Source organism: Lytechinus pictus, chromosome 3 (genome assembly GCF_037042905.1).
Source record: "Lytechinus pictus isolate F3 Inbred chromosome 3, Lp3.0, whole genome shotgun sequence".
In the NCBI taxonomy this organism is placed as follows: domain Eukaryota; kingdom Metazoa; phylum Echinodermata; class Echinoidea; order Temnopleuroida; family Toxopneustidae; genus Lytechinus; species Lytechinus pictus.
This window is the reverse complement of record NC_087247.1, coordinates 35064433-35136521: the sequence shown is the minus strand read 5'-3', so window position 1 is coordinate 35136521 and position 72089 is coordinate 35064433. Positions and strand designations below refer to the sequence as shown.

General features: G+C 35.7%; 1 protein-coding gene across 1 annotated transcript; it reads left to right on the top strand.

Annotated features, from left to right (window-relative positions):
- Positions 1-38705: 38705 nt before the first annotated feature.
- LOC129257374 (neogenin-like) lies at positions 38706-68764 on the top strand. The gene is made up of 7 exons (XM_064095965.1): positions 38706-39528; positions 50009-50323; positions 58059-58158; positions 58937-59133; positions 59894-60050; positions 61872-62017; positions 65311-68764. Exons 1-7 carry the CDS (start codon positions 38706-38708, stop codon positions 65745-65747), a joined length of 2175 nt encoding a protein of 724 aa, XP_063952035.1. The 3' UTR covers positions 65748-68764.
- The last annotated feature ends 3325 nt before the right edge of the window (positions 68765-72089 follow it).

The window sequence follows — 72089 nt, the reverse complement described above, 5'->3', positions numbered from 1 at the left end:
AGAACATCTGTCTGCTGTTTGCAATCTGAACTGCCCACTCCACATCTTTGCTGTATAAAGCCAATAATAATTGCATTTTAAAGCTTTCTATTCAGAAGTCCCCTCATTATAATCACTTTAGGAGCATTCGGCCAGACAGATGTAAATAATAAGGAAAATTATCATAATGCAAGGAACAAGGCGCCGCCAACAAATGATAGGTTAACATTAACATATGCTGAAGTGATTACAATTGATTGAAGTGTGGTTATGAGAGGGCCTAGAGATTGCAATTTTGAGAGAGGGAGAACGGGGAAAGCCGATGTGATGTGAAATCAATAATGTAATTCCGCTCAGAATCTCACTTTTATTACGAGGTTTTCATCGGTTTGAGATTTAATCTAAGCTGGCTCGATATAGAGTTTGTGTAAGATTGAATTATTGACTTGTTTTCCTTCCAATGGAAACAAATTGCACATATATGTTGACTTTGGAGGACTATGTTCATTGATCAATATCTCGGGGGTTCCATGGTTTTATATGAGTTCCCTTGCCCCAATATGCAAATCCAAAATATTATTGATATTATAAAAATAAACTAATGTATGTGTTAATGAGTGAAATGATAGTTGCATTTTATTGTACGGTGTTGTATTGTGTGGTATTTATTACATTATGCAGCGCAGTTATGAAGACTAAATTACACATGGATATACAATATATTAAAAGGTGTACAGTTTCATAACAGTGGTATTATTTACATAATTTAAAAGTACACGTATATAGCACAGATTGCAATATATATGTACTGCATAATTTTGGAAATATTGAAGAAGGCTCTTTAAGTCAAGCTGCAATATGAATTTATGGTTCCATGCTTTGTCAATGTATGTGTATTCTGATGAGATAACATGTAGTTGTGTACCAACAATAATCGCTATGTGATAATGTTCATGTTTATTTTGACAGGTGCATTGAACATTGTAATGGTTTGACATGTGGACTCAATCTTGAAGAGATTAGAATAACAAGCAATTAGTGAAATGTGTTGATAGGTATGCTCAGTTTAAGATCTGTTTGTACCTAGCCCTCTTCCACAAAGCTCAATGATTGATTGTAGAGAGTATTTTATGATTGATTGCATTTTCCACAATGCACAAGTAATCATGAAAATCGATTGCGTGACAATGGTTATGATCAATCGCTAAGCCTTGTATTACAGGACCCTGGCTCAGGTATTCATTAATACAAGTCAAAGAGTTGTGTAATGAGAGAGAGAGGATGACATGTTCAATTAGCGATTGATGTTAATCCAGCCAGAGTAATGAAGATCAATTGATAATGAACATTTTTGGTGCCAGACACAATAAGTGTAGACAATGCTCTTTGAATGTAACTGTTTACAGTTAAGCTTATGCCTTTTTAACATAAATCTTCCTTAATGAGCTTAACTTTAATGAGCAGTCTTGCTTTGTCCTGGAACCTTATTTAAAACTTATTAGCTTGATTACATCATTGTCTACAACACCATTCATTATTTATTGATAAGGGACAGAGAGAAAGGAAAGTGTGTTCTGTAAGTGTGAAGGAGAAAGCCTGGTATATGCCAGGCATAAGTAGCATGACAGTGTTCACAGTGTAAGCGCATTTTCAGTTTGTAAAATCTTAGACAATTGATCAATAGAATTAGAAAAGTATTAAATTCAAAATGAAATAAAGACAAAGGTGAAAAAAAATGTATGAGACAAGTGGCAAAGGGATGAAATAGGAATAATATTCATAATACTTGAAAAATGTTCAAATATGTTGCAAGTTTCAAAGCAAACAATAATTGTCTGATTTCAAGATTGATAACCAGAATGATCTATAATAAAAAAAACATTATGTTGTAACTTATTTGTGACACTTTTTGAGACCCCCCCCCCCTCCCTGTAGTACCCATCAGTGCAACCAGAATGAGATTTTAATAAACTACTGCCACCATAATATTTGCTTAGTACAAAAGGGTTTTCCCTGCACTATATTTAATCATGTATTATGTAAGGTTGAGGGGGCAGACTCAATTGTTCTGTCCTTTCCTTTACCCTTTTTATTTCTATTTTCTCTGAAAGGTGCATTGATTTTTCTATACTCTAGTCACACATTGGTAAACAAATGTAATTTCTTGAATGGACTGCGCCAGACCAAATTGTACTTAGGCCAAAGAGGCCTGTACCACTTGGCAGTGTTAAACAGGGTGTTATATACCAAAATGATTTGAAGGTAGACCATGGGGTGAAGATCTAATCATTATCATGCGAGTTTTCAGTAGTACAATGTATTACCATGAAGCCCAATTCAAGCAGTGACGATGGTTTTGGCTACAATTTTAGTGAGTGTATAATAAAGAAGGATATAAAAATAATGAAATCTAGCTAAAAACCAAATGATGCTGACAATTGCAAACATGAATAAGCACACGGTACACGGTATGTGTTGTATTATACTTTTGGAAAAGTTGGACAAATGACAAAATGCCTAGATAGCTTATCTTGTTAAATAATTAGCATTAGCAGTCTTCCATTATCCATTAGAATCAATTCACATGTATCTACTCAAACGCCCGGTGGTCATTTTGTTGGAGTCTGTTAGAATTAATTTGGTGATTATTTCCAAAACTAGAGTTTGTCTTCGACAAATAACTTGCCAAGTATTTGTTATTTACATGTTAGATTGTGATTTGATTTGCAACTTACAGTTGTGGTTTGATATCCATAACCCCAATAGCTGGCTATGATATAAATTTGACAGACCATTAAGTAGCTCATAATGAATTTCAATACATGTTCCATATGCTGCTTGGGGCTAAACCCTGTACATATTTCTGCACATGTTCATTTTGCTATTGGCAATCAATAGAAACACAATGAATATGCATGAATGTAAACTGAATAAGGTTTATCACATTGACAGTACATAGTAATAGATGAAACAGAGACTATTCTACATCTGACTGTGGTTTTTCAATTGATTTATATTGATTGACCAGCGCAGGACAGGGCTTGCATTGATTACAAATGTAATTAGCACAGCCGGTAGGAGTTATTATCTCTCTTGCTCCACTGCGGAATTTATGAAGACAGGCCACAAAAGTTGATATTAATATATTCATATCAGGATTGTATATTGTCCAAGAAACACTTTGTTTGAGAAGATTTATCTTTTTTTCCCTGTACGATGGAAATGAAAGAAATCACCAGAAGCCCCCCAAACATGATTCGCCTCTGAAATGTTCAAAATATGCTTGTAATATTTTTTCCTGTTTGAGGAGGGGGAAGGGGATGTGAGTGTGAGAGAAGGATAAATTGGAAGATAAAGAAGATTTAAGAGAGGGGGTTCAAAGGCAAGAGGGGAAATAAAACTTTTGGAATTGATATCTTTTGGAGTAGAAAAGGAGCAAATTGAAGAAGCACAAAGAATGATCATGTCAGAAAACTTCTTTGTTCCACACTCTCATCTGATCTTACACCACCATCCCACACCATGTACACCATTATCAAAGATCTACCGCCTCATACTGTGTGGTATACTACCAGATGGAAGCCTGCACAAACTCTCAATTTGGGCAATTCAACACTTTAGATCCAGCCAAAATCTCCTTATCGAAAAAAAAATGCAATAAGTGTAGGGGGAGTTGGTTACCCTCCAGCGTTCCTTAAACCGGTGCTTTCGTGGGACAGGCAGCTGCATCAACCCAACTCTTGCCGCATCGTTCACTAGCTGCTCACAGCAGTTCTCGCTTTTCTTGGCTTTAGTGGTGCAGCAATCCATCATCAGTCATACTCTTCCAATGCCATATTTTCATATATTTACTTTTACATTTTTTTCATATTACAATCTCTTTTCATTCAAAAGACCGATTCTGCTTGATAATTATGACGAAATACCGTTACAGTGCTTTATGGATTTTTCCAATGTATTGAGGTATTGACCTTTTCATAAGTAGGACGCACATTTTGACAAAGCATGTATACTCTATAAAAAGATCATTGAATAAAATTTTAAAAATCAATCTCCTTTCAATCTATGTATTCAAATGGAACACCATTAATATATCAATATCTATAAACCTATTAAAGAATACAAAAGTTGATAGACCATTATGCGATATAATGAATGGAACTGATAGCCTTTCTCTGAATAACCATAATTGTTGTAGTTTGATAAAGACACTAACTGAATAGGCCAAACTGCACCTCCAGGCTGGCCCTTTTTATCAAATACTGGTGTATGGGTTGGGTGACATAGGAATACAAATATTTATTTAAGGCAAATATTAATGTACTTAGAAAGGCATATTGATGCAGGATATGTGAATGCTTCTTGCTTTTTGACTGTTATACCACTATGTCAACAGAGCCAGTCAAAGTTTAACAAATAACAATCAAAATGCGATATCAGTCCACCTTACATTATTGTATCATTAGAAAGCATATGTTTAGTACAGATCAGGTTGTTTCAAAACATTTGTACATTATGACCACGTTATAGAGCCACCTGTTCAATACAAATGAAGCTAAGCCGTAAGGCTACAAAGTAAATTCAAATCTGATCATCAAAAATATGAAATATATTTTGAATATATGTGTATTCATGACTCCCAAACTATTGACATGCTGATGGGAGGATAATGACCTTTACCGCCATGGGGGGCAAGGGTAGGGTTGGGAGTGGAGGTCTGTTTAGACATGCCGGCATGCCTTGATCCAATATGGTGGAAACCTGAAACGATACTTTGCTTGTGGTAGCGTCAATATATCTCCCCTTCTGCGCAGCTTGTCTGATTTTTGGATATATACACCAAGTCATGGTACTGTGCTCTTTTTGTTTTTGTTGCCATAGTATATGATGTGATATTGTGATGGTGAACAAGGGGTAAATAATCTTGCGGAGAATCTTCCCTGCTGATATTGGCCTTAGATCTTGCCTCTTGATGCCCATGCCTCAAGTTGTGTATGCAAAGATGCAAAAATAATTTGTCGGTGCTCATGTTTGATCTGTGGTAGGCAGAGTGTCTATGGCTTGAAACCTGAGAAATGGCATGTTAGAAATTGAAGTGTATTTTTATTTGTTTTTGTGTGTGAAATCATGGAGCGATTCAGTTTAATCTCGACCTTCAGGCATATACCAGTAATGTAAATAATTCTTTTAAAAGTACTCTGCATTTTTATTTTTGGGGTATTAATTTTTTAAAGGTTTATTCCTTAGGATATTGAAATAAATATATCAACATGTTTTTTTACTATGTTTTGGGTGTTTCTATGATTGAGGTATATATTAACCTTCATGGGTCAATCGATCGATTTTGATTAAATTAACTTTGATTTGATTTGGAAACCTTTGTTGTTTAATCTATTAACCAAGATTAATATAGCTCTAGTAATAGTGACATGCAAAGACTCTAAAATAGAATATGATAATTGGACAGATCCAAGTCTAAAATAATTCACAAACTGCTTGAGGGCAGTACCTATCCTCGTAAAAATTCTGATTTGAAATAGATTTTCCAGAGATTGATCACGCTGAAAACCTACTGTAGCACATATCAGAGTATATTTAGAAGCGCTTACCTAGCGGGATACTCACAAGCTGCACCCCTTTTAGGTGACAGAAAGTCCCTTTTCATACCCAATAGGTTGTGCTCTTTGTAAACATGAGAAATATTTTGTTCACAAAAGGGATATTTATTGTGTAGAGATATAAATGAAATACCCCAGATATTGTTGAACTGTTCCAACATTTCTATTGAAATTTGAAGAGAAATCGATCATAATAGTCATGGCACACATATTCAATTGAATATCCTTCAATTTCTGTTTATCCTAGACTTACAAAAACCATGTCAGTGCATGTTAATCAGTTGACTCTTGGAACTTGATGATACATATGCAACGTGTATTGGAATTGAAAGGTTATAAATGAGAAAAACCAATTGGTCAAAAAGATTATTTTAAATTAATTTGGTGTACAACAGCAATTAGTCAATTTTATGAACATCCAAGAATTTCCAGATAACTTCCACTTTTGTTTTGTTTTTGTACATATTATTTTGAGGTCATTCATGAATCCTATTAACTTGTTTTAGTGTAGTAATTGTGAAACTTGTTCCATTTTCAAGTCTTTGAAAGTTGGAGGAAGGTCTTTGTGTGGTCATTGCTTCTTATTTGGTGTATCTATCATTGCATTAAATGTAATGAAACACAGTAGTAAAACAAACAATATTGGTAGTTTATCAAATATTTACATAAGCTTTGAAAGGATTTAACTTTTATATTGCTTATTGGAAATGACTGGCATGGTCTGCAAGGTTGCTAAAATGGTTTACTACTAGAGTGGCTTCATTATCTTGGAAAAACAAATGTATTCCAACATCCTCATCCTTTTTATTGATAGTTAGAAAAATAGTTCAGATTTTTATTGGGAATTTGGGTAACAAAATGGTTATTGTATATTTTATTTTGTTGAGATATAAAGGTTTCATGAGGCTTAGAACAAATTCTATGGTTGGAGTGGTATAAATAAGATCTGTGTTTTGCACTCCAGAAATTGAGAAATCGTGAAAAGGAGGAAATGTTATTAAGTTTCGATGGGATGTCATTTCTGGGGGCCCAACATAGCAAGATTGACGTCGTCGTTCCACCTCTAGCTCTTCTTCTTGTCTGTCAAAATTTTTGCGTCTCACGTAATTAGTAGCTGTAGGTAAGGTGTGACATTTAAAGATGCTGACAAAAAAAATATGTAGAAAGAGGATGGTGTGAGAGGAAAAATAGGTGTGAGAATTGGTTGAATTTGTGTTATGTATTATGCATTTTTATTTAGGGTATATTACATATCAATTTCTATAGTGTACCCATAAGCAGCCTCTGAATTTAGAAGATCACTACAATTGGAGCAAAATGGGAGATTGAGCACATGTGTGTGTGTGTAGAAACTAGATAGCAGGTCAGTTTGCAGATCCACCATGGTGTCATCTGGGTTGTGGGTGAGTATGTATGCAAAGACGATTTGTGAAATTATCAAACAATAATTTGATGAAAGAAAAAAAATGAAGATGTGGCTGACTAGTAGATGTTACTGAGCTGATTAGGAAATCCTCCTGTTACCATGGGTCTGATAATAGACCTTACAGGTCACACCCATTTCACAAGGGGTAATAAATCATATTTATATGAAATTAGTAAATAGTATTGGTCCCATCTCTCAATATGGGCATGCCTGACATCAATTGATGATTTAAATCAATTTTGTAAATCACATATCCATTGTGTTTCTTTTCAAAATAAATTTCCCTTTACTGTAATTTGTATTATTCAAACTGTCATTTCATTGGTTTCCCTTTCTCTGACCGAACTCCTAGCCATTGCTTTGAAACAATGAATATCCATGAGATTAGAGAGATGCGAGAAGAGCGTGCAGATGCAGATCTTGTGGAACCCATTTAAAGAACTTGAGATGGGCAAAGGAGTTGGAGATGTGGGTTGGAGACAAAAGAAGGTGGTGGAAATAGAGCACCACAAGGGCTGTATCGCTTGCATGGATCTTTTTAGAGAGTGTGGTTCGGTCTTGGTTTGAGAATGCATGGTCATTGAAACCTTAAACTCATGATACCCGGGACAACTTGGGCTTGCTGCCTGATTCAACACCCTATAGTGCTAAAAACCCTGAAGAGAAATAGAGCTTTCTTGCCTTTACCCCTATAATATCAACCCAATATATAGAATGAACTGTTTACCCCTTTGAACCCCAAGCAAAGATGAAAAAAAAAATGAATTGATGAATTATTTTGTATATTATATTTCTAAGATTGGTCTTAGACCAGAATCTAACATGACTGTGAGTGTTTTTTATGGAAGTAAGAAAAATGTACAGTATTTAAAAGAAAATTGGAGTAAAAAAATCAGACTTTGAACAACCTCTATTGCATTTTCAATAAGCAATGTAATTTTCTTTGGCATAGGATAAGTCAAATGATTATATTCTGTGTCCATTAGAGCAGTTCATAACTTTGAATTTCAATATGAATTCATTTAAATTTTGATTGTCAATTCCTCTTTTTTTCTCATTTTATCAACGTAAACAAGAAGAACCTAGAAAGATAACCTCAGGTTCTGTTTTTGTAAAGCTTAGAATAATATAAAGCTTGAAATTGTGTAAGCTGGATTTAAAATGGCTTTTATGCAAATGAGTGGACGTAGAGGTAAGCCAATCTCTGCCAGCGTTTGAAATAGAATGTTTTGAGGGGGTATGTGGGAACGCTGTAACTTGACATCAATTCCTTCTCAGCGGAAAGTACCAGGAGATGAGAATAGGAACTGATGAGGAGAAGAGGAGATGCATTCGTTTCTAAAATGTTCATGAAAGGAATGAAATCTTCATGAAAGGGAATGAATCAAGAAAGGGGGAAATGTGGAAGATGGCAAATGGGGAATGGATCAGTTTCAAGCACACAACAGAAAGTATGTGCTTGGCATGATTATAGTCACTGTTCTCGTTAACCTATTTGGATGGTGAAGAGAATCAAGAAAAGCTTCATTTTTGGTCGATCAATAAGTACCTCACTCAAGAAATTCATCAAGCAATGGGGCTGTTCTTGATAAGAAATGAATAAAAGATCTCCAGAATTCTGTTTAGGCCTATGTCTTTCAGGTATTCTATTTTTAAACATGGTATTAGGTTGTGTATTTGTCTCTTTGAAAACCCAAGTCATTGGAATTTTTTATGCTTTTGATTGTTTCACTGCTGTGTCGATAATTGTAATGCATTGTACCCAATTCTGTATGCTGTGATTTCTTTTTTCTCATCAAAATGCATGATAAACAAACAAGGGATTAGTGTAAAGCCTGGGTTGAGAGCTTTCACTTTTCTTGGTGAACATGGCCAGATTTTTAATTCCCATTTCTGCATTTATGTTGAAAACCAAATAAAAGACTTTTTGCCCCAGAAAAAGCTCTGAGTTCACATGCCAGGAAGTAAAAGTAACCTTTTGTGACCATTCTGTGAATATTCCAGTGAAACTCCCTGGAAATCTTGAATGGAATATCAGTTGATTTGCACATGTATCTTTATATGACTCGACTCTGTATTACTAATCAGTTCAGATCACTTTTCATTTTGCTGGAAATAGGCTTTAAATTCCAATTATAATGTATTAGCTTAATCAGTGAGAATAAACATGATAGGAAGTCTATGTCCTTCACATGTTTACCATTCTGTAAGTAATGGTAATTCACTCTCATTCAATTGCTCTCAATGGTCTATATAAATAACTAATAGAAGGATAAGAGATCATCCAATGCTTCAAGTGAAATCTCTTCAGTCCTGAAGAGTATTGACTTTTAAACAGGGACAGAATAGAATAGCAAAATCGCTGATATGCACTTACTTAAAATTAGCTATAAGATTAAGAGTAATGACCTATAATGGAATTGAGAAATAGTAATTGTTGCAGACAAATGGTTCACTGAAAATTAATTCTTCGAACCCCATTTTTGAGAAAGTAAGCAGGACTTTGACATTGGTAGTATAAATCTTCCTATTGATTTTGAACAGTTATGTTCTCCTTGCTTGTCCAAGATATACTATATCACTGAAATTACTTTTCCCTTGAAGGGGGAACTCCTTTACCCTTTTTACACACGCTAAAATTTCCTTAACCCCGTACTATAGGTGGGGCTAAATTGCCATTTAGCCCCACCTATAGTACGGGGTTAAGCTTAGCCCACTTTCTTTTTACACAGCATTTTTGCAAAGTGGGCTAACCCCACCTATAGTACGGGATTATTTGGCCCTGCAAAAAAGCAGGGTTATCCCAGCAATTGCGGTGCTAAGAGCGATAGTACGGGGTTAAGATCGCTAGTGTAAAACGAAAGTGGGCTAAGCTTAACCCCGTACTATAGGTGGGGCTAAATGGCAATTTAGCCCCACCTATAGTACGGGGTTAAGGAAATTTTAGCGTGTGTAAAAAGGAATGAACCCTCAGTGCGCTCGTGAATATTCGTGAGCTACCACTAGTCCGGGGTTAGCGAGTTTCGTGTGTGAAAAGCAAGCATTCCTTATCCGGGGATAGCAATAACGATTTGGCATGTGTGAAAAGGAAAAAAAGATAGTACGGGGTTAAGGATAGTACGGGGTTAGCGATAGTCCGGGGTTAAGAAAATCCTGTGTAAAAAGGGTATCAGTCATAAAAAGGTGATCAGAAGTCATTGTGACCTTATTTGTTTTATTCTATTGATAATTAAAAGGTGTTTGGCAGATGGGTACTCTTCAGATGCTACAACAACTGACATCTTAAACAGCTGAAATGTTAGACTAACATTTGTAGTACCATTCATGCGCTTCTGTGTGCATTACTACATGTCACCCATAGCAAAATAGAGTTAATTTATGATATTTGGCTTTAATCTTACAGTGTATACTACATTTTGGTTTATTAGGTTGCATTACAACCACACACTCCTGTCTCCAAAACCTGTATTTACCTTTTAAGGAGGATATTGTTGGGTGCTTGCACTTGTACCAAAGATTGTCATTGGCCTTATGGAAGGTAAAATGTGTATTTGAATGGTGTTGGTGGTCATGGTTGATAGCAACCTGTCACTGATATATTCTGGTTGAACAAATTTCTCATTGACAGTTCAGTGAGCAGTGTTTGACAGAAGTAAATAATAAACAATCAAAGCTGCTCATGTGTTTGGTGTTCAGAAATGCCATTGAAGAATAAGTGTAATGAAAATAGATATGAAGGGTGGGGCATGGAGGGGGGGGGGGGGGAGGGGGAAGGGGTGGAGAATGAAAAGTTTGACTGTGAAACAGATATGAGTGGGAGAAAACATTAAGAGAAAGAGGCTCAGAGACTGAGAGAGAGAGAGGGAAAAAGAAACAATACTATCACAAATGAGAGAAAAGGTTAAATAGAAAAAAAAAATAATTAAGAGAGGGGGAGAGAGGGAAAAAGAAACAATACTATCATAAATGAGAGAAATAGTTAAATAGAAAAAAGACAATAAGAGAGAGAGAGAGAGAGAGAGAGAGAAAGAAGGAGATTGGAAATGGAGAGATAAAAATAGGAACGACAAATGACAGAAATGATCATATCATAGTGGAATGATCCCATTACAAAGAGCTCACCATGCACCCCTAATCATCTAGAACAAGTATATTGGTAAACTGTGCACGAATTACAAATAGCACCTGATACCCATTTGCGTATCTCTGCCTGTCCACTGTTAATTAATTGCGAGGGCATAATGATATGTTAACCAGTGAAGAGGCATGTCTCCATAATTAGTAAGATATAATGCAGTCGTAAATGCAAACACATTTGCTATAGCAGTCGGCTTTCCCCTGCATCCTCATAATAAACAAACCATTTTACCATCTTGGATATTTCTTTGTGTTACTATTGGAGTAGGAAGACAAACAGGTTTTATTGTTACAGCATGGATGGAAATGAGCAGGATTAAAACTACTTGTTGACTCACAATGCTTCCATTTAAATTAGAAGCATATACCCATTTTTTGTTTGCTAGCACCAAGTGTTTAGAATAACTAGCCTTTGTCCCATCCTGGCATCTAACAATACGTCTTCCGTTGTCTAAACTTTTTTTTGTCAGATGGCCACAAATTCTTTTTTTTCTTGTCATAAAATTTAGATGAAATCTCCCTCTTCTAACAAGCTGAAGGATGAATTTAAAAAGTATAATAAACTCTTTGTTTCTCAGATCGTATTGCTAGCAAGTTAATGCTTTCCATTTTCAGGCCAATATCATACTTTAGTCACTTGTTTCTTTCTTTAAAGACATTATTGTGTCCTTCCTCATTTTCATTTATACACTGATCATGACACTGGTCATAAATTTGCCAATAGCTGCGTTTACGATTGGCATTTCTTCGTTTGGACTGTTTCTTTACAATTATAAATTCAGTAGCAGTTATCAATGCAGTGGGAAAAAAAATTATGATGTGCTTTCCTGTTTGACAGAGATTGCAAAGACAACAACACAGTACTTTTTTTCTAAAAAGTGCATGCTATCATTTGACCCCTCCCCCCTCTTCTGGATCAACATAGCATGCATGTCGAAAATGAAACATTTAAACAGCACTCTGTGAAAGTGTGTTTATGATAAACACTTACAATGAGCATGATGAGTGTTTGGAAATGCTCATTCTGGCTTCACAAACAAAGGAAGCATACAAGTACCATAGAGGGTGATATGTGACGGGGCCATCACCCTGTTATGGATTCAGTTAGATGCTGCCCTTGATTAGTTCACAGAATACGGTACACTATAACTATGGTAATTAGCTATTCACACGTCATATATTGAAATTGGGATTGAAAGAGATGGAGTGAGAGCAAACTGAGACAAGGGTGTTCCAATTTCTAGTAGTGATGGGAATACATGTATATTGTAGAAAATAGATGAAATTCCAAACGATGAAGTGTGTACTATAATAGAGTGACTGGCATCTTTCTTGTTAAGTAAAGAAACCAAGAGTGACCCACTCTACATTATCACCTATACAAGACATTCTAGCAGATAAATAAATGTCATGTTTTGCTTGCTACTTTCAGTCCGAGTTCCACGGGGTAAACATTTGCCATGTTACCCTCTCCGGGCTTGGCCCATAGGAATGCTGTACAAAAGCAGATGGCAATATTGGCCATATTGCTGCTAGTACGCTTGTGCAGTAGGTGCCCATTTTGATCGCTAATTTAAGTATTTGCAAAATCTGGTTTGAACCAGTTTGTGAACCAACAATGCATTGTAGATAATTCGCGGCACGGCCAGTGCATACTGATCAAACCCAAGCGCAAGATTTTTACGCATTAAGTGTATGTGCGCGCCATGCATGATGTGCGACTGCACGGTAACAATTTACATCACAATTGCTTAGCAAAAATCACTTTTCCAAGTTCATGAATAACCTGACATTAGAAGTAGTGATAAGCAAACAGGCAAATTAATTGTTCCAAATAATAGCTTGAATCACAAATTATACAGCTGTAGGTAATAATAATAATATCGACTTGCTCTTCTTTCGGGAAACAGCAAATATATTGCCCTTAAAAGAACATTATTACCCTCGTCTAAAGACTCAGGCCAATATGATTCTGCTGCGGGCAACATATTTGATGTTGTTCTCAAGGCCAGCCAATATCATATACATATTGACAATTATTTATTTGAAAAAAAAATGGGGAAAAAAATCATGCAAATTATGAATATACATGTAGGCCTACATAAAATCTGACAAGATTGAGTTTGCAATGTAACTATGTGTAACTGCTGTAAATTTCTTGAATACCATACAAAACAATACAATACTTCAAACATTCTTTGAATTTTCCTCTATTACTTTTTACTTATGATGTTGGCCTTGAGACAAAAATAGCGGAGTTGATGTATAAATATGCATCTACACTTGTCTCCGTCTTACCTCAAATAATTCGATACTATATCAGTTACTCTCCAAATCACTCAGAGAGTTGGATATTTGAGTCCAATTAGCATCTTGGTAAGCACAGAGGGATGTGTAATTGACAGGTTAAAGAGACAAAGAAGGAAGAGTGAGGTGAAGAGAGCTGGACAGAAATAGACAACTATAGATGTTTTACAGAATACAGATCAACACAAATACCACCAAAATATTCATTTTTGAGTGATGTTCCTGTAAACTTATTCATGAAAAATGTATTAAATAGTTTTGTGTCTTACTCAAACAGAAGAAATTTTGATTATACCTGACTGCACTATAGTAATTTGTTACTAAATAAAGAATTTACATTCATTGTAAAAAAGTGATAGTTATGAATTGATTTCTACATATTTTAGCAATATTTGTTTTAAGAATAACGAGTAGAGATTAACAATACATATTCTAAAGATGTGTATTGTGTAACATACAAACTGTGAAGTGTTTACATCCTTTCTCCCAATCCATGGAAGCGTTCCTTAAGGACTGTTTCTACAGCTGAGAAATTTGACCAGGTCATCTCCGAGTGACTGAAAGACTTGGAAATTGGCTGTGAAAGCAGTTGTCATTAGGGAGACAGTAGATATCGAATGAGGTACGGGGAATGTTGGTCGGCCCTCATCTAAGGCTGCGTTTATGCGACCTCAAGCCAGAATCATGATTTGAATCATGATTCAAAACACAAACATGAATCACGATATCACAGAATCAGCGTTTAGACGACCGTCATTCCAATGCTGTTTCTCCTCAGATTCGGGCCAATCCAGTGCGCATCACTAGTGCGCAGTTTGACAGAGGAAGTTTTTCGCACGTGTTTCGGCTCTCGAAAAATCTTTTGCTTCCAGAATTCAACCTAATTTTGTTTACTTCTATCATATAGGGTCCATATGCTTCTATTCATCTTGTTAGTTAATCCAAAATGGTGTTCGGAAGTGAATTTCAGCGTAGATCCAATTTAATATTGACACTATACTCATCATTGTCTCCAGTTAATTCATTTACTAGAACTTGAAGACATGACCAAAAAATGAAAAGTAGTGGACGATGCGAAGACCAACACAGAACTTGAATGCATGCAGAGTAATCATGTACATACAATGAGCATACGCTTGGCAAGAGTCAAACCGAAAGCCGTAGCCCGACGACACAGTGAGGTCATATAATCATGATTCAAATCACGATATCGTTTATTCGAACATTTTCGTACGTGATTCTGCAGAAACGTCTTTCCAAACGCCCCTTTTTTCGTGTTTCATGTTTGTGATTCTAATCATGATTATATTCAATTTCGACTAAACGCAATCGTGATTCTGCAGAATCATGATTTGAATCATGATTCAGATCATGATTCTAGGTTGAAAAAGTGGCGGATAAACGCACCCTAAAGCTCCTCTTCATACCGTTTGGTTTTCGTTTTTGAAGGAGGAATTGGCCTGTGAGGAAGTAGAATTGGAGAAGGATGATGTGTCCATTATCTTTGCGGCCTTTTCCTTTGAAGGTGTAGATTGACAGAATTGTGTTGCTTGTGATGGCTCACATCTATTCAGGTCACAGACCTCTCAAAAACTTAGTAAACGTTGCATCCTTTTGCGGTGGTATTTTTAAGATGAAGAAGATAAACCCCATATACTATACCCATCAGAAATATATTAAAAGAAAAATGCAGTATTTACCATGAAGATGCTGTTTCAAGTTAGCTTTGGAGTTGAGGACAGAGGTTAGGAAATCATCATTCTGAAGTACAAATAATAGTTTGTTGTAAAACAACAAGAGTCATGAATTATACATAATCATGTCAATTAACAGAAGAGGTACAACTACGTATCCCTGAGGAACAACATTGCAGCTGATATGAGCCACATGCACATAATTGCACTCTGCAAATTATCTTGATCCATATTTCCAAATTGGGATGAGAGAGAGTCATGCCCGGGGCTTATTAGGTAATGAATTATTTAACCTAGCAGGCCAACAAGTGGTATTGGATTGATTAAATGGAATGAAATTGAATTGAATTTCCAGTGGTCCTGACTGAAAATACTTTTGATCAAGGTTGTTTTCAGGTTATGGAATTCAGAATCAATTACTTGGGCTGTAATGGGTTCATGACAAAAGTTTTGTAGCATGTATCCATTCAATATCGTAAATGAAGTGTCATTTAAAAAAGGAAAAAAAAGATCATCTTGCTCATATTTGCAGGGATCTATTTCACAGCTAATAGATACAAGAGATTAATTACTAAAATGCATTCTTCATTTTCTTTGATTTACAAAAAAAAAATGATATTCATCAGCAACTGATTAACTAAAAAGCCCATAAAACCCATTGACTCATAACCTAGATGAGACTGCCATGATTCAAGGTTGTGCTCTATTAAACTACCTTAATATAACATCATACAGTCCCTGAACTTAATGAGAAAATCCTTGCATGATATTGGCAATAGCTATTAATTTGGGAATTCATTCTAAAAGGTTAAAATTCTGCAGTAGACTTATATATACGATGAAATGAAGTACAGTATATATTTTGGATGCGAGTTGTAGCATCCTGTGTGTGTTGGATTTATTGTAAGATACATTTTTATTATTTTGTTCCTATAATTGATTACCTGTTATCACTATTTCTCTTTTTACATCCTCTGATGTCAAGTAAGATATGTAAGACATGCTTACTTTAGGCATTGCATGGTATGTTGAGCTGGACAAACAGTTCAGAAGTACAGTAGCAATCTCTTTGTTGACAGTAATCAAGGATTTATAAAGTTAAGTAGTGTTTGAATGCTTTTGTAAAGAAAAGGCCTCCATAGCTCAGTGGATATAGGCCAATATGGCTGCAAACAATGCAAAGATAGTATCCTCAATATATATAGTCTTTTAGAAAATAATTGGGATTTGAGCCTTTAATTCAATCTGGTTTAATTTTCCATGAGTAGAAGATAACTGTAAATATGTATTGACAGTCTATTCTATAAATAGGAAGTCTAATATCTAAACATAGGTCTACATTAAGGAAGTGCTTGAGAAATGTCTATCCTTATAAGGATGTGTTATGAGATTGTACATGAATTTCACCCATTTTCATTGGGACTCAAAGTGGGCTTTAGATTTATATCCCGAATTGTAACATTGACAGTTTGTTTGTGAGCTCTCAAATTCGTTGCACATTCCTAAAGATGAGAAATACCTGTGGTATACTGTTTCAGAGGTGGACATGGCAATAAACATATTTCTTATTGTTTAGATTATCAAGCTGGACCCAGGCTTAGTAGTGAATCATGTTGTATGTAATATGAAAGTCATTTTATTGTAAATACATCAGGGGTACATCTCAAAGCTGATAGTGTGGAAATTTATCACCAAGAAGATAACTTTAAACGCTCCCTTTTGCAAAAACAAGTATTTCACATTGAGGATATTTTGAGATGTCCTTTGGGATTTATGGGTTTGTTGCCTTAAGTTCTCAGGTGCATTTAATTCATAAAAAACCATAAATGTTGTTGAGGAATATATCAAACAACCAATTTTCTAGAACATTAAAAAGAGGATTTATGCCGATGCGAAGTGTTTAAAAATAGTAGATTTTGTTAGAATCAGGTTATCATAAGTTGAATATACATTTCTACAGGCTTTCAACAAAATCAGGTATTTTATGAAACAACAAATTATATCATCCCACTTAACATAATATATTTTTGTTTCTTGATTTTTTCAAACGATTGTTTGAAACTAAAGAAATGATTCTCATGTAACAAAGAGCCAAGATTGACATTTGCTGCATATTTGGTTGTTGAATTACAATTTTCTTAAACCACAAATTGCCTATTTTATCCACAAATAACTCTCAACTTTGAGGTTCTTCTGGCTGATCTCAGGTTCAAGTATAGAGGAAACTCCTCTCAGATCTTTGTTTCCAATTATCATCACAGCAGGACAACTTCCACAAGCAGCATGACAATTAGAAAGAGATGTTTAGAGGTACTGGTCTGTTAGCAGTGGTAGGTTATATAGGACAGATAATTAAAAAGATAAGCTAAGAAGTCTAAGAATGATTCTATGCATGATTATGAATACCCATTCTCAATTTGGAATGTAGTGATATGAGAAATTTGACTCTGGTGATAAATTGTCAGAAAAAACAAGCTTAAAGGCCCTGTCACATCGTTCCATGCAAGCTTTGCAGGTGAGTTGCGGATGATTGCCTGCAAGTCACCCTCAAAAAAGTTTTGAGCATGTTCGAAAATTTTTGTGCAAATTATCAAACTTGCGTGCGCTTCTGCGGGCAACTGCGTATGAGATACCTGCAAGATACTGTCGATGCGAGCGACCTGCGGATAGCAAAAATAGTTACCCACAAATCACAACAATGCTTGCACGGAAATATGTGACAGAACCTTATTATACAAAATTGGGAATTAAAACTGAAATGGAAAGCCTATTCATTTTCCATGAAAATAATTCTGTTAATGGATCCCTTTTGGTGAAATGTCTTCATTTAAGCAGAACACTTGATATGAAGTTCATGTGAGCTCCCCAGATACCAACCAACTCTCTCCAACAACCCACTCTTTTAGAAGATCATGTCTCCTCAACGACCGCTGCCACCTAGAGCACTCCTCTCCAACCGCATCTTTGGGGAACCGTGCCTTGAATCCCAAAATCTTGGATGTGCGAGTCTGCCGCCAAATTGAATAAAGCTGTCAAAATGGAAGGAGAGAGAAAGGGATGGAGGGAGGATTCTCCAGAAAACAAGCCAAATCAATTAATATCCCATCAATGAAGGAAAAGGGAGACCAAAGTCCTAGTCATGCCTGCACATTTTGATGCTTGAATGACTCGGAAATTGGGCTTTTGCTGCTCCAGCCAGAAATTCTGTTTCAGAAAATGGAGGAGAGAGACAGCAAGAATAAGAGAGTTAGAAATAGGAAAAAGAGAAATTTAGATGTTGTAGGAGGAGGGGTTTAGCGAGAAATGAAAGAGAAGAGATCTATTTCAACATATGATTCTCGTCAATTGTTTTTTTGGTCAATTTCATTCTCTATGATCATCCATCCAAATAATAAGAATGCTTGTTCATGTAACATGTATATGATAAACATACACGTTGTTAATAGCTTGATGAACACTTTCTAGGACAACAACCTCGTTTTCAGCAACTCTGTTCATCATTTAGCCGGAATGCTGCTAGTGAAAAATATCTTATTTTGAGCTCGTATAAAAATTTCTCTCCTGATAATGTAAACTTTGCATCAAAATTGGGCTGGAATCGCTATATTTTATTTTCTCTTCAGGCAAATGCTGGTGTTTAGTCAGAAAATAGAGATTTTATTCTGATAATCCCAACCTCCCAGTATTCCTAGGAGCGGACTTCAGTCAATTAGGTCGCTTCAACCTTTCATTTTGCCTTGTGCAATGTTGTTTCCCCATCCTTGTTTTTCAAAGGTTATTGTAATTGGGACGGGGAATATACTGTCAGAATCCCATAGTTTCAGGCATGTATGTATTCATTTACACACATATTCATAACAGTGTACTTAAATGAAAGTTTTTCTGAGATGATTGAATTTCAGGCTGAGGAATGAAAAATTCATTTTCTAATAATAGAGGACGAGAAAAGGATTATGAAGTTTGATTGGCTATGATATTGTGAAGCCCTTGGGGTTTCTATAATCGAGATTTCATGGTGTTGTTTAAGGTTCGAAGAAAGCCAGATCTACATACTTTCAGAGTTAGATTCACATATTCTGCAATAAGAAATGAGGTTTAAGGGTTCGAGGAGAAATAGAGATATAGAGGAGCAGCAGAAGGAGGAGGAGAAGAAAAAATGACCCAATTGAGATGTCACCAATTTAAGTTGTTCTTTAAGGAATTGTAAAAGTTTGAAGGTGCATAATAAGAAAAGATCAAAGTGGTGAAATATTTCTAAGAGATAGAATGTTGAATACTATTACAATTATTGCTAAATTCTAACCTTCATCAGTTCATTTCAAATTTTTTCACTAAATGCAAAGTATTTATCTTCAAACACTCTACGTTTCATTGCTAAATAATATCATTTCAAATTGTCTTTGATTCAAATTATTAAATTCAATGTGATACAGGCCTGTGCTCAATAAAAATTGAAAACCTCAAATCCTGTTCGATGACTGAACCCTTCAGTAGAAAATATAGACTTTATTTTGTGAGCAGTGGCCATGGAGTATCACGAGAAAATGGACAAAATTGGTTTAGTAGCAGCCCAGCTTTCTGTGAATCAGACTAGTGATCCAATTTTCGGTCAGCTGTCACTCTCAATTTGTCTGTTCTACAAGCAACTTGTCACTGCTCTTTCTCGGTATCTACATTGTGTCTCAGAAAAGAAGAAAACAGGAATCCTCTCTCTTGTCTTATTTGTTTTAAATGAGCAAGAAAAGTTTGACATTATACAAATGTCAAAATTAAGTTGGAAAAATTTGTAGCCATTATTATGTTTTGTTTTGTAATTGTGCTCTGTATTAGTTCTCACACAGAGTCCATCGGGAATTATTTAAAGAAGTAGCCAAACTTTACCCCTATTTGTAAGTAAGAAAAGTAAACATTCAGGGCTTCCAATAATACAAGCATTGAAATGTTTTCCTATGAATAATGTCAGATTAGCATAACTTTGGCTCACTGGTCATTTCTCATTCTTTTGTGTGACAGTAAGGAGAGAAAAGTACCCAATTAGATGACATTTAAGTAGACCTATAATGTACTTTCTATTATAAGTAAGGGTCAACTCCAGACCATGCCACTCCCTTCTATTGAATAAAAAGTCTTGTTGTACTGTTGAGCAAACTCTTTGGTGTCAACAATGAAATCTTGCATCCCTGTCAGCCAATATTGGAAAACAAGATTTTTTTTAATTTTATTTAAAGATGAAAATGTTCCTATAGTTTGGTCAATGATGATTTTTAATCTTGCTCTCTCTGGAGTTATTCTTTTGCACTTGCTTTTTTCCCCCAGGATAAATGGGAGAGGAGGGGGATTGGGTATAGTTGTAAATTTTCTAGTAGGATGTAAATTCTCTTAGGTAATGAAATGGAGTGCAGGAATCCATAGTACGTGATGGCATCTTTCTTGTTAGTTGTTGTCTCCTGTTGCACCTCTCCTGAAACCTTGTAATGGTTTAATCCAGGTGTTCTTGTATGTACTTATTCTGCAAAAAGCACCTGCAAGGGGCCAATTATGGGCTTTGTGGCATACTTTTACCTCTTTATATGTACTTCCACATCCCCCTGTCCCCATAGTGAGCGTGATTCAGATGGTGATTTTCCATCAGCCCCAGTTTGCTCAATCTTGTGATTCCAGCAGATCAGCCCACATCGAGATAGATATTAAGAATCAGGAAACCTCATCCACATCAGACTGAGTGGTGTTATTCTTGGTTTGAAGTTGATTAAGACTTGGGGTTGCAGAGCATAAATTGCATCTTGTTTAAAAAGGGCACAGTGGTACAGTACCAAGAACATTTTTTTTTGTGAGCATGTCCATTTGCAAATTAGTTGGAAAATTCACCAAATCATGAGCAGTTAAAAAAATCCTAAGTTGGTTATGTATTATAATCCTAGATAATTTGCTGGATCAGAAATAGTGGGGTAATTTGAAAACTCTGACTGATGGAGATGGGCCTAGAGAGTTCTCTACCTCTCTGCCTCTCTTGGAGTGATGATCATGTTTGCAAGCATACAAGATTTTAATCACCTGGTGGGGCCTACTACTTCAGCTTGTAAGGTTGTAAGCTCGCTTATTACCTACCTTCATTTTTAAGTATGTTACTAAGATCTGTGATGGGATTTCTGATATATTATACATGTGAATGAAATAGAGCTCAAACAGTATTTGATGCAGCCATTTGATAGACTTATTAAGATTAATTTCATCTGTTTTCTCTTGAATCACTGTGTAAATTTTCAGTTACCACTCTACACCATGTTAATAGTTAAACATATTTTTAAAATCACAATTCTTACTCCTTTGATATCTGAAGAATAGTTCCAGCCTTTCCATTTGATTCTATGTATGCTGAAAGTACAAATGTCAATCATTAACGAGGGTGCTTAAAAACATTTCACATTTCCCTGGCAGTGCTAAAATTCCATTATACATTCAGTCATTTATTTGTCTAATGTACGTCAGTAACTACCCACACCTCCATTTTCCATTTTCTTACTCAAATAACACCTTTACTACCTGACTCGTTATTATATTTCCATTTTGAGTTTTTTACAATTTCCAATTAACTGACTGCCTCCTTGGGTTCAAGCTTATTCCATGCATCTCTTTGGATCTATTAGTGTCAAACACCCCCACCATTCACCTCCACCATCACCACGGACACCCACCCCTAATCAACATCCTCCCCCCATCTGAGACACTTCTGGTGTGGCAGCACACAACACCCCCATGCCACCACGGACAACACCCCTCCCACTCAAAGATATCTTAACCCCCCTTCTGAAGCATCTTGGGAGTTGAAGCACACCCCATCCATGCTACCACCATCACTACCAACACCCCTCCCCTACCACACTCTACTGTCTGCTACCACATTACCCCCTCCCCATCTGAAGCCTCTGAAGTGTTAAAAGCACACCCCATCCTCTACCACCACCACCTACACCCTTCCCCTAAATTTCCCAGTACCCCCCCCCTCCATCATCTGAAGCATCTCAGGTGTTGAAGCACACCCAGCTGTCACCTGGGAGACCCAATCAACCGGTGACTCATCCCGCCAGCTAACCCATCCAGCCGTACACGCACCAGCTAGCGTAGTGTCACTGTCACTCAACATTAAGAACATTAGAAATGGACTGATACACATTAGCCATGACCGGGATAAGAAAGAGACATGCCCCGAATGCACTTTCTCTCCTTCAGAATGAAACCCTGCATAGTGAACCCTTCATTGCTGCTCCTTTCCCTTCACCATATTATCTGGTTATCTCCCCTATCCATGTTAATGGATGGGGCTCCTCATTCCCCCTGAAATTCACAAATGGTATGCATCACACAGATTCTTGATGAAATATAATGGGAATTGCTTTTTATTATGATTGAATAGTTCAGATTGAGAAGTGTTCCCAACATCTTTCCCTGTACATCCCACACTGTTGTAACACTGTTGCCATGAGTGATACATTTTCACTGTATCTTCACCTTTTGGCTATTTTGATGATTTATTTTTATTGTTATTAATAAATTGTAATTTTCATTAAAAGTTTCTCCGAGATAAGCATAATCCCTTACATTCACCTAATAATGTGAAAAATTGCAGACTTTTTGACTAACTTCATATCTTGAGGAGATAACACCCCGCTAATACAGCTTGACATCTTTATAGCACTCACCTTTAAAGATTGAACAACTCCATTGCTTGTTAAGTCTGTTTAGAATACCAATCAGGCTGAATGCATTTCTATGTGTTACACAGAATTAGTTTGATGATAACCTCATGCTCATACACGGTTTGTTGTAATTCCAAGGCATGTTTATTTGATCTTAAATACCTGGTATCTGTGTCATGTAGATAATTGTTTATTTCATCCTGACACCAATCCACTCATATGATCTTGGGTGCCTTATGGGCATTTCTTGATTTAGAATTGCTGGAATGGTGAGGTTGATTGCTGCCAATGTTGGATGCTTTTATCTCCACATGGAAGACATGTCCATGGTGCAGTCCTGGTGAAAGTCATTCCGATGCGTACATAAGCAACATTCTTGAGCTGGACCTATTACACCCACATGTCAGGCTATGAATGTTGTGATGAATGAGGGCAATTTGGCTCGATTTTCCAGCCTCCGAGCATGCCATGGAGACAGGGTCATGTTCTCCCCCCATCTTCCCAAAAGGGAAAAAATGATGGATGAAATAATGTCCGATTGCATTGCTTTAGGCTAGGATGATTGCTTTGGTAAATGAGCTGAGTTTATGAATGACAAATGAGATCTCTTGAGTGCTTGGATGATTTTCAAATGAAAAGGAGTCACTGAGAGGAGTCTTGGAAATCTTGTTTTGGTGTTCCCTTACGTTTGAACACTATCATACATGCATGTGTTATCTTCAAGAGTAGTCAGTTCTCATGAATATGCTTTTGAACAATGTAAATAAGCAAACAGCGCAGAATCATTTGTTAGTCAGGGAAAAGAATAAGATGACAACTTCTAACGTGTAAGGCCTATATTTTCATTATTCATTCCCTTTAAGTATTGAACCAAGCAAGATTAAAGATTTAATTTAATCACCATTGAGACTGTTGTCAAGATGAACTCCTGAATGCTTTTATAGGTTTCCATTACAAATCACCTTGCAGAACAAAATACAGGTAATAGATCTTGCAAATTAAATTTTGGCAAGGTTAGATTTGGGAGTATATTACCAATCTTTTAGATGTGCCTACACGTTTCACCGTGTGATGACCTTTTAAGAGTTACATCTCAATCTCCTCCCTCTCTCACTCCACATTCCTCTGTAACAAGGTAATGAACCTCATTGTAGCACCCCGTCCCATTTTAAATTATCAGGAATGCTCTGGTCCAAGTAAATGACATCATCCCCTCCCCATGCCTCCTCTTTAAATTCTATTTGTGTTGCATGCCCTCCACAGCCAGTATTACACATTGTAAAATATTCATATTCATAAAGAATGCACAATGTAACCTTTGCAAGAGTATCAATTTTTAATAGATTGGAAAATTGAATAGTGAACTTGGGATTTGTTGCTGTCGTTTTGAAACAGATGGAGAGCGGAGAGTATTTGGTTCAACTAGAGTTCAATTACAATTATAACACATTTTACAATTCTATTATTCATTCTCAGATTGAATGCAGAAACCAGCTCAGCAGTTTTTTAGTTCAAACTTAAAATGAGCTCAGTGCCATTTTTGACTATGCCAGTTTATCTAATAGCAGTGATGATGGTGAATGAATTTACCATGCAATGCCCTTTGGAAAGTCCACTGTAGAAATCCAATTCTCTCATAGGATAGTGTGCGATGCGCATATTAAAATACATGATAATGAATCTTATAAATGAATAATGAATTAATGTTTGCTATTCTCTCACAGTTGTAGATAAGTTTATGCTAATAAGTGATATCTTTAAAATAGGACTGTACATATGTTGCATTCTACGAAAAAAAAGATTCTGATGGGAAGTAAGGTCCTGTTGGGAATTCAACAAAAAATTATTCAGATTTCAATTTCCAGTAATCAAAACTTGCTAAAAAGAGCAATGTAGAGTATTTAGAAACAGAAGAGGGTCCAATCAAATTTGGTACCCAACTACTGCCCTAAGAAAATCCATGGTATGGAAATCTCAGAAGAAAATCTACTGTAATTTACTTTTTTTTTTATAACAGAGGAATGTAAACTTTTGTTTGGTAAAAATCTTCTGACATGTAGGTCTATGGTGTGATCAAGGGAAATAACTTATTGTACAAAATTTTATTGTGTAAAGGATCAGTACACAATTGTCCTATGAAAAACGATTATATGAAAATGTGAACAAAGATCTGCAGGATATTTATTTGAACAGTGGAGCCATTTTTTGTACAAAAGTTCTTTGTGTCAAGACAATTTGATAAATAGTTCTGCCCAATATAAAGAACATGGAATGTAAAATAAGAAGAAAAATGTTCAGAAGGGGGTAATTTTGTACAAAGTGTCATTGTGTGTAGAAGGATTGGTATCCTACTGTCATGAAAAAGACAAGTTAAGAACAAACCTCAGCACTCCATAGTGGCAAAGTGATACCATGCATCTTCATAGAAGGTGGTCAAAAATGTGGTAACATAGGCTGCAATTTGTAAATTCACTTAAATCAAATCAGCTGTATATTCCTGTCATGTGAATAAAAAAAAATGTGTGCTGAACATTTTGTGATTGATGACGCAAATACTCAACCAGAGAGATTTTGTGTGGCAAATATAATGTGAACTGTTCAAATTTGATTATATTGCAAGTCGGGTCATATTTCATCACTTCCTTTGTGAGAGAGGTGTCAGTCACAAAATTGAGAGGGAGAGAGAGAGAGAGAGGGGGGGGGTAGGAAGGAAGGAGAAATAATTTACATATAAGAAGATGAATGGCTTTTCCATGGAAAATTATTTTGAATATTGAATTAAGCTGCACCCTTTTGCATATAAAGGAAGAAAGGATATGATTTTTGAAAAGGTCTCAATATTTGGCATTGAATTTTTTTTCATTCTGCTCTCCTGCAAGGCTCCTAATCAGTGAGTTCACACCCAAAAATTTGTTTTGATTTTTTAAAAACCAATTGTGATTGAATTTGCTTTTTTTGAAAGATCTTGAGAATCATTTATGGTAATGACTTCAAGAGAACAATGGTTTCTGATAGCTCTCGTGAGTTGCTTGTATATATCAAAGTGCTGTAAGTCCATGGTCAGTGCCAATCCTGCCATAATTTGAAGGTAATTTTCTATACAAACTGTCAAAACATAAAGCGATCATTTATTTTACTTACAGAAGGTGGTTTCAAACCGCCCCGATCACAAGAATCCCCGTTAAATTACGAGAACTTTTTTCAGGCAAGTATTCCATTAATTATTCCCACACTCACACCGCCCCGAAACATTCCCTTCGGGATAAGTTTCTGAAGTTACGAGCATGCGCAGTATATGGTCTGATGAGCAAGCACGGCGCGAGATTCAAAATCGCTAGCTCAGCAGCCACCCACGGTGCCCGCACCCTACTACTTGCTGTGTTAAAAGTTCCCGTAATTTGCTTTCACATTGCCAAAATAGCTGCGACCTTGGAAAAATCCCAGCGAAAGTTCTCATAATTTTGACAAGTACCTATTATTAAGTGGTTATGTTTTTGCAGAGAGATTATGCGTAATTTGCTTCCACATTTCCCAATTTACCTGGTATTTTCTGATCAGGGTAAATTTCCCAATCAGAAAATATCTGGAACTGACGAACTTCGAGACGGTCTGAAACCACCTAGAGATATATCTATGGTAGCACTAAGTTGGCATTGTAAGCAGCTTGTAATGAATTGTAAGCCAATTTCAGTTCATAAAATTCCCCATTAGTCCTGGCCTGCAATAAATTGCGATATAATTTCAGGTCTTTTTACAAATATAAACTGATTGGTTAGAGTCAAAATTTAATGTGTGAATTCTCTATTCAACAAAATTAACTACTCCAAATTATATCTATATTTTTATGATTCAATTTTTTCAATTCAAGAGATTAAATTAACTAAACCTTACAACAGAGAAACTTTTGTTGACAATATTTTATGATAAATGCACACAACTTCAGAACACAAAAGCTCAAAGCAACCGTCACCTTGTCTATTCTATTTTTTCGCTGAATTTGGTTTTCAGAAACAGAATACATGCACTCTATCATTCTAGTTATGGACAATTATTATTGTATGATGAAATCAATTTAGTTGAATATTGCATAAAGATCAATGTCATTATTTGATCAGAATATTTGTGTGTCAAACTCTTATTTGATTTTTATGTAAGATTTTATTTTGTACAGTGACAAAAATGATAGTTTTCTCTGTAAAATAATAATAAATATTTCCACCCTGAGGGAAAGATTTAATATAAGATATGTTGTCATGTCAGCTTGTCAAAGATATTCAATTGTAATATTTTTCTTTTCTGTCTATGAATAGAAATATGTCAAATGTTGGAATACATACCAATAAATGCTCTTGGTGCCTGGAGTGTGATATAAATTTTTGTTAATGCCTCAAGCACATGACATGTACATTATTGCCATTGTTGCTATTCATTTTTTTAAAGGATGAAGATAAAATTGAACACTTTGATTGATAGCATCAAAAGAAAATAAAATGTTTGAATCCTTTGTTTGCTTTTCTTGTTGTTCAAAAATCATAGGGATACTGAATTCTTTACTCAGAAAATGATTCAACATTTTGAGTCTGATCTTTTCCTGAATATAAAGATTGTATTTTTCTTTTGCGAGTACAGAAAATACATTTGTGCTCTTACCATTGTGTTACTGTATATTTGTTTATTGACGAAGAACAAGTCCTTACCGGGCATCAGCTGTGGCTGCTGTTTAAATACATCTAGCACTGATTCAGACATCCCATGCAACCTAACCCTTCCCATATATACCCCCTGCAAACTATGCTAATTTCTAGAACAATTACTCATGTTTCTGTATTGGCTTTCACCCTGCTTTTATACGACCGAATTTCTTCCATTGTTAATTCTAATCTGCCCCATGGTTCTAAAGGTGGCAAATAATGGTTGGAAAAGTTGTAATCTTGCAATTTTTTGTATTGCATTTAATCTGTGCTCTGAGGCAGTTGTGTGTATAGGGATTCTGGTTTCTGCTGTACCCCCAACAAGACCAAGTATGCCTTGGTTTGTTTGTGATGTCCCTAGTAGAGCTTAAACCATTGATTCTGTGCAGGTGTGACAGAGAGCTCTTTAGCATGCAAAGCCAACCCCCTGACTTACCCCCGCTAGGTGTAAGTGATCCCTCGTTTCCATTCACCTCTCAAACTAGGCATGCCCACAAAACCCTAGCCTCTGATGGAACTGAGAAGAATTCTCACAACATGTATGGAAATGAGAGCTGGTCAGGAGAAGATTGATCCATTTTCTCTGTTACAGATCTGTTCAAGATTTGTGTGGGAAATATACGAAATAAATACAGTATATAAAATGGGGAAACCCCTACCTACAAATGAGGAAAACACTTGCAAACTCAAATTTAGTACATTTTAAAGAAGGCAATAATTCATCTGCCCATGCTGTTTTGATCAACACCAAAATAATAATGCTGATGACAGCTCTTGGCTTATTTTCATGGCATCAATGTTCATAGATTTATTGCTACTTTTAAAATTTCAGTGCATATGAAAATGAGATTAAATTTGCACAAGGAAATCCAGCCATAGCAGCTGGATTGAAAAGGATTATTTGATTAATGTTTTGGCATTCTTCTGCTCTGAATACAGAGAATGGTTGATACATGTTTACTCTCATCTCCATCTTAATGTCTCTATTACTCTTCATTCATGTTTGATTGGTTGAGATGGTATTACTTTTTTTTTGCCAGGACGGTGATGCATTGGAGTTTGCTAGCATAGGGATGACAAGCCATGCTTCTTATTTGCCGTAGATGGACCTAATAAATTGTGTCTATTTTGTTGATGTAATCTTGAGCACAGAACTCCTTTTGTCATCTTCATTATGGGAGTACTCTGGACTTTTTGACAAGGTGCCTCAGCAGGAGACTACCCTCTTCCATCCTCTTCAGTCTCTCCTTCCCACTCACCAAGTCTCCATGGACAACAGTGAGAAGAGGGTTCTTGTCTTACAGCGATGAGCTGAAACCCAAATCGGTAGTGTTTAAGGCTTGATTAGGGCAGTGATTATGACTTGGTTTGGGTAGCAATGGCAATGACCTAGCTGTTCAAAGAACCTTCTTCTGAAGGCATTCTCAATGACAGGACACTGACAGGGAGTAACTGGCATGGCTGGGATCCCCTCTATGTATTCTGTTACCCTTACCCATTGTATACTTGGGTGCTGTTTAAAAAAGATTGAGATGCTAAAATGAGAGTTTTTCATGAAATGGTATTAACCTGCAACCGTATTACAAATAGTTTCATTGACTTACTGCTTCAATTTTCAGAAACGTACGTTTTTTCCGGATTTTTGTGGTCTCACCTCAGCCAGCAAAAGCTTCCATTTGCAATCGTGATTTTTTGGCATCATCAGGATCTACATATTTCATCATCAGATTGAGCTATCAAGGCAATTAGGACCAGTCATTCTGAATTTTTTTTCCACCAGCTTTTCAAAAGAGCCCCCCCCCCCTATTTAAAAATGATAATTTAAAAAAAAAAGGAAAATGTAAAGTATTTATCAAAAAATGTCAATGAAATTGTCTAGCATATTACTATTTGAGTGTGATTTAAAAAATTAAAATTACATGTCTGATAGTGACAACAACCAAAATAGAATACCAAGCCCCCCCCCCAAAAAAAATTTCAATATCACATTGTGATGATGTGTTTGTTGATGCGAGAATGAATTGCAATGGTTTTATTATGAATGCCATGCTTCTTTTTTTTATACTATTGACATAAACCTTCAATTTAGTAGAATTGCTAACAAGTGTTACAGTAGCTTTATCAATTTTCTTTTCTCTTTTGTTTCATGGTCCAATCATATTGAATACGTGAAGGAATGCTAAGTGATTCTTTTAAAGAGTTTCATTTTTCTCACCACTCCTCTGCAAAGTCAAGGTCTGCTGAATTCATATCATGGAAAAAAAAGGCCAGCGTTTGTGTGAAGTTGTAGCCATAGGAAGTGTGAGTTGGGCATCAAATATAGATTGTATTTTGATTTTCCTGTCACAACTTCTCCGTCCAATTCTATGTGAATTTCTCAGCCTTGGAGTGACTTTTGTCGGAGAGGCCTACGCAATTTTCTTTTTCAGTTGTCTGCTGCCCCTCACCACGTTGACTGTTGTGGTTGGTTGCTTCAGTATGAAGACTCAGTTCCTTTCAGAGTAACCACCCTCAAACTTTGAATGAAAATAGCCCTTTTCACAAGGCCGAAGGACAAAATACACTTCATACAAACCAAGTGATGCAGGAGGTTTTGGCGAAGAATAATAAAGGGACCTAAAACTGGGCTGTCTTTAAATGAAAACTTCACATATTTCTTCTTTGAAAGACTATTGTGTTATAAGCTAGAGAAGTCTGACTGTTTTGTTATGAAATCATTCACCAAAAAGAGTTGGCAGGGGGAGTTTTTCTGTTCCTATTCAAATTTCCTTCATAGAATGGTCAACATGTCTACCATCTATCTTTATAGGCCTCTTATATTTCTGTAGTTGACTGTGTTGAAAAAGTGATGAAATGAAAGTGGTGAAGTCTATCCTCTATACTCAACCACTCCTGTTTTGGAGTAGAATTCCCCTATCGTGTTGTTGAACATGACAATATCCAACAACATTCAACATAAACCAAAAATGTTGGTCCATTAACAAGAATGTCAAGCACAGAAGCCAGAGTTACAAATATGTTTAATATGTTTGGTTGATCACAATGTAACTTTCATCATCACATTTTGTTTTATAGAAGAGGTTATTTTAAAAACGTTACATGTAGTTAGGTGACCTCTTTTGATTATGAGTGATGATTTTCTTAGTTATAACCTTGCTATTATTTTTGTAGTAAGCCTAATGCTTTTACTATTTAATAATACAATATTCATAATTCTAGAGTGTATGTTTATTCTTTCTGCATAGTAATTAATTTGAGAATGGAAATTGCATAGAATAATCTCATCATTAAAAAAAAAAGTTATAGCACATGTAAGGATTGCTTTTACTGATAATTGGTATCAGTTTTCTAAATGCTTTCCTGAAATGAAGTTTTCTTATGCTCAAGAATGGATGGGCTTTTGCGGTATTGGTTCTTGTGATACTTCCGTTTGTGTAGACTTCAAGTGAAGTTTTCTGAGATTTGGGAATGGATAGGTTAACCCTCATGGGGGACCCTCATCAGTTCATAATACATTTTAAATTGAATATGAAAGTCATAACAGCTCCAATCAATTTAGCCATCGATAATGCAAAGGTTACACTTGACCTTGTGGGTTAACATTTTACAAGAGGACCATTCACACTAGAAAAACAGATTCTCTCTTCTTTTGAAACATAGTCAGAAGTTACCTAGATATTAAAGCCGATTATAAGATGATGTTTTATCCATGGCTTTATAAGATGTAAGATTCTAAATCTCAAAACTCAAAATATAAGTTAAATGTTTCAGCCTTTGTTGTATTGATTTTTCTTTCACCAAACGGCATATTTTGTTAGTACAACTTGCAAAACTTGATTAGTTTCTACATTGCAATAAATGGTTACTGAAAAAACACGAAAAAATTGATTATCAAATAAATTGGGATTTGATTATTGAATTGTTTCATTTGTGGGTAGTGTAAATGGATACATATGATGCTACAGCAGCCATCTCCAAATCCTACAAAGAGGGGGGTTGAGTGGTATCACTCCATCATTAGACTAAACTTGAATGCCAGATATTTAGGGCAGGGGGCAAAGGCAGAGGCAGTGTCAAGGTTGATTCAGCTGCTACATTATTACTCATTGTGATGAAATAGGGATAAAATATATGACCCACTGGAGATGTAGCAGCAGAATCAGATCTGTACTATTTTTTTTTGTTTTTAAATCAATTTTGCATATATGCTATAACAACTGTATCTGTTTCTTTCTATCTTCACTGATATTTTTAAGACATTATCCTATTTAAAACATATTCATTCCTCTCTAAAATTCATAAATGATTTTGATTTTATTTTGTCTGGGATGTTCTTAAATTCACTTTGATGTCATTCTTGAAAATTCATCAGTTAGTACATGTATATGTATGTCCATCTATGTATCCTTTAAAAAAAAAGTTACCCTTCCATTCTCTCACCTTCCCCTGCTCTCCCATTTACCTCTCACTCTCCTATTCTTTTTGCTTCTCTCCTTTCTGCCTCACTCTCTCTTTTTAACCATTTTCATTTTCTTGATGTTGATCCCTGTATTTGCATCACGAAAGAAGAAATGATTGAAGACAGCCAGTGCTGTGTTTGAAGTTGGCCGACGAATACTGAAAGTGCAAAAATGTGTTTCAAGTTCGTGGGCAGCTGGCAAATATGCCCCTTGCTGAAAAGCATGTTTTTGTGTATATCTCAATTGCCCCTAAGATAGTGAATACAGAGATTAAAACAGTATGAATTATTAATTATGAACTTAGCAAAATCCAATCATTTTAGTTTTCCTGGACGATTATTGTGTACTTTTATAATTAGTGAATATTTAGAAAGTTGGCTGCATTTTTAAGTTTGGTACCATTTTAATTTCCCAGTCTTGTCTTATATCAGTTACATAATTATGCATGTACATGATGTAAGTAGCTTGTTAGAGTTTGATGTATGAAATATTAAATTGTTACTATAATTTCATATTTTTTAATTTTAATCTCAGTAATAACTAAAAGCCAAGCACCTTTCTTTTAAAAGACTGATTTTGTGCAATTGAATAAATGGAAAGGTCAAGTCAACAATATGGCAATTACAACCTCCCTTTTCAAGAAAAATGAATAAGATGACCTTTCAGCATCATTTCCTTTGATTAATCTGAAACAAAACAAGGCTTGTCACTCTGAAATGATGTATTTATCTGATCTCTTTTTGGATTGCTGGGTATTATCAATTTGGTGTATTACTAGTACCTCATTTAGTTATAGGCAGATATTCTACATGTCACCCTATTGAAGGGCGGGGGGGGGGGGGGCATAGTAAATCACCATTTCCTGAAAAATAGATCCTCTGCCAAAACCTCCACTGGTGGTAGGAACATTTCTACATTTGAAATAAATTACAAATTCAATTTGGTAATGAGCAATGATGTGTTTCCCCAGTTCTTTGTTAGCTGTGTTTATAAAAAACAACAACATCAGGATAACTGCCATTGACTGTGTATCATCAGTTCAGGTTTAAAGACAATGAAATGGAACTTTTATAGCTCCATAAACTCAATGATATATACATCATCTAATGAGATGGATGCTTAAGGACACATGCCCATTCCTTGTTGACTAAAAGATACTAAAGAAAGACATGGTGTGGTGCAATGACCTTGTGATGCAGGAAGATGTTTAACAGACTGGTATCTTCTTTCATGACCAAGCAACCATATAATAGCACCCATGGGAGTCTGACATGACATTGCAGAGTCCTGTTTTATGTCACTGTAATGTCATGGTAAATTGTTTATGTCATAAATTTTCTTCCAAGTATCCTTTGTCAGGTTTGTATTTTGAGATGCTTGTCCTGGTGAATGGCGGAATCACATAATGATGCTATCCATTCCAGGAGATCTTGTGTCATGCGGTCTGACTATGACTATGTAGTAGTAGGGGGAAAAATGTTGATGCAAGCCAAATATGAAGCATTTTTTCTTCACTTTGTTAGTTGAAAGAAATGCCAGTTTAGTTATAGGCCCTATATTTTGTTGTGGAGAAAATGGGAGAGCAGGAGTGGGTTTATAAAAAATGGATTGTTACAGCTTTTCCACAGGGGACTTCAACTGTTACAATCCATTAGAATGTCATGCAAATAATCTGGCTGCTTTCACTTCCAAAATCTTCGTTGTGTATGCCGGTATATGAAAGATTGTCCAATTGACCATGTTTGTCAGTATATTCTTTAATAGCAGCTCTCGTGGGTATCGTTCAAGGTCCTGGAGTTTACAGATTGGGTGTTGGATCTCCTCCCAGGGGTCTCAACCATGACCCTTCCATCCTACTTTCAAACCAAAGTCCCTGCCCCCTCCTTTATGGTATTCCTTCCTCTTTGACCGCACTCCCTACCATGAAATATTTGAAATTGGAATTGTAGAGACATATGCAGTGGTGGATCCAGGCACGGGTGCAAGGGCTGTGTGCCCCCTCTATGTTTTTAAAATTACCAATTGAAAATACAAATTAATAAAGCTAAATTTTGGAAAATTGTCATCTGAGCCCTCATTATTATGAAAAATACTCTTTGTGCCCCTTTTATTTGATATCCTGGATCTGCCATTGCATGGGTTGACTGTGTGGGATGGGTTTCGCTGTAGTTCAAAAAGAGGGGTGGGTAGGGAATTTGTGATTGATGTGGCTGAGGATTCAACAGAGATCAGGCACTGACAAAATCAATCATCACCACTTTGATGAGATTCCAAAAGAGAAAAACCCCTTTCCCCTTTGTACATGTATAGAGATCAGTACCAGTTTGCCATCATGATCAAGATTTTGGCTAGCCAACACAGACAGGATTGCGTGTTGCATGCATGCGTGACCATGGATTTGGGCCGGCTTCAATTCTGGTCCCTTGGTCAGACCTGAAATACTGTGAAAGGTTGGGAGAGATTCTAGTATGAACCTAAATCCCATGGTCAAAAGCCAGTGAGGAATGTAAAGCCTCTGTTATTTAGAGTTCAATACTCAAACTTTTTGGGTGAAGAATTTGTATTCACTAGTAAAAGTCAAAATTAGGTTTGTAAGCACTTACATATGATTGGTCACATAGTTTTAAGAGTGCTCACTTTTGTTTCTCATTTAAAAGCTTATTCTCCCATTATTCTGATTGTTTATTTCAATACGTCCAATATTCTCATATTTACATTTAACACATTTTTAAGTTTGAGAAATCATTTAGATTTAGCATATACCATGCCATTATGATAAGTCAAACACTTCAAGTAAAGAAAAAAAATACAGGATGATAACTGCCGAAGATGGGATCATTAATGTAGATTCTTAAATGCCATTATTTCTTCATCTGTATAAGTTTTTCTGGCCTATTAATTGCTCCTTCCCAGTCATCAGTGAATCTACCTTCATTCGCTTTGGATATTAGATTTCCTCTTGTTATTCGCAATTACATGCAGATGACATAATGGCACTATCCAAAGTTGGCTCTAAGGTGATTAGAAAAAACAAAATTTAAAAGGAGTTGTGACTACAAGTTTTCAGGTTGAATAAACTCCTTTTTAGTCAGAAAAGGTTCAGCTATTGATAAACAAAATGACAGAGACTTGAGGAATCTTTTGAAATGCTTCTGCAATTGTACTAGCCAGCTTTAAGGCCTAAACTTTAAAGTAATCCATGAGTTTTTGGCCTCTTTAGTCTATGCTACATTGGTAGACTGTATTCAGACTGGCAGTTTAATATGGCTCGAATGTGGTGGACCATGCCATAAAGGATTTCAAAACTCCTCATTCATTGCAAGTCAACCCACACAAAATAGAAACAAGTGAATACATCCTATATAGAATCAAATAGAAGCACAGCCAGCTCGTGTCCACTTTTGAGAGGCACTGTAATTAAAATTTGTAATGTAAAAATGTTGTTTAAAGACAAGTGTGCCCCCCTTTTGAAAGTGAGGACCTTTTTTGTTGACGAAATGTACTTAATATTTGGTTAAAAACCTTTTTTTTTTGGCTTGTCAAATTTTTCCTTTGGAAAATGTGCCCCCCCCCCCTTGGAAAATCTTTGATCCGCCCCTGATCCAATTGAAATATTGATTGTGAACTTTCAAATTAAGATGAATATAATATTTCCTCCAACGTTCCTACAAGAATTCGGTATGATCACATTTTCTTCCCGTAGAGTAAATGACAACAACTTTGCCTGAATCTTGAGGGTTATTTTGTTTGCTAATTTCATTAAATGCGAGGCATGAAGATCATTTCTTGTAACATTATCATGAGAAGCACAAAGAGAGGCAAAGTAATGCAGATGGAGGGGAAAAAAGATGAAGCGTTTGCTTTCGATTTTGCGTCATTCATCCTCGCACCTTGGTAGGAGATGAGTGGGGAATCCAGCGAGAGAGTAATATCGCGTGTCGTTCTCAAGACTGCTTGCAGCGGGTAAAGATTGAAGAGAGTTTACACTCCAGCAATCGTCCTGTCAAACCTCTTACTTTGAATGATAGGCAATAATCTGTTTGACACCCGACTGAATGAGACTCATCTATATCTATTTCATGTTGCCTTGGTTCTATGCGATTCTCTATAGACATGTCACGCAGTGTACGTTTCGATCTCATTAGCATAGATAAGTTACCTTTGAATTTTGAAAAGTATATGTTTAACAGACAGACAGTTCCATCGTATTATTTAAAAAGTATCAGAGAAAACAACGCTGTAGATTGAAATGAATTATTATTTCAATGACAATTTTTGCAATGTATTATTTTATTACTCATTTTTTTAAACTCGTGTATATAGCTTTACAGTACTATGGTAATTTTGCTCAAGAATATTTATAGTGAATTGAAGAAAATATTGCAATATTGTTGCCACTTATTGGTATATTTTTTTCATAAACCAAATTTTTAGAAAATGCTTGAGGTTCAGAAGGATCACATAGTCATTACTTGCATTGGTAATAGCAGTGTGAACATTTCCAGGTGAACAGCAAGACTTGTTTTTACTCCAATCAACTTTGCTATATCCATCCTATCCAGGCTATTCAAATTTGTTTGATTATTGTTGAAATCCTAAACCAGTCTGTGTTTGGCGACTCCTCCAGGCCAGAAAAACAACTCAAAATGTTACTCTGACATTTAGGATCACACCAAAATGTATATGCCATGTAGTGGGACAGTTTACACTCTCTGTTAATTTTACACGTTTTTAACGCCTGCAGGGAGATATTGCAATACCTGAGATAGTTATTTCACACTATCCATGGCATATAAGGGAATGATATAGGTAGATAAAGTTAGCAAGTAGATTGACATAAAATAGAGATGTTTAGACTTGACGAAAATGCTTAATTCCCTCCCATATTTTTGTTGTTATATTTTAAGTAAATTGTCAAACCAAAACTTGAGCTTAATAAACCTAACAACATAGTCCCAAACGCTAGCCATTGATGTATTACTGTCAATGTTTACTCTTGAAGTTTGAATGAAATTGGTGCATTATACTGGCCATAGACTCCTTCTTGCTTCCAGATGTGCAAAGCAGTAAAACTATTCCAACTCATTAAAACAGGGCCAGTGAATATGTTTTTCATGGGATTTTTCAAATAGTGTATACGATTCTACCCAGAACTTATTTTGCCAATTAGCCTCTATTTTGTGTGAATTATCAAATGGGATGCTGTTTGGAAAATGCAGATGAAATGTGAGAAAGGTTTTTAAATGAAAAAAATATATATTTGGGTCAATTGAAATAAAGTCATCAGAGGTAAAGAAAGAACTTATGCTATAAAAGGATTGAAAGGGAACATTATTACCCTGTAACTGTACATTTGTTGTAAAAGTATGTGTTATATAGACTGTAAATCTCATCTTATATGACAGATTGGCAAATGTTTAAAACCAAATCCAAACTGTAAGTGGTCATCTTATAAAATAATTAACCAATGATTCCATGTTTTTTTCTATGATCCCCTGATGAACCTCATTCATACTTGGTATAACTTGTTATGATTGGGAAATCATAGTAATACTAAAGTGGAAGGACTTTAGATGATTTCTGTGAAACTTCTTTGTGTGAGACATCACAAGATGATGACTCAGGTAACCACACATTCCAATGAGATGAAGTACTCTGTACTACTCTCTCTATCCATGCTAAAATGAAAGTTAATTGTACAAATGAATTTAGTTCCAATAAAGTAGTCAAACTATACACACGTGTCTCTCAAGCCTCCTAAATATTGTGTAACTGGAATTGTACAAATGAATTTAGTTCCAATAAAGTAGTCAAACTATACACACGTGTCTCTCAAGCCTCCTAAATATTGTGTAACTGGAATTGTACAAATGAATTTAGTTCCAATAAAGTAGTCAAACTATACACACGTGTCTCTCAAGCCTCCTAAATATTGTGTAACTGGAACTCTACAGTGAATACAGTGATGCCGACAGTGAAGACTTCCACGTCGACGCCATCAATGGAGTCCAGCAGAACGAGGAGAAATCGAAAAAAGAATGGTATGTCAACCTCAATTTTCTTTCTGACAAAAACAGGCATAAAGAAAAAGCAACAACCAAAAGTGCTCAATTCAAAATTGATACAGGTGCTCAATGCAATATACTGGCTGCTAAGGCTTATAGAAATTTAGGGATGCCAAAAATTTGCAAGTCAAAAGCAAGATTGATGTCATATACAGAACACGTTGAAAAATCACATTTGGGAAAATGTACCCTAACATGTGTGAGGAAGAACAAATTCCATAACATTGAGTTTGAGGTGATTGATAGAGATGCCCAATCCATACTTGGACTTGAGTCATCTGAATTACTAGGCTTTGTAAAGAGGGCAGATTCAATCAAAGATGATAATTTGGCAAACCAATACACAGACGTGTTTGACGGCCTTGGATGTATGGGAGAACCACAGCATTTAGATGTTGATAAATCAATCAGTCCAACAATCCATCCTCCAAGGAAAGTCCCAGTAGCAATAAAACAAGGTGTGAAAAATGAGCTCAATAGAATGGAAGAAATGGGTGTGATAGTAAAGCAAACAGAACCAACACAGTGGGTAAGTTCGATGGTCACAGTAGCAAAGAAAGGGAAAAATAAGGTAAGAATATGCCTAGACCCTAGGGACTTAAATAAAGCAATAAAAAGACCACACTACCCGATGAAGACAATTGATGACATTACCGATAATCTAGCCGGCGCACAGATCTTTAGTACATTAGATGCTAATTGCGGTTTCTGGCAGATTCCTCTTGATGACGAGAGTTCAAAACTTCTCACATTTAATACGCCCTACGGCAGATATAGATTTCTTAGATTACCTTTTGGAATCAACTCTGCTAGTGAGATATTTCAGAGAATTATGACCGATATGTTCAGCGACATAGAAGGTGTAGAGGTTCTGGTAGATGACATTCTAATATATGGCCCCTCAGAAAGTGTCCATGATCAAAGGTTGAAGCAAGTACTAGAAAGGTGCAGAGAAAAATGCATCAAACTCAACCCAGACAAATGCCATATCAGGCAAACACAGGTCACATACATGGGACACATAGTATCTACAGAAGGACTAAAACCAGACCCAAAGAAAATAGAGGCAATCACAAAGATGCCTACCCCACAGAGTAAAAAGGGTGTTCAACAATTCCTAGGAATGGTAAACTACTTGGGCAAGTTTATCCCTAACTTGACGGAGAAATCAGCACCAATTAGAGTACTGCTAGAAAAAGATGTGGCATGGCACTGGGATGACAAAAAAGAAGCAAGTTTCAAAGCGCTTAAAGAAGCGGTAACAAATGCTCCAGTGTTAAAGTACTACGATGTAAGTAAACCAGTCAAGTTAAGCGTAGATGCATCGCAAGCAGGCACGGGCGCAGTCCTACTACAAAATGGACATCCAGTGGCATATGCGTCAAAAGCATTTACCGATGCTCAGACACGATATGCCCAAATTGAGAAGGAGCTAGCCGCGATTGTATTTGGTTGTAAGAAATTTCACCAATATATATTTGGACGCACAGTGGATGTAGAAACGGATCATAAACCACTTGAAACGATATTCAAGAAACCACTGCATGCTTCCCCACCGCGACTCCAAAAAATGCTCCTCAATCTGCAAAAATACGATCTGCGCGTAACATATGAAAAAGGCGTCAACCTTTTCATATCCGACTGCCTCAGTAGAAATTTCCTAGCCAATCAAAGTGATGATGTTGATGTGGAAGAGATACCCATATGCATCATTGACAAACTTCCCATCGCAGACGAACGAATGAAAGAAATAAAAGATGAAACTAAAAAGGATGAAACGCTACAAAAGCTCCGTAAAGCAATCCTAACTGGATGGCCAAATGAAAAAAGGGAGGTCAGTGAAGAAATTCGACAATATTGGGAGTATAGAGAACTACTAACAGTAGAAGATGAATTAATATGCAAAGATGCGCGAGTGATAATACCAAAATCACTAAGAAAAAAGATGATCGGAAAAGTACATTGTCATGCACACCAAGGAATAGAAAAGACTAAGAAATTGGCACGCGACATCATGTACTGGCCCGGCATGTCAGCACAAATTGCAGACATAGTTGCTTCATGTGAAATATGCAACACATATAAGCAAAACAATGCAAATGAACCAATGATTGGTCACACAAAACCAGACCAACCATGGCAAAAAGTAGGCTCAGAAGATATCTTGGAATTAAATGGAAAGTACCATTTAATACTGGTAGACTATTACTCTAGTTTCTTTGAACTTTGCGAACTAAAAAACATGACAACATCAACAGTCATAAAGCACTGCAAAGAGCATTTTGCTAGATACGGGATACCGAACGAATTCGTATCAGATAATGGACCATGTTATGCTTCGAGCGAATTTAAGAAATTCAGCCAGGAGTATAAATTCAAACATGTAACTAGCTCCCCTGGATATCCCAAATCCAATGGGAAAGCTGAAAGCGCTGTCAAAATAGCAAAAAATTTGCTGCGCAAATCTAGCGATATACATCTAGCATTGCTGCAATATCGGAACACACCGTTGGAAGGTTTAGACGCTTCTCCTGCCCAACTACTAATGGGACGAAGGACGAGAACACCCCTTCCAACAAACAAGAGGTTATTAAAACCTAAAACGCAACAGAACATCAACACAAAGCTCAAGAAACAACAAGAGAAACAGAAAATGTTCTATGACAAAACAACACATACTCTCCCCAACCTGGTTATTGGAGATGTCGTTAGGATGCGAAGTACAAGAAATCCTAAAATTTGGCAAAAAGCAATCGTTGTGAGGATTTGTAAAGAGCCACGCTCATACATTGTACAAGCTGAAGGCGTAGACTACCGTCGAAATCGTAAAGATCTCAACAAAACAAAAGAAAGTCTGAATCCATTACATCAAAATGATGAATACAATAATCAGACTCAAACTTCTCATGACAACCCACCAAATACCCCTCAAAACACATCTCAAAGCACAACCCAGCCTAAGCAAGGTTACACTACTAAATATGGCAGACATATCAAACCACCAGAAAGATATGGGACATAAACTAAAAAAAAAAGGGAAAAGAGAAGGGAAAGTAAAGTGATTAAAATCATTCAATGAAAGTTTAAGTTCTGCCTGACCCAGCCAAGTTGAGCATTGTTTACTTTGCAGTTCTTAATATTTTATGTAATGTAGTATTAGACTATTATTATTTTGTTTCTTAGTTTGGAAATTATTTTGTTGTAAAAATAATGCCTAAATATGTCTGGAAGGAAGTCTGAGTATGACATATTATTATTATCTGAATAGTTTAAATGGACACTGAATTCAGCCATGAAGAACCCTATGGACGATATACAGAAGAAATTTGAACAATAAATATTAAGAAGAATAAATTGGACTCTGATTAACAAATTCTATCTCATGATAAATGTATGCATGTTTATGTTTTACCAATGCTATGTTTATATGATTCTTTGTATTATTATATTGAAGAATAATCTTTTATTGTATGCTCTTTTATTCATCTTGAGTGTACAATCATACAAAATCAAATTTGTTGAAATGAAATGAAATGTTAATAATCACTGCATCAAATTTCTTTGAAGAAGATTTAACAAATCGTTTCTAAAAACCTTATTGATAATTCTGAGTTTTTTAGTTGTGAAAATTCATAACTGAAAAGGGGGATGTTATGATTGGGAAATCATAGTAATACTAAAGTGGAAGGACTTTAGATGATTTCTGTGAAACTTCTTTGTGTGAGACATCACAAGATGATGACTCAGGTAACCACACATTCCAATGAGATGAAGTACTCTGTACTACTCTCTCTATCCATGCTAAAATGAAAGTTAATTGTACAAATGAATTTAGTTCCAATAAAGTAGTCAAACTATACACACGTGTCTCTCAAGCCTCCTAAATATTGTGTAACTGGAACTCTACATAACTCACATGCAAGGATCTGTGATACTTGAATGCCAGTATGGCAAATAAGAAGATGAAGGTATCTATACTGCTTATCACCTCCTAAGAATTGAAATCTGTCGTTTGAATGCCATTTATCACGTCTCCTGCTTGAAATGCAATCTTCCTCCCCAGATGAGAAGCAGAGATAACGAGATGCTGTAAATGGATGAATGAGGATTTGGGAGAGGGAGGGAGTGAGTGAGGGGTGGGGGTGTGGGCGTTCCAACGAAACAAAGATCGAACTGGAATTGAACCCATCGCTTGCCTGTCCGCCCACGATCATTAACTTTCTCAACAAGCACATTAATTTGTAAGCTCCCCCCTGAAAGTTGTCAGACTTTTACCTATACCATCCCCTCCCCTTCACTTTCTCTTCATGACTTCTAAAACCCTCTCCTAATTTATTGTATTGCTATGTATCCCTTCCCACCGAAACGTGATCTATTGCTCATCATTTTGCATTTCCCCGGGATAAAGATAAACGAAGCAAACATCATCCAGTCAGATCATTGCAGTCTGTCTAGAGTCTTAAGTCCAGATCCATTAGTGAGGATGAATTTCGTGTTGCAGTCAGTCTGCTTCTAAATTAAGCCAATGGCTTCGGGCCCCCCTTAAAGAAGCTACATGTTTCTTTGCCTTCATCTTCCCCTTATGTCATCTTACGTTACCTGCTTAATATGTGTCAGAGTTTGTTTTACCAAGATTTGAAATTGACTTCAATGGAATGTAAATGTATGTTTTAAGGCTGGCTCTGTACCCTTTCTTAGTTTCAGGTATACATTAGGCGGTATCAACTTGTCACACAATCACAGCAAACGTTGTTGTCTTTGAAGTTTCATCATGATCATTAGTTTTGATTCTCACTGCATCGGTTCCTATTTTCGGCTCCTATTTTCAACCGAGATGTGCTGCTCCCTAATTATCTTCAAATTGACTTTGTTTGAATGAGAATGAAAATGCCCAGTCACATTGAAAGGCATCATCTTGAATCCAAACTGCTCACATTGTCCCTGGTTCATAACACAAATGGTAACAATTTACGGTCTTATGAATTATATCAATTGAATGAAATCATATTTGCTCATTTTACTCTTTACAACATTCATACTATACCTGTATATCTAATGTACTGCCAATGAATTAAAAGATTGCTGCTTGTCTCCAAACATTCTTATTGATCAATGAAGATGAAAATCTACAGTAAATTCTATTTTCTAGAAAACTTTAAAACATATTTTGTTTTATCAAATTTATATTTCCACATTACAAGACGCCTTGAAATGTAGATGGCCTCAAATTTTATGATGGCTTCCTCAGAGGACAAGCAAGCAGTAACCTACACAACTTGAAATGGATATCTATACTTAGTAACTGAAATAAGTTATTATGATATATCATGTGACTGTATCCAGCAAAGTTCATTGCTACAGTCATTCATTATACCAATAAAATGAAAGACAAGGAATTGTATAGACCATCAGACCTCTTGCTTGCACTTTATGGAATCACTTGCCAATTTATGAGGAGGAGCCATGTTGATCAATTGAATGACTTGACAAATAAGTAGAGTTGTAGTCTATACTGACGTTCAATGGATGAAAGTTGATCTTAGTTTATTTAAAGGCAAACTATTGTTGTGATAAGGCAGATGAAATTATGTTCAATCAGTTTCAGATAAGTGATATTTTGCTGTCAGTATTTTCATGAACTCTAAGAAATTTAGTGTTTCGTTCTGCTCTGACTTGGTATAATTATGTAATTAGAGCTCGGTTATGGAGGTCATGACTTCTTCAGTTCTTAGCTTCGTTCAGGAGATATACATAGGCTTAGCTGCTTAGCTATGCTAAAGTAATGAACTCAGAAGACGAGTGCACTCTTAATTTAGCAATGGTGAGTGCGTCAGTTCTACTTACCATACACAACTGAGTTGCAATATCTATTATCCTCTTATTTAAGGTTCAGCAACTAGTGAGTTCATGCCTGACTTTTGAAGCGACTAGTGATTTCATTTTTTACTCCCATGTGGACCGGATTGTTGATTTTCATTTGATTATTATGGATAACAGTTGGTTTGGGGTATTGGCCTAGGGAGTGAGATTCTCTTGATAATATAGACAACCAATTATATTTCAGTGTGCTTTGTTAGTTCTATTGGGAATTGAAGAATAATAGAGATTCCAATGACAAAACTTTATGTTAGAGATTCCAATGACAAAACTTTATGTTTAAGAACCTCACATATTGAAAACAATTATAAAGAAATTAGAGTTTGTATTTTACAAATATAGTGTGATGACTGAACAATAGAAATCTGTTTTATAAATTGTTTATTATTGGTGTCATTGATAATGTTTTAATTCATGAGGAACCATGATTTTGTTCATATAATTTTCATTTGAATCATATAATATAGCTTTGTTATAAATGAAGGGGGGAAATCATTCAAAGATAGTATAATGCGATGTTCAATTCATGAGATGCCAATTAATGGTAAAGCCATTGTCCAGTACCTAAAACTATATGGCTATACATTGTTGGATATTAATCTCGATGATAGATTCTTGACAAATGATTGTAAAGCTAGAATGATTGAGATTGAAGATTGAGGTGGAAAGTAAGATTGTAAAGCTACACCCCATATGACATCATGATTGAGATGAGAGGTTTTTTTTCTCAATCCCAGAGGAAAGCTAGGATATAGGATGTGATTGTTCTTCATTCCATCAGCTTTCCTGATTGAAAATTATATTGACCAAGTAGACACTAGGAAATAATATTGACCGAGTTGGCTCGTAGACCGTGCACTAATCAAGCACGCATTTTTACTTGAACGTGGTTTCCCAGCAATAACCTGTTCTCCTCGATAGTATGACAATATTGCTATTTCAGAGACCAGCTCCTTCTTTTGCCTGTATGTCAGCATTCAGTTTTCAAATTTTGTTAAAAGTGAAAAGCTGCTCTACCTATTCTGTATTGCATGACATGAATATGTGGGTGCGTCGTGGTCTAGTGGTTCTGACTCTCGCCTTTCAAACAGAGGGTTGTGGGTTCGAATCCTAGCCATGGCGTGTTTTCGTTCAGCAATAAATTCATCCACACTGTGCTGCACTCGACCCAGGTGAGGTAAATGGGTACCGGCAGGAAGTTATTCCTCAAAAAGCTGTGCGCACCAGAATCGGTAGACTAGCTTAGACGGGGTAATATAGGAGCGCCTTGAGCACCTAGCACAAGAACTTTGCAGAAGTTGCTTGGGCAGTTGCAGTGTAGAAGTGAAAGTGTACAAGAGCAAGTAAAGCAAGAAGAATCCACATCCTTTATTACAAGGATGTGAGAGTTCTGTTGCTAGTTTATAACTAGGAGAAACTTGTCTGGCTCAAGCACGGTTGAATGTGGAAAATCTATTATCTTGAGGCCTCACCAAGTCCAAGTAATTTACAGGTATTTTTGTGAATAGGCGAGTGTGAAAAGCACCTTATATTGACTCCATCTAGAATAGACATGGTTGATGGAATAGCAAGGATTATTAGATCTTTCCTTCATGTTTTCCACTATCCCACGTGGGGCCCGTAACTTCACACTTCGGTAAACTGGTCACATCTGCAGTTACTCCAGTTCTAAATCCATCTCATCCATTTTTGCAATTACGCATATTCCTTGACGCTCAGTGCTGAAATATGTATTTTGAATGAGCGCTTTCCGCTGAGCGTTCTCTTGGGGGCGCTAGAGATTCTCCTATAAGCCTGCATTAGTAATGTTCGGCGCTTGCATACTCTATCAAGCTTAACACTCCAGGCAATGGTGCCATTCTTGTGTAGCTTATATTACATTATGATATAATTTTTGTATGCACAAGACTCCCCTAGCTGTAGCTCTATGACATGCATATAAAGCAGCATTTCAGGTAAATGGGCCTACATCTTATTGAAAACTAATCTGCAAGCATGCATTGCCGCCCTGACTCAACGTTTTCATGTTGAGAAATTCAGATAACACATTATAATTCTAAATTCATGGAAAAATACATTTAGGGGTTCAATCATATCCTTTCCAGTTCGATATGGAAATTCGTTCACATTTCCTATCATCTTGCATGGAGTAAATACTCCTGAAATAATCCATTGTGTTGTCTGTCACCGGCAGCATGTCTTTTTAGTGACAAGCAATTAGTATGAGTGGGACTAAGGGAGAGTCTGTTGGCTAGTGATGAGTGATATGAAAAGCTGCCAGGATTATCTAGATATGATATGCCTGAACCTAAGGTCTCACGCAATTATCTGCACTTCTTCAGTAATCAACATTGCTTGCCTTCTATTTTTTATAGATGTTATTGTAAATGAAAATTATACTTCTACAAAGGGCAGAATATTGATATACATATACAACTATCAAGTTAACTGTTTGATTATTTGGTGTTGTTGCTTTAGATAAAATGTAAGATTTTATAACTTAAATTAAAAATGCTGAGATATGCAGATGTTGTATACCTGCTGTAGGAAAAAAAAGATACGTAAGAAAGATTTATGTTGAAATGAGTGGATATCTATAGAAAGAAATGATGCCCAATGTTCAATATTCAATTCAATATTAGTCACTGAAATACGGCAGTTCTTATTTGCTTTGATGCATATCTTGGTATTGATCTTGCACGAATGAGACAGTGAATATTTACAGTGCAATTTTTTATTTGAGCAGTGCAAATAGAGTGGGCCTTGAAACTGATTCAAAATCCATGCAAAGTGTAATGTAACATAGTAGGTAAACAAATGTAATGGATGGGTACAACAAATACCACATTGATACAGACTAAACCTGATCATGGGGGAAACCTTGAAGTCCAGCTGCTGCAGATGTAATGCAAGACTAATCAGGCTTGTTGCTAATGTGTATATTGGTGTGTAGGGAAGGTATTAGAGAGAGAGAGAGAGAGAGAGGAGAGAGAGGGGGAGGGGGTGACAGAAGGAGAGAGGGAAAATGTGTGTGATAATAGATGAAAAGGAAAGGTATTGAACCACTCAGAGAGAAAGATAAACATATAAGAGATAAAAAACAGCAGAGATAGATATACATACCATATAGAAACAGAATGATAAAATAAAGAGACAGAGTGCAAGGAAGAGATGAAAAAAGAAGATAGAACAAAACTGACAGACAGATAAGTCAGAGAAAGAGAAGCAAGTAAGTAATATTGCTCTTCCCTTCATCACCATTTTCAGATTTACTCTAAATCCATCTCTCTTAAGATTTGATCAGTCTGCTTGTTTGGCCAAAACTCTTGATGGCTTTATCTTATGATTTTAGGTCAATACACAAAGATTTGTCGACTTTTTACCATTTACTTCTTCACACAAATAAGGTATACTCTAACAGACTTTCCCTGTTAGCTTGCAGAAGTTAGATAGGCTTCGTTATTCCACCATTATTATTTTTTTCATTTGCCAACATTGTCACCCCTCCTCATTTCTCCTTCATCTTTTCCTCTGTTTTTCTTTTTTGTTTCTCCTCCCCCTTCCCTTTTCACCTTTCTTTCTTCTACTTCTTTGTTTTCTTTTCTTTTCTTGTTCTTGTTCTTCTTGTTCTTCCTGTTCTTGTTGTTCTTGCTCTTCCTGTTCTTGTTCTTCTTGTTCTTGTTCTTCTTGTTCTTGTTCTTCCTGTTCTTGTTCTTCTTGTTCTTGTTCTTCTTGTTCTTGTTCTTCTTGTTCTTGTTCTTCTTGTTCTTGTTCTTCCTGTTCTTGTTCTTCTTGTTCTTCTTGTTCTTGTTCTTCCTGTTCTTGTTCTTCTTGTTCTTGTTCTTCTTGTTCTTGTTCTTCTTGTTCTTGTTCTTCTTGTTCTTGTTCTTCCTGTTCTTGTTCTTCCTGTTCTTGTTCTTCTTGTTCTTGCTCTTCTTGTTCTTGTTCTTCTTGTTCTTGCTCTTCCTGTTCTTGTTCTTCTTGTTCTTGCCCTTCTTGTTCTTCTTGTTCTTCCTGTTCTTGTTCTTCTTGTTCTTGTTCTTCCTGTTCTTGTTCTTCTTGTTCTTGTTCTTCTTGTTCTTGTTCTTCTTGTTCTTGTTCTTCCTGTTCTTGTTCTTCTTGTTCTTGTTCTTCTTGTTCTTGTTCTTGTTCTTCTTGTTCTTGTTCTTCTTGTTCTTGTTCTTCTTGTTCTTGTTCTTGTTCTTCCTGTTCTTGTTCTTCTTGTTCTTCTTGTTCTTGCTCTTCTTGTTCTTGTTCTTCTTGTTCTTGTTCTTCCTGTTCTTGTTCTTGTTCTTCTTGTTCTTGCTCTTCTTGTTCTTGTTCTTCTTGTTCTTGTTCTTCTTGTTCTTGTTCTTCTTGTTCTTGTTCTTCTTGTTCTTGTTCTTCCTGTTCTTGTTCTTCTTGTTCTTGTTCTTCCTGTTCTTGTTCTTCTTGTTCTTGCTCTTCCTGTTCTTGTTCTTCTTGTTCTTCTTGTTCTTCCTGTTCTTGTTCTTCCTGTTCTTGTTCTTCTTGTTCTTCTTGTTCTTGTTCTTCCTGTTCTTGTTCTTCTTGTTCTTGTTCTTCTTGTTCTTGCTCTTCCTGTTCTTGTTCTTCTTGTTCTTGCTCTTCTTGTTCTTGTTCTTCCTGTTCTTGTTCTTCTTGTTCTTGTTCTTCTTGTTCTTGCTCTTCCTGTTCTTGTTCTTCTTGTTCTTCTTGTTCTTCTTGTTCTTGTTCTTCCTGTTCTTGTTCTTCTTGTTCTTGTTCTTCTTGTTCTTGCTCTTCTTGTTCTTGTTCTTCTTGTTCTTGCTCTTCCTGTTCTTGTTCTTCTTGTTCTTGCCCTTCTTGTTCTTGTTTTGCTTCTTGTTCTTATTCTTCCCCTCCTTTCCCCATTCCTTTTCCATCCTAGGACATCGTCTCTGATTTACCCCTATCCTGGATCAAATCAAATCAACCTCGGGGCTTCTAGTACTTTTCTTCCCTTGCCCCAACCAGATTAGAGTATCGACTATAAAACCTTCACGTTCCCTGGAGCGTGTTTTCACGGGATGACTCAGTCCAATTTGGCTGCAGTTTGTGCGCAATTTGTGAGAGGACAGGAGGAGGCCCTGAAGGTTTAGGATGGGTGTTTGAAAACTGGGGGGAAATGTTGGTTTGAAAGTCAGTACCCTGGGGCTTGAACCTTTTTGTCTCCAGTGTGTCAATTGTAGATGAAAAGAGGAAGGAAATCGCGTATTACCAATGAGTGAATGGCTGTAAGGCTCTGAACATCAACAGTTTTCCATCAGTCGCTGACAAAAATTATGGACATTTAAAGAAATATTTTAAACAAAGAAGATTCAATTATTTATTAGATGTGTGTTGACCATGCAGATGTTAGTTTCATTAATATCACACTAGAATGAACACAATTCAACTTTTAATTCATTTTTAAAAGTTGTCAAGTGTCATTGCCAAGGAATTTTGATGTAAATTTCTAAACCCTAAATTTATTCATTGACTTTATCTTAATGGCCATGTATTCTTATATTTCAATTCTGAATGCTGAGTACATATTTTTTTTTAATGAAATTATTATAGTCAATCTTGATACGTGTAGGTAGGGTATGAAAAGAGAAACCCCATTTGCTATCTACCTTAGATGTGATATCACTATTTTGCTTGGTATGAGAATTTTCTTGGTTTCTTACCCAGTATTGGACACAAATCTTATTTGCCATCAGTGAATATTGATCTTTCTGCAATAATACTACGAATTTCAAGAGTAACCCCATATTCATGAATTACCTTAATTATTTTTTTTTGGGGGTCTTAGTCCTGACCAAGTCTTACCAGAAGCTTAAAAAAAGGAAAATGTTGCCTTCTAGTTTATCGCTTGGCATTTAATTAGAGAAGAGTAACATGATGTTTTGATCTGCTTGTTGGTAGAGCAGTTTTAATAGGGAGCTGGCTAGTCTGGGCAAATAAGATATTACTTTTATTAGTGCTGCCATTATTATGAGGGCCATTATTCTTCTTTTCATTATCATAACTATTATTATTATTATCGTAAATATCTTCATATTTTTCTTCATTCACCAGTGTCATCACAACACCGCTACAGCAATCTTCGCTTCTCCACGGAACCCAGAGATGCACTGGTTGTCAACGGTTCTGGTCTTACACTCAATTGCTCTTCCCAGCTATCCAATGGTATCGTCATCGAGTGGTACAAGGATGGCAATAAAATCTCTTATTCAGACTCGATCTACTACAGCCTCCTATCATCAGGGGCATTGCAGATCATGCCTCGTACTCCAGTCTCCTTGCTGACTGGGGACTTCTACTGTACCACTTCCTTGAAAAATTCTCTAGAAGACACCATTAGAAGTCGCAGCGCTCGTGTCACACTTGCAAGTAAGTACATTAGTATTGACACCTTGACAAAGTTGCATCTATTGGCTTTGTTGCAGTGAGATGGAATTGCTGCAATTCACTGAGGGGTGGAGCTTAGCAAGTGTTAACACTGCAAAAATTGTTAAACTTTTAATTTTTACAGAATTTCTAAAAAAATTCAATGCTGGAATATTGATAAGCTGTTTCGATGTTCTTAAAGCCCATGTTAGTTGGGATACAGGAGACCTTGAAAACTCAAGCAAGTTACCAGCCTTCATTGATGACTGACATGTCTTCTTTCAGGATATTAGAAACACCTCTTGGGGTGCAAAGAGAAGCGAATTAAAGTTGTCCAATGCCACCAAATCCTTCTGTAAACTTTTCACAGGATGAAGTGGCAAAAATGTTTACTCCAAACGGCAGCCTTGTCAACCTTCCTCAGTCCTGAATTTTTCTGATTTTAACTGCGGTTGCCTTGGAGAGTCTGTTTTCTTCGCTCATGTGTACATTTTCAGGATGGTTGATTTGATCTCCCTCTGCTGTGATTATTAAGCTTGAGAAAAGAAAAAAGAGGAATAACACCTAGAGTGTGATCATGCATGTGGGATGTATCCCCTTGGTTTATTAGTATGTGTAAAGTTCAGTATGGTTGACATGACATGCATGCATTATACATGGGATGTGGTGATGTGAATGTAATTGATTTCAGTAAACATGGAACTTGTATCTGTAGTTTCTTTATAGGGAATTTTAGGGATTTCATATCTACTTGAGATATAACTGAAAAAAACCCATTTTGTTGTGTTCTGAGATTGTTTGTCTTCCTATGTTATAACTTTCCAAAGTGATCAGTAGATGTTATGATTTAAAAGATGTTAGCTAATGCAAATTAAGTATGAGGGAAAAGAAATGAATGTTCCTTTTCAAACTTTGAAAGAGAGATAAGAAGATAGAAAAAGATATTTTATAACCAAGAACATAACAAGAAAAGGAAATGATGAGAGAAAGAGAGGAAGAGAGAGTGAACAAAAGAAAGAAAGAAAGAAAGAAAGAGAGAGAGAGAGAGAGGGGGTAGGGAATTGATTGGGGTATGGAGAAAGGTGATTAAGCAAGGCAGAGAGGGCAAGTAAGGATGGAGATAAGAGAGAGAAATTGTTACACATCATCTACAATACTGTACTTCAACACATCATTTGCTAGGCAGGTAGAATAAATATGTCAAGACTGAACAACTCAAACACTGCCAACTCCTGGCTAATAAAACACTGCATCAAACTCTCATATCCATCCACCAAGAATGACAAGGAAACAAAATATAGAATTTTGTTAAAGCCCAAGCTGATGAGGATTTATCTGTATGTCTGTTGAAGGCCCAATTACAGTGGGATTACCGTGAGTATAGCTAAGAATGAGTCAGTTATAATGGACCAGACCATGTTTGATCGTCAAGACATGGTGTTTAAAGAGACAATCCACTGTTTGCTTCTTATCAAACTTCAGTCATGATTTTGATGGATGGGAGGGAGATGGGGATTGGAATATATTCTTTGATAATATGATGTGAGTAATATTTAATCATTTCCTTGAGTGTGAATCTTGGAGACAAACTCTGTGTTCTCACCTGTTTGTGCTCAACTTTCATTATTGTAGCCATACATACTCTTCTAAGCCTACATTGCAGTTTTCCCCTCAATTTTGTGGTACTTATGGATAACAAATTATTGATTTCATATGATAAAAACTGAGTTTATATACATCTATATTTCTTTATATTTTCAAATATTTCATTTTCAGTGATATTCACGAAAAAGAGCAATGACTGTCCAAAAAAAGAAGAAGGTAGATCAGCCTTAAATATGAAACAAGGAAGTGGGTGTGCTTTGTGCATTTTTTCTCTTTCAAAATACATTTAGTTCAGATTTAGAAATGGAAAAGGAATCCAGAAAGATACCTACATTACATAGAAACACATAGAATCATTTCAGTATAATGTCATAGAGAATGTGAATGCAGACACCAATTCCGAGAATCAGAATGAACATAAATCACGAAGTATGTTCACATGGATTATAAGAATTGAACGAGGTGCTCTGATGGTGGTTATTTCATTGTTTTGAGATGAATTCAGCCCAAGTATGATTCACTGCCCCTCCTCTGTTTGCTGAAACACAAGTTCCCATCAAAACCCTACCATATCCGCCTCAAGTGGGCAGCCAAAAAAATGCGAATATGATCTGAAAGCATCATAATTCCTGCAAAGTGTAACGAAACTAGATGTCCTACAATCCCCAGGGTCCTCTGCTTCCTAGTACATACAAGACATGTCCCTTCATTACGGAATGGAATTTGAGAATGGGGGGAGAGCGGGGAGATCTTGAAGTAGCCCATGCAAATTAACCCCCTTCTTTTTTTTTTCATCCATACTCCATTGGGTAGGACCTGGGTTTGATTCGCTGGGCAAATACTAGGCGTCTGGAGAGGGGCAGAACATGGTATCCGAGAATGACTCATGGTGTATTAGCTATCCCCTAAAAGACCACTCCAGATCGCCCTTCGATACTCCTGTCCAAAGAAGCGGGTCCTGTCACTCAAGATGCACAAGACTTGCCCTCCACCACAGAGACAAAGAAATGGACTGGAACAAAAGAGAGTATAAAAAAGTAGTAATGAGATGGAAAAAAAAGATAATGAGCAAACTTTGCATTAGCAAGGGGAGATGGGGGGGGGGGGCTTAGAGATATAGATGAGGAGGGAATAGAATGTAGGAAGGGGGGGGGAGATTGAAAGAAAAAGAGGAGTGAGAGTGTACAACCTCTGGACAGAGAGAATGAATTTCAGACAGAAGAGAGAGTGAGAGAGGAATATTAAAAAAAGAGAGAGAATATGTTAGGGAGAAGAATAAGATGAGAAATATGAAAAGACTGAAATAATTGAATATTTCTAAATCATATTTCATTTTTTGGGGTGCAGTACATTATATCACCTTACAACTTTAAAGGTACAGCTGATTAGTGTTTTATTCTCAAGTTCATTATATTTATTTCTTACAAAATAAATCTTTGGGAATTCAAATTCTTTAGTCATTAAGTCATTATGAAGATTAGGTGGGATGTATACTATATGAAGCATGAAATGTAATTGCAGTACACTGGATGTAAGCTTTCTAAAGGTTTACCCAGTGCTTCGATAGGTTTATTCAATACAGGTTCTGAGTTGAAGTTCCCTTTGACATTGAATTACAATGCTCTAAGCCTTAGGGTGTGATCTCTTTAAATAGTGATGGTCGGCCCACTTGAATCTCAGCCAGAAGCTTTTTTCATGGAAGTCACAGTAAAACGAATGAAAATCAATCTTGTTCAAAATTCTTTTATGGTAATGCTATTTCATCTTTTAGTTTGTTAACTTTGATTTGAGAGATGAAAAATGGAAATCTTGTTATTTAGGCATGTGGCATTTTGTCAGTGCCATCCTTCGCTGTGTGGCTTGATTGAAAAGGCAAGGCTAAACCATTCATTTTTTAGAGTAAGAAAAGAAGGTTTGCAATGAATTTGCTTTTTCACGCATGTTTATTCCAATTATCATTACCAGAATGCCTCATTGTGGTAATGAAGATGCAAAACTTCACCTTATATGCCTCTGACACATAGTTGAATGTGTTTCTATTCATGCATACCAGTACTACATCTTCTAACAGTATTACCAGTACTATCATTTTATCATATGTTTTAATGTAAGAGAAGAACACAATTTATTTCAGGAGGCTTTATAGAAACAATGTTCTTGCAAAATGACATGGGTCTGCCATGTGACTTTAGAAATTTGCTGCAAATGATAAAAATGTCCGATTTATAATTATTTGGTGATATTACTTGAGAGCATAAATTTGTATTTATGCTTTGCAAACTGATACACTTTTGATGAGTTCCAGTTCATCCAACTTTGAACACTTTAAGAAAGGGTACTCCATATTCAAAGTCATACTGCTGCAGAACAATGTCAGACAGTACTGATTTCTATTATTAAAACTCAATAAAGCTTGTATACTGTAGTTGCTTTGAACCAAAATAAACTAAGCACTTGATCATCCAGTATAGAACATTATGATTGTGTTTGTATAGCACTGCTAATGATGGCAATGTCATAATGTACGTTTTGATTAGGAACATGTCAACAATAGTCAGCTTTGTCAATGCTTTATGACCCATGCTGCCACAAGGTGTGCCGATCTGGAGAAGGACAAAAGAATGTGAAAAGTATTACATTGTGTTTGTATGTCATGCAGTATGTTATCATACTGTCTCTCATGTTGCTGATATCTTTAAATGCCTTACCTGCATTCAGAGAAACATGGGATGGGATGACCATGCTAGTTAAGATGGTAATTTGCATATGAAGGTATAATTTCATATTTAATACATGTTTCTTGTTCTATTAAATGTGTTATATGTCATATCGTTGCATAATTATTCTAGTTGTAAAAAGTGGTCCATTTTCCCATTTCATGATGAATGACATCTGAGATCAGTTCCGAGAAATTCTTGTGTACCTTTAAAGGCAAGTAAATCAATCAAATTGATAATAGCGATCAGGAACTGACAGGCTGTCTTGATTGTAGGTGGTGTATCTATTGTTCGGATGGTATCTTGGACAAAAGCATGGTGTTCCTGGTAGTGTTTCATTGGGTGAGAAAGTCAAGTTATCATTGAGGGTTGTGTGATGATACAAGGACACAAGTACAATAGTGCCTTTGGACTAGTGTGAAAGTTGATATGGTCCATTTAAGACTCTGCTGGGTCATTGAGGTAGGGCCTATATCTATGATATCCCTATATTTGTTCATTACCTGTAGGCCTATATGGTGAACAGAAACCGATATGTCAGGAAATTATCAAAGTCCCTAGATGTTTGGGCTACAGCACTAACATTCTTTTAAGTGAAAGAAAGAAGAAAAAATGACTTAATGCCATTTTTGGGATATAATTTCAACATCATAATTATATCTAATTTCCCTCAATATTGGTTCTGTTTGTACAAATTTTCTACCAACAAATTGCATGCACACAAATACCCTTCAAACTTCATGACAATATGAACTGTCATTCAGCTATCTTTACTGCGTGCAGTAACACTGATGCGGTAAGGTATAGCTTGACTGTTTGGTTAGTTTTAGTATTAGATTCATTTCTTCTCTGAAATGAACATGAGAAAACTTTATTGCCTTTCTTTAAATTATGTTGTTTTTTTTAGAAAGGAGATAATGTTTTCTTGAATGGCCTATGAAATTTTGCTGACATTTCTAAGAGAAACAAACAACATGTCTCAAACCATGCATGCTACTGTAATTATTATCGCTGATGGCAAAGAGGTAGGTGTGTATTATATCTTAGAAAAACATCTTTGAACAATATGATAGGATGAGATAAAAAATAGCTCCAGTATTATCTTACTGAAAATCTAAGATGAATTAAGGTACTATATTGAAACCAGACATTAAGATGTCTTTGATTTTACTTCTTATGCCGGCTACAATCCCACCCTTTTCCATGAATTAATACACTTGATTATTTAGCATAGCTTTTAGAAGAGTTGTGTTAAAGCTCTGTAAGGTGTGTGTATACATCAATATATCTTGTTTTGCTACAAAGTATTTCAATGTTTGCAAGGGCTTCCTATGATTAATCCCCCCTTTCATCTTGGTCTATTGAAATGGTCTCTAATAAAGTATTTGATAAAAGGAATTGTTATATTGCAGGTATTTGTGCACACAGGTCCCTTGCATTCCATTTCAAAGGATTTCACATTAATCTTATTGAAGGCTAAGAACTGCTTTTAAAGAGTGATGATCTGTTTGTAGAAAGTTTTATGAATCTTCAACTGTTATTAATGCTTAACTCCTAGACTTCGTATAAATCCGATGATCCCCTGTATTGTGCATGTAGAAATGACACAAATCTGTTGTCAACGAGTTAATGTATGGATGGTAGGATTACAGAGATCCTAATTAGTGTAATTTACAGAGTAAATTGTTCAAGGTTAATTTCAACCTCATCGAGTATTAAAATCAATTTATACCAACCTGTTAAAACCCATCTCAATTACATGTTTTTGTGTTTCTGTATGCATAAGAGACATTAAATCTATTTTGCTGTTTTTCTTCAGCTTGCTTTAAAATTGAAGTTTCAAATATGAATAAAGGACCCTAATTAAAGAATAATTTCATTCTATGAGTGTGTGTTTATAGGCAGGTATCTTAACCCATAGACTCCTGGCACTGTATTTTGTATTTGCTTTATATTGGGACCACCTGATTCCAGTGGGTAAGGGCTTAACTGGTTATTAAAGGTGTGTAAAATGGGGTTGAACTAAAAGAGGAGCACTGACTCACACCTTGTCCATCTGTGTAAAGCAATCTGCTGACATTAAGACAATTTATCGATCTTCTGCAGTTCTACTTCTCAATGAAAAGAGCCAGTCCTGGGAGAGATGTGCGAAAGATAGAAGAATTACTCAGATCTCCAGCTCAGATGTGTTAAATTTGTGGTTCATTGTATCCAAGGTGGAGAATGAAATCGTAGAAAGGGAGGATTCACGTTTCACTGCCGATCCTTTTCTCGCAATGCACGGGTATAGCGAAAATATTGACGCGTGCTGCAGCTCTATAACGGAGAACCCCGTTGGCATAGAAATCAGAATGCCAGGCATAGTATCCAGTTTCTAGGGCAAATGAAAATTTATTGATTTTTATCTGGGAATACGAAGTATTGACTTAACAAGCTCTTACAAAGTTAGCTACCTCACGTTGCTGTTTGTGTGGTGTGTACATATTGAAATCTTTAAAGAGCAGCAAGGGTGCAATATACAGATTGGTTATGAGGTGAATAAAAATATTCTGAAAATCCTTGATTTGTATCTATATTGATTACCGGTATCTGAATTTGTGGTAAGATACTTAGCATTTTTTATTAAAATTTAATGTCACATTTTCATGTTGATGAGTATTGGGAAGAAAAATTACTATTGAAAACAGAAGAGGCACTGGAAGCATTGTATTGTGCATAAAATAGGATGAAAATGTTCTCTTGATATGTAAAGTTTTAATTTTCACTAAGCACCTTACTCTAGATTAGCATACATGTACATCTATTACACATACTTGGAAATGTCACTGTCCAATTGGTTGGAAGTAAACCATGTGATATATTTTAGACTAGCCCATTAAAGCACGAGGCATTCTGCTTTTTGGTGATTTCAAAAGTTACATTTTGGTGATGTTGGACGTGCAAAATTAGCCAACATACATAACCACATCAAAACTTACAGCTTACATGGTATATGTTAAGTGTTATAGGTAATAGAAGCGTAACATTATATTTATACCAGGGCCTTGTTACATTAAAGATACAATTAATTTACAATTGATCATAACTCTAGTTCAATGGTAAGCGATGTGCAAAATGTTACAATCAATTGTACATACTATATCTTTATGGTACAGGGTTCCAAACTGTATGAAAATTAATTGACATGAGCATTTTAAAAAGATGGCAAAAAGAAGCTGCTGAAAACTGCTTATCTATTAAAAGAGAGCCAATGGAGTAAATTAGAAAGTCAAAAAGGGGCCTAAGCTTTCGATCCTAGCAGAATCTTCGTCGGAGGCAAAATGAAAAAAAAAAAAAATTCAAAAGAAGTTTTAAGTATGTAATTAATAAAACCTGCTATGTTCTGCTTTCTCTCTATTGTTTCTATCTCCTTCTAGCTCTTGGAGAAGTGCGTTCCCCGTTTGGTGTGACAGTATACCCAGGAGATACAGCTAGATTTGAATGCGAGGTGAATGGTACGGTACCAAAGGTCACAACGTAAGTACAAATCCATTCTATATTAAGCCAATTTTGTGTACATGTAACTGTAAAAAGGTTATTGACACATGATTAAATATTGATACTATTATAATAATTTATTACTTACTTTGGCCCTCTGCCTATTTTATGTGTTAGATTCCATATACTCATAGTCAGTAGTCAACATTACTAAGGGATAAGACTTCATGTAGCATACTGGAACTTATGCAATAGCTTTTGACTTGAATGAATAGCCCCATATTCAACCCATGTGGATTAGAAAAGATTCTCTGAGAAAATGTAGTTATTTATTGTTTCTACTGATGAAAGTTCATGTTATGTATTTGCATGAAAGAAACCTGTGAAACAATTTTAAATACTTTTTTTCGGTGAAAGGATGTCAAGATTTAAACATTTCTTTCTCAATATATTTGTTGCTTTAGATGAATGTGGTATATGGACATACATATTATGTATAGTTTATTAAAAGGTTCCTCGTCTAAAAACAGAATCTTAAGTGGCCTATATTTTCATCCTCCATTGTTTCATCTCTTCACAGTTCTCTTCCACTCTTTTTTACTCTCTCTCTCTCCTCCATGCAATCCCCTCACATCTCTTCCCATTTACTTCATTGAATCTTTTTCTGGATTTGATTTTTTTTATTACTTTAATGATAAAAACCCTTTTCCCAATTTCTAAATATAGCACAAAGAGCAAAACAAGTAAAACTAGATTTCTGCAACAAGCAATGCAGCCAAGCCTATTCTAATTCTCCCTATTTTTTTCTTTCTTTTAGGTGGCTTAAAGATGGCCAGTTGATCGATCTGACTGAAGAACGGTATGCATCTCGCTATACTCTGCTTCCCAGTGGAGCACTTGAGATTCGGGACGTGAGGGAGGGCGATGCAGGTCGCTATCGGTGCAAAGTAGAGAGCCCTCTATTGCCAAATGAAAGAAGACGTAGTAATTCTGCAGGGCTGGTAGTGATGACAGGTACGACTTCAGCTGCTGGTGCCTGCAGTTATAAACTTTATTGTGCAGATAGTCATAGACCCTGATGTTTTCCAATAAAATGTTAAACAAACATATACAGTGACACATCCTTGAAAATGAACATAAAGTAATACTAACTGACTGTTTCAATTCAAATGATTTTGTCAAAGATGAAAATATTTTATATGCAAATGATCTTTTTGCTCAAAACATATTTAAAAGAACTTCTGTTTGGTAGATCTTCAGGGAAATTCTTATGTAAAGCCTATATCATTCTACTCCCAAATCTGTCAGTTTTTGTAAACATTTGACTTTATTTTTTATCATTATTAGTAGGTCTTTCAAAATGTTCATACCTCAAAAATATTCTCATTCACTGAAATATTCAGTACCAACTATTTATAATATATTTTTGTCATCATTTTTCATGGGAATATATAGAAAGAATGAAACAAATATCTCTACTCTCAAATCATTCATATTCTAGGAGGTGCGGGATGTATGTTTATATTCATATCATTTAAAAATTCACAATGTCATTCATCGCGTCTGTTTTTCTTTCCACTTATACCACATCCTTCAAACTACAAAGAAAGAGAAATAAATGAACACAATGTGATAGTGATTGGAGTTTTTTCAAGCATTTTTAGCCCAATTATTCAGAACTATATTTATTCTTGCATTCTGCTCTGTACCACATTTTCGCCCACACTCGGCGTCTGTTTTTATTGCAACACTTCTCTTGTTTTCATCTCTTTAGAACCAGCACCAGCCCGGCGTCCAGAGGACTTGGCCTTCCTAGTAGCTCCTGGACCAAGCCCGATAGAAGCCTTGATAGGTAGTACTATCACTCTTGAAGCTGCTACTACAGAACCAGCTACCCTAGAGTGGTATAAGGGAGAAAAAAAGATAAATATGTTAGTATTCAACCAAGAGTAAATTCAGAATTGACACAACATTAAATGGGTTTGAAGAAAAAGAAGAAGAATTAGAAAAAACATAATATTTAAGGTTTGGAAAGAGTTAAATTGGAATGAAAATTTAAAACTCAGTTTGAAAACTGTTCTCCCATCGGGCCTTGCTTAACATGATAATGATATTATTACCTCAGCTTTAGCACAGCTACCTTGATCAGGCGCTGGAGTATTCAAGGATTTTCTTCCTACAGGGTACCCATTCACCTCACCTGGGTTGAATGCAATTTCTTGCCGAAGGAAAACATGCTATTGCTTGGAATTGAACCCACATCACCTCAGATTGAAAGACGAAAGTCATAATCAATAGACCACGATGTCATTGTGATCAATGAAATTTGCACATCAAAAATAGCAGTTTATGGAATATATATCATGTGACATGTTGTTGTAGAAAGATTGTATCTGTTGTCACAGGCTAAAATGATAAAAATTGTAATTGCATGATTCTTTATTCATTTTATTGAAACTCTATATTTTCTCTCAATTTGCTGCTTTCATATAAACTAACCTTGTGACAGGGCAGACCTATGAATTCTCATCTTCAATACACAGGTTAACAAAAGCAATCTATATTTAACAGATTAACAAGAATTTTTTTTTTTTTTTGGGGGGGTGGATGTTACTTTAAAATGGATGCAGTTATCGTCAAGTTACTATTAGAGATGACCATCAAAATGTTTTTGATGTTTGCTGACGTCCATTACACAAACATTTGTCCGTCATTTTCGCGCATAGCGTGCCACCCTTCCACCCCAAATGAAAAAGACAAACATTTCCATTTCTCAGTTGAAGCTCCTCTTCAAATACACCTTTCAAATTTTCTCAAAGGTGAATTGATTTTCTTGTCTCCTGTTGATGAAGGCAAGGCAAATGATTGGAGTTTGAGAGAAGATGGAGATAGTGTATGTAAGATTCCCCTGAATGTCAGGTTGAATTTTGTTTGCTTAAAGATTGCATTATTGTCACACTCCATGATGCAATATTCAGGTAAATGTCAAGATGAGGCTGTTATCCCAGTATTACTTGAAATGAAAACAGTACAGGATTTGTCTATTAGGATGGGGATAAGGATGATGTTAACTATTACATCTGAAAATTTGTTTGAGTAATCAACTTCGTTTCAGAGATGCTCTTTTTATGAAGTTTGAATGAGTGGCAATTTAATTGCCTTCTGTTTGTAAATTTTGTTCTTTACTTAATTGTTTTCCTTTGCATATTCCTCCCTCTCTCTGTTCCTATCATTTATCTGCCTTCAACTTCCACTCTCCTTCTTCTCTGATCCTTCTTACTCTTTTCTCTCTTTTTCATTTTGTAAAAACTTGTTTTCCTCCTGTTTCTCCTTTTCCTCCAGTGATTTTACCTCCTCCTCCTTAAAAAAACAATGATGAAGTTAGTATCATGATTTGCATAATGTTGAATTGTCCCAAGATCTATATGGAAATTTAAATGTATTGAATAACTCTTCCAATCCAAATAATAATCATCTCTGTTATATATACTTTCATTTCATTTTAATTTAATGTTTTTTAAAACTATTTTTCATATACAAAACCTGGACATGAAAAAAACATCCAAAATTTAGAATCAAGATAATGAACAAAAAAATTAAATATAGATATTAATACATAGGTAAACAATTGAAGTGGTCTCTTTGTCATACAATGAATAAGATGGTTGCAAGGGTGGTCACAAAAGCAAAGCTTGAATGTTTGACAGCCCTGAGAGTGGACCAAAGCAAATTGTATGTTTGTTGCATTTCAGGCAAGGTGACCATTACAGAAGACTAGGACAAGGGAGTCTGCAGATAACCAACCTAGGAGAGATAGATACTGGCATCTATCGAGTGGTTGCCACATCTAAACTTGATCACAGCACAGTGGAAAGAGGCGTAAGGGTTGTCGTACAAGGTATGTTGAACGAAGGCTTGATGAAAATTCTTGTTAAAGAAGGACGGGCCACAAAATATTGAATGTCTTGAATTTCAATTAGTGAGGACAAATACATTCAGCTCCACTAAATATCATGTGATGAAGATTTGAAAAAAATGACATTTTCTTTAATAGAAAATTTAATGGAGTTTACCCTCTACATTGAATATATACTCGGGCTCATTATTTCATACACTTTTTTCTATAGATGAAATCAGTCATCATGAAAGATCAACCAAAAAATCAGCAATCGATCCTGGAACAGATTGTTATGATTGATTGCATTGACTACAATGTACCATCAGTCATTAATATCAATCGTACCATCAGTCGTAAAGCTTTGTGTTATTTGGCCCTGATTTCCTGCTGAGAAATCTTTAGCTATTCATAAATTGGGATAAAAAAATTTGTATTTTTTTTATTTAGATAATTTTTAGATAGATATCTTGATCTGGTGAATTTATTGTTTAAAAAGATATCTGCTACATTTTAATCATTTCTCTGTAATTAATTTCTCATTACATGATTTTAAGTTTAAATACATATGTTGGTTTTATGGAATTAATATTCATGAATCAATTTGAATCCAGAAAATAAAATCTATTTATGTGCAGAATTCTTGCAGAAAAAATCTGTTTGGTCAACTTTAATAGAAATACTAATGTGTACTGGCTTATGGATAATTGTGCAGTTGCCGAGAGTATCCCTGCATAGTCCAGTGTAAATTGAGATGCAATTCTAAACCACAAAATGAGATGTTTTTCACCATGCTGTTGGTTAGCTCTGCTTGAGTTGAAACAATTTGTGGTGTATTCCACTTCCACTTGCCAATAAACACATTCACAGTCTTCAGCCATTATGCAAATAGTAATGGAATTTCAACTTGTTGTCAAATATGACCACTCTGTTTATATCTTTGTCATATGATATTGTGGTGATTGTAGAATAATTCATGAAACTTATAATATGAATAATTTATATATCATTTACAAGTGTTTGATGATGGGTTTCTTTCAACACTTAAAAAAAAAAGGTATCAATTTCCCAAAGCTATATCCCAAGTTACTGCAATGAAATGATTACAAATGTTTGGAGTTCAATATTCAAGTTCCCTCTAAAAATTATGTCATATCCAAAAACTTATCTTTAAAACTTTGAGTTACCAAAGAGATATTTTACCTTTTCATATCCTAAAGAAAATCATTGTAAGTTAAAATAAGCTCATATGAACTTGTTCTCAATTTTTGTGAACTTCAAAATAGAATGCTAAAAATTCTGGAGATCTTGGAAATGCATGTTGAGTTTGGTGACTTCACCTTTTGGCTAGTCTTGCATCTTTAACAAATACATTTAAAACATGGTTGAGGAGAAGCACAAATAGACTGGAGGCAGTTTGGAATTGCATTCACAATCAAATTATGAGGCGTTTGGAGGCTTCCATGTTGTCCAGTATTGCATGCAGACTAATATGATTTGCAAGGGGTAGCTTAAAGGGGTTTCTCGCATCCCCTTAAATAAAATTTATATTGAGCCGATAGGCTTAAAGAGGATAATGAGTATTGTATCTGCAGACAATCTTTCATATATATTATTGATTTGTGATGTTCTGTTAAGTTAATCCTGAGATTGAAAATACCAAAAGGGTGATATAATTCATTTGTTAGTCAGTCAAAGGTCCCAAAATCAATTATAAGTCTTGAAGTTGATTGCTATTCTGGCCACAGGAAAAATGAAATAATTAAACATCTTGTTGGTTCAGTCAAATGCAAATTTACAAGTGATTGTAATTGCTTTCAATGCAACACCCCCTCACTAGACTTGCCATGGCTTTTGTTCTGTTGGCTTTTATTATAAATTGTGTATTTTATTTGTGAAAAACAGAATTATTTCTTAATTTCCAACTAAATATGAATGGACAGGAAGTCTTAAGAAATGAATTCAAAGGCAGACATATTTGTAATGATGATGGTGCCTTTTGTGGAGTAGTCATCAAAACAACTTCATGTTTGATTACAAGGAAACTTTCAATGTCTAAAGGTATTTGTTTATTGATAAGCTATTGTGTTATTTGCCTTATAATGTTCTATTGAAGAATTCTTAAACACTTTGTGTTTTTCATCTAAGTACATAATTTTTGCCATGAAGGACTTCTTTTATTGAAGCTTAGTGATAATTGATGAAAAAAAAGAAGTTGATTCGATAATGGCATTTTTATTTGCCATTTCACCTATAATTTTGCTACCATATGTTACAGATATGTTGTCCCATCACTTATTGCTTGATTTTTGAAAGATGATTTAATAAGAACAGAAGGATTTTTTGTTTCTTTCAAAGAATTAAGCATAGATCCATCAATACGTTTTCACACAATCGCACTGCAAACATCGAAATTGACGACTCTGATTTGCTTTTTGTTCATTAATATTAAAGAGCGCCATCTACATAAAAAAAAATTGAAAGCGCTATATATTTCATAATTATCTTAATAGAATTCAAGGTAAACCACCATTACAGCATTATACACTGGCAAGCCATGGGTGTGAATCAGTATTCATGGTTGGGGGCTGTTTTGTTCTCCTGTGAGGAATTTTTATTTTACTTTTTTTTTTAGTTTTTGGCGGAAGTTAGTGGCATATTGAGTCTAAGTTTTAGGGGCAAGACATGACATAAAGGGCAAAATTAATTTTAAAATGCTGTGAGCGTGGGAAGCGAGCGAGCCAAAAATAGCCTTTTTATAAGTAAATCAAATTTTGCAACTGATTTTGATATGATATGTCTAAATCCACCCAAACTAAAAAAAAATTAAGAATCCCTCACAAGAGAACAAAACAGCCCCCAGCCATGAATACCGATCGAAACCCATGGCTTGCCAATGTGTTTATGATATAACGATACTACTTTGAATTCTTTAATATTGATGAACGAAAAGCAAATCAGAGAGCCAATGTCAATATTGAGGGTTGCGGTGAGATTGTGCAAAAACAAAATCACAGGGCGGAAAGCTTGTTGCGATTTGCTTTTCACATTTTTAGAAACAGAACCACGGAGCTGAATTCTGTTTTTCCATTTTCATGACTAAAACAGAAAAATGACTTATCCATCTGTACCTTGATTCATAGCCTGGCTTCCAGATAAGTTTATTTTACACATACACTGAGCTGAGCCGCCTTCGGACGTGACAACTTTAGTCCACTCACAAATGTATGTGTAACCAGGCGTTATGATAACCTAACTATATCTACACATAATTATTTCTTTGCTTTTTTTTTTAGTTCCACCCATATTCCTAGACGAGCCCACCAACAGATACGCTAGGTTGGGGACCACTGAGGTCCTGCAGTGTACTGTGTACGGTATCCCGACGCCAACCATCAAATGGAAGAAGAATGGGATCGATGTGGATGTGGCTGAAGATTTCTATAGAATTGATGATCGTGGGGGGCTGGAGATCAGTGGGTTGCAAGAGGAGGACTCTGGTATCTACCAGTGCCTTGCCAGTAACCTTCGAGGCAACATTCAATCTACAGCTGAGTTGATAGTGCTTCCTGATGGTAAGTTGAACCATCTTTTACCTCTTGAAAGGGGCATTTACTCCTCTTACAGAACGTTGATAATATCTAATAGTATTCATATGAAGCACCTTTATGGACAATCCCTGATCAAGTTTTCAAAGAGCATTGCATCAATCAATTCAATTAGATCTAAATGATTCAGTCTGATGCACTGGAATAAAACAGTAAGATAAACCCTAATAATTTATCATTCCTATTATGTATTCTAATTCTTATTCTTATAAGTAAATATCAATATTGTTCATTATTCTTTCTTCTTTAATGCAACATTATTTATAACACTACCAGAACTTTTTAATTCAGTGCAATGGAAGTTATTAAATTGTAATTGGAAACGACTAAGAATTGTACAATTGTTTTATGATAGTGCGTTTTTCACATGTCATGAATCATTTTCACGATAGGAATTTTTTTTTTTTTAATACAATTTGTAACGGATTTAATGTTCTGCCAATGGTTTCACATCAAATAACTTAGCTACAACAAATATCATTAAGAGATTTGGTCTAGGTGTCATAGAAAACCTACATTCCCTTCTATAATTTGTTTGTACATTTTAAACTACAACCCACTTTTCCTTCAACAAGTCATTATGTTTTCCACTAACTTTAACTCTACATGTATCGATCCTACTAGAATGGGGCCATGATACTATCACATGTGACATAGGATACTATTCATTTGTTTCTATCGCATTTATTCTTTTCACGAAGTGTCAACCACACAATAATTAAAAGTGTTCCCATGACATCTTAGATTACCACAATTGTCTATTCTTTCACTACAGTCAAAAGCAAAAGCCTGAAAAACAAGTAAAATCCCCTGTAATACAAATATTACCAAGCGCAGGTGCAGGAGGTCCAGGCTTGCATATTGTACAGTAAAATAAGGTACTGGTATTCAAGCCATGAAAAGTATTGCCATCGATCTAGAAAAATTCAATACAATCATTATTGATTACTCCTAAGTTATGCAAATTCATTGCTTTTGACAGTACAACAGATATTATACCAAGGCAATTTTTATGTTTTGTCATTGTTTTATATTGATTTGATGTCAATAATGAAATTTGTTATAGGAATAGTTTGATATCTATAAGAGATGTTGACGTCAGAGTTTAAGGCAAAGTAGGATAGTACCCTTTGGGGTTTGGAGTTTCTATTTTGAATAATGTACAAAGTATGACTTCAACATAATCTGACAAGAATTGTAAGTAGTATTTTGATAAAAGTTCCCTGGGCGCACTTATATGTATTTTCAAATTGTATCAAAACTTTAGATATCAGGATAAAACAATAATAATCAACATAGCAAGTAGAGGTATCTGCTGGAGTGCTGGAAAATAGGATATGACGTAAAAACGTTGATGTCAGATTGCATAAGCATGCGTGAAGATGCTTTTTGGAAGGATATAAAACCATCTGTGACAGTGATATTACAAAGCTTTAAGCCTTGACACAATGATCAACCGCTAGCTAATGAGATAACAGCTTCTGTTTGCTTTAAATAGTCATGAGGATCGTAAGAAAAACTAGGTCAAATAAATCAGTTTCAAGAGTCAGAACGGGAGGAACACTACTGATGCTGTTGTTGAGTGAGCTGGGACTAATTTATTGTGAAATGTAGCAAGCTGCAAGCCTATTCGTACAATAGGATAATGGGGGTCTATTAGGCATTGGAAGCCTCATCATGTAGAGAGAGAGATACACACCATATGTTATTTTTTGTCTTTTTTCTCAAATTTGGGGATTTTTTAAATATCAAATTTCTGTCCATTCCTGAGAAGTTTACAATATGTAACAGGAATGTAGCTTGCAGATTCTATTTCTTTTCTGTCTTATTATTATGTTTCTTTCTGATAATTATGATTCTTGATTAATCATTCTACTTGATAAGTTCAGAGGTATATTTTGAGAAAATGGTTGTTACATGATTGATTTCTCTTCTAATTTTGAGTAAAACTAAATTTTTTGTAACACATTTTACAATTCTGTGAAATTGTCATAAATATAAACCAAAATGAACTGAAATAATGCACTCAATCTTGAAAGAGACAGTACCACATGATTATTATTGTTTATAAATGAAATAGTTACCTCACTGCTTTACTTTGTAAAACTTTCCTACTAAGACTCAGTATTTCACCCACCATTCTAATGTCTTTCATCACAAGAGCTTTCTTTGAGAAACTGCTGCTGCTGCTGCGGCCGAGTGTCGTCTTACCGTGCATTATTCATACAACGGGCTAAGGAACTGGGAAGAATCATTGCTAATTCAGCACTCACGCGCGTGACTAAAAATTCATGCAGAACCTGGACATGAGGATTAATTCAATCACACTCCAGCCCTGGACTCTCTGCTGAATATGAAGCTTGTCTTTCTCAAATGCTGTTTATGCCTTGAACCAAGGTACAGTCCATGCCAATTTGCAACCGGAGAGACAAAATGGGATCATGTTGAGATCTTTTATTCATTATTTTTACATATAAATTCATCTCCTCCTAACAAATTGTGTCTCTGTCTGGGAAGAGAGGTAGAAAACAAACAAATTATTCAATGAAATACTGGAGACAGATGTGTTTGCCTTTAAAGACCATATCAGAAGTTAAAACATCTGTATATATCAGTGTAAAGATAAAGAGAAGTATAATACAATAGAGGTTTCACACATTTTACTGCTGATCATTTTCCTTTAGAAATCCTCAAATCTGCAAGCTCTTAGAATTGACCATACTATGCTGCTTACTGGCCTGAGTTTTAAGAGGATTTGAAAATAAGCATTCTGTAAATTTTCGAATATTTTTGATTGAGGTATTTTGATATCTACTTTAGATAAAATTTACTGGTCTATTTCCCAATCTGTTTAATTCACCTTGTCTTACAACACATACAACAAATTTCACAACAAATTTCATTAAACATAAGCTCAGCAAATATTTTAATATCATTATCCTCTATCATGTATTTCAAGTGTTCATTTATCTGTTATTGTCAATAAATACAATTATAGGCTGCAGTACGGAATAGACCATCTTAAGATCAATTAAACAAATAAGAAAAGAAGGAAGCTGGAAATGAATTCTCAACTAGTAATAAATATGTCACTTTCACAATTTATTTATGAATAAAACATTTCTATAATTTAACTTAATGTCTGTGTAAAAAAAAAAGTTATCAGGCTCTGGTCCCGGCTCTGGTGTTTTTCCTTTCAGTTGAGTGTCTGTGTATTTGGTAGTTTTAGAATATCTCCTGAAATGAAAATTTAACAGGAAATCATATTGATACTTTACTATTGGTAGTATAAGCAAATTTAATGGTTAAATTAAGATTTAAAATCTGCATGGTAGATCTCGTCATGAAAGGTCATTAAATAAAGATATTTATTATATCAAGATTATGCATCAGCTCCATGTGCAAATATGCATTATTCCTTTCTATCTACAAATGAGAATTATACTTTATCTTCTTAGGAATCAAAGAAGTTATATTCCTGTGTGTAGTGTAGTATATTGTCTCCATGGATTTGAATTCCTTGTCTGTTTTGCATTATCCTTGCGCCAGTTCTTCCTTTGAGTAGAATTCAAACTGATCCCAATCTTTGGAAAGCGGGCTGGAGATGCTATGATTACCAAGGGTTATTTTGAGTAAACGTGGAAGAGAGAATACGGCGAGTGCTGTCACCTGCATCAATCCTTAAAAAACCGCACTTTCCTCCGTCTCCATGAATAATGCAGGAAAAGACTGCTCTCCAATCCATTATTCACCCAATAACGTGTTTCTCTTTTGTAACACTGTTTTTGTTCTCTCTCTCTCTCTACCTTACCCCCTCACCTGAACCATTATCATCATTGTTTCCATGGAAACAGAATATCTTTAGGGAAAAATTAACTTGATAGCATCAAACACAGAGCCTTGTCAAAAAACATGTTACTTCCTCATGGGAAATGTTGTTGCAAAGTGAGATATATAAAAACAGCTGCTTATGCATGAGACATTTGTCTAAATAAGGCTCTTATACATTTGAAGTTAAGAATCGTGAGAGTGGATTTTTTTTTGTTCAGGATATTTGTCCTTTTTGGTATTTTTTAAATTTGGAACATCTGTAGGCAAATGATGTGTTTCCCTTCATGCATTTTATGAAGAAATTGTATATTTGATATGAATTAATTTACAGAATTGTGATCCATTTATTGCATATTACAGATATATTAATTGCATTTATATATCTCCTTCTCATCAAAAGAGAACACATTCTAATGCACATTTATATTTTTGTGCTTAGTCTTTGATTGTATAAAATACTGTGAATGTAGGTTTAAAAAAAAAACCTTCATCATTCATTTCATGTTGCTATTTGAGAATGGCCCCATATGGCCTCAAAATGTTTGCTTGCCCCAGAAAAGGATCTTACTCAGATTTCATAATCTGTTATTTATACCAGACCTGTATTTATACGGGTGCATATCTAATTCAATAATATATTGCAAGACAACATGAGATATTGCTCTTCAACTACATTTGCCCTAATCTAAATGCATGCATCCATTACATCTTCAACAATCTTTATTAGAAATTTTCAAGGAAGAAACAAGATTGCTGATTCATATTCTTTAAGATTAACATATGCAGAAATTTATTCAATTTCTTTTCCTACTTTTTCCATATTTGTACAAAATAAGAATCTTTGATTCTGTTGGTCACAGCAGAGAATGAAACTATCATCATAGTTGTTATATTCTTTGAGAAGGGAAGCTGTAAAGATATTGAAATTTTCCTCCTTTTGAAACTTGTGTCTGTCATCTGTAGGACACACGGGCCATTAGTTTCATTGTGTGAAATAATACTCAGGAGGCCTAGAAATCTCTGCGGCCACTTTGTGTCCCATATGTTTTAGAAGGTGTAATGAAATTGTATAATCAGACATTGTGATAATTATTCAGAGTATTGTTACATCTGGTATATTATAACTTCACTGCATACATAGTGTGATGTTAACCTTGTTTTTATTTCATGAAGTTTTCTTCTTTTGTTTGGTTTTTTTCGATCTTTCCCGATGTCCTCCCTTGCTTAGAGATTATAGCTATCCTGATCAGGAATTGCTGAAAGCTTTTGTGCATATAATCCTCCTTCCCTTCCTGTGTCTTTCCGTCTTCATATCACCAAACACTCGAGCTTAATCAATAGAGATTGCACTGGTGTTGCCCAGGGTGGGCAACTCGATCCTCATCCTAGTTCACAGTCTTCTTGAGGAAGAAGGCATATCACCTCTCCCCGCTCATCTAGAATCGAGGATTTGGGCGATTACTATGACAACGTGAGCCCGTATTCCTGCTTGCCTGTGGCGTGGTGAAAAACCCCTCATGTTCCTCCACACGCACCTTTTTCAGGAAATACATGTCCAATCTATCTTGCCCGCTCTTGTCTTCTTTGCGATTCTAGCTGGGAGGGTGCCTGCGAAAGGTCATTGCAACTTGTATATCTGGGAACAGGGTCAACCAAGTCCATCCTTGTCAATATGGCAAGCTTCTGTCTTATTGATGGCACCCCCTCTAACTTTTTAGTTTCTATCAAGTGACAGGGAGGTTGTATGTTCAAGGTAACATTTGCATAATTTAAAGATGTAGAAGAAAGTATGATGGGCATTGAATTGATGAAACCAAGCTGTCGGCCCTTGTTTTCTGGATATAATCCCTCTTCAATCGATCTCTTTCCCTGTGGATAGAACTATGTTACCCAGTGGATAGCATCTATGTTACACCTTTTTCCTCTTTCCATTGCAGCGACACCTTTTCTGGTCCCCCGCATCCTTAGTGTGAATTCTCTTATCATCTACTCAAGTAAAGACTATGGTTGCATTTGTCTTAATTCTGTCTCTTCATTTTTCAGACCATTACTTAATTATCATGCTGTCATATACCATTGTTTAGTTTTATTTATGCATTTGGGACAGCTCCTACCTGTAATTTTGTAGAACTTTGCTTGCAAAAAGTAAGAAGCTATTCAATACAGGTCCATGTAACAATATGCTTATTGTACTGATTGAATGACAATGATTTATTCATGAGTTTCTTGGTACTTATGGTTAGTATTACCTCATTGCCCCTTGCTATTGCCTCCTTGGAAATCTTTGATATGGGTGGTTGAAAATAGGTGACATGGCACTATCTGTCCTCCATGCTCAAATTGCTGAAATTTGATCATTTAAGTGAATAGAATACATGGTAACCATGACTCAGTCACCTTAAGAATAACTGCTATTTCTGTGATTGATTAGGATAAGTGAGAGTGTGGGTGAGTGAAAGAAAGGATAAAGTCAGGGGAAAGTAGTGTTTTGAGGGATAAATACATGGAAAGAGCCATCTAGAGAGTGGTAGAAAAAATAGGGAATCAAATGGGAGGGAGATGGTTGGTGGGTGGGGGGGGGGGAGGCTTCAGTTGTATTGACATCCATCCCCGGATGGTTTAAACCAAGTATGCCA

Coding starts and splice junctions, on each gene's coding strand:
- LOC129257374 (XM_064095965.1), top strand. CDS start 38,706: ATGAAGACAATTGATGACATTACCGATAATCTAGCCGGCGCACAGATC. Junction 59,134..59,893: donor AGGGCTGGTAGTGATGACAG/GTACGACTTCAG, acceptor TCATCTCTTTAG/AACCAGCACCAGCCCGGCGT. Junction 60,051..61,871: donor GGAGAAAAAAAGATAAATAT/GTTAGTATTCAA, acceptor GTTGCATTTCAG/GCAAGGTGACCATTACAGAA.